Source organism: Lontra canadensis, unplaced genomic scaffold (assembly GCF_010015895.1).
Source record: "Lontra canadensis isolate GAN:19392208 unplaced genomic scaffold, GSC_riverotter_1.0 scaffold54, whole genome shotgun sequence".
NCBI classification, from domain to species: Eukaryota; Metazoa; Chordata; class Mammalia; order Carnivora; family Mustelidae; genus Lontra; species Lontra canadensis.
The window spans coordinates 3,837,330-3,909,418 of record NW_022631048.1 but is presented as its reverse complement, the minus strand read 5'-3'; positions in this window follow the sequence as shown (position 1 = coordinate 3,909,418).

The window sequence follows — 72,089 nt, the reverse complement described above, 5'->3', positions numbered from 1 at the left end:
TCTTGAAGAGAGAAGGGAGGGTTTTTGTTGTTGTTGTTGTTTTTTAAATTTTTTAAAATATTTTATTTATTATTTGACAGAGAGAGAGAGATCACAAGTAGGCAGAGAGGCAGGCAGAGAAAGGAGGGAGCAGGCTCCCCTCTGAGCAGAGAGCCTGATTCAGGGCTTGATTCCAGGACTTTGGGATCATGACCTGAGCCGAAGGCAGAGGCTTTAACCCACTGAGCCACCCAGGCTCCCCAGTTTTTTATTTTTAAGATTTTTTTTTTTTTATTTAAGAGAGAGAGAGAGAGTGAGAGAGAGCAGGTCAGAGGGAGAAGCAGACTCCCCATGGAGCTGGGAGCCCAATGCGGGACTCAATCCCAGGAATCCAGGATCATGACCCCAGACAAAGACCTCAACCAACTGAGCCACCCAGGTGGCCAAGAGAAGGGAGTATTTTATACACACACACCTCATATACATGTATGTTATATGTGTACATGCTGGTTTTTTTTTTAAGATTTTATTTATTTATTTGACAGAGAGAGATCACAAGTAGACGGAGAGGCAAACAGACAGAGAGAGAGGGAAGCAGGCTCCCTGCTGAGCAGAGAGCCCGATGCGGGACTCGATACCAGGACCCTGAGATCATGACTCGAGCCGAAGGCAGCAGCTTAACCCACTGAGCCACCCAGGTGCCCCGTATATATGCTTTTGATGCCTTTTTTTTTTTTTTTTTACTTTTTATAGCAGTCCAATTCAGGACCCAACACAGCAGTATAATCCACCAACTTGAGTTTAGCTAAGACTACTCATCTAGACAGACTTCCTGAGTAGGATATCGGGTTATGACTGTGTGACATTTCTAGACCACGGAGTTAGGTAGGCATGGAAGAAGGCTTAGTCATCAGGGGGTCTGACATCCAGGTGTCATGACATCTATGTGGCCATTGAATTTTCATGATAGTTGATGGAGTCTGTAGAGGACAGTCTGCTTAATCTCAAAAGTTTCTAAGTTTGAAAAAAGCCTTTGAAGGGTCTTACAAATGCCAAAGCAAACTCTTTCCCAGTGATTGCACATTCAGAAATCCATCTGAAAACAATCACCCAAAACATGGACTAAATATCCATTACATAATTATTTATATTAGCCTAATATTGTAAACAAATGTTCAACACTGTGGAATTATTAGCTGTACTGCAAGTGATGAAATCTCATTTGATGGGCTATCGCGCAGCTATTAAAACTGATGTTTACAAAGAGCTTTTTAAAACTTGGGAAGGTATTTACATTACAACACTAAGTGGCTTATGAAGCTTCCACAATGTATGTACCATATGATCTCAATTATTTCTTACATGTACAAACAAATGAAGATAAAACAAATGAATTTTACTGTGATTTTTTTCTCTGAGATTATAGGTGATTTTTTTCTTTACTCTTCTGTTCTATTTTTTCCAATAAACACATAGTTTTTTTAAATAAGAAAAATAAAACCTACCTTTCTTGACTTCACCATGGTCCTCCCAGGCATGAACCAACATGACATTGAGGGCACAAAGCCATTGTAACAAGACAAGTGGGTTGGGGCGCCTGGGGGGCTCAGTTGGTTAAGTGTCTACCTTCAGCTCAGGTCATGATCCCGGGGTCCTGGGATCAAGTCTGCTGGGATCCTGCGAGCCTGCTTCTCCCTCTTCCTTTTCCTCTCCCCCTGCTTGTGCTCTCTTGCACAAACACACTCTCTCTCTCAAATACATAAATAAAATTAAAAAAAAAAAAGATGGGTGGGTCAACTAGAACAAGAGCTGACAAAATTCACAGAGTTGGTTAATTGAACATAAAAAAAATAAATTCAGAGAGCCTAATTTGCAGAAGAACAGTAAAACAGAGATTATTCTTCATGAAAAGTGAAAAAAACTCTTGTTAGATTACCAGTTACAATTTTGTTATGCTACATTCTAGAAGCCAAGAGAAGTACCCTTCTTTGTTTAACAGGAAGGGGTGAGGAGAAGCTCAGAGGCTAAATCTATGATGAAATGTTATATTTGAATGTGGCAAACACAGCAAAGAGCTGAAATACAGCTAACTTACTTGGTTTTAAGTTTCAGAGACTCACTCAAGTTACTTGAACTAAAAGGACTATTTATTAAGGACACACATGGAGTGATAAGGGATGCAGAAACTCATGGAGAGCAAAAGAGGGAGAGTGGGTAACAAGTTTCTATAACTAGAGCAAATTCATGGACACTGGACCAGGCTTTGGGTCCAAATATTTTCTAAAGATGGCAGTAGTAAGAGACCACATCTCGGCACTGTTGCTCCTGTATTCATACAACTCAGACACTCTGGACATCTGGGTTTTTATTTGTTTTTTTCCTATTCTGGTATCAGCTTGTATCTATACCTTATAACCTATATGTTTTCTGAATGACATGTCTTCTGCTTCTGTCTCTGGCCAGTTGAGTTTGCAAATGGCTCATGATGCCCATCCCAGATTTCTGTGACTACAGGACATTCTGTAAGCTTCAGCTCTCATGGAAGAGAAGCCAAGTGCCTCACTCTGTCTGTGTTCCTAGTTGAAGAAGGAGCTGCTGTACCCCAGCCCTTCTATTTACGGTAACCCACTTTATAAGTCCCTGATATGCCTGTGGGTTCATGTGTTCTCTCCTTGTCCATGAGACAAATCTTCTACCTGTGACTGGCCATCAGTAAGCACTCTTGGGCTGAGCAGTTTCACTCAGGATATAATGGAGGAGAAAGGTTATAACATGGGGATGGCACCCAAGACTTTATGCCTAAAATCCTGTGAATAGCCATTGAATGAGGAGGGAATCTATTTGCCTGATGTACATTTAGGGTAAACAATACTGTTTCTGGAAGGTTGGCGTGTCTGCCTTGAATCAAATCAATATCATCAAGCCTACAGAACAAGATGGCTGTATAAGCTAGTGTGTACATATTTTCTAATAAAAGTTGAGTGAATATTTTTATGTACACAAGAAAAAAGATACAGGGTTCCATATTTAGCTAGAAAGCAGAACACATTCCTGTTCCTTTATTGTGTTTCATACATATTATTCCTTATATGATCAGGTTAACGACAGGATTGGTGGCATTTCACCTACAATAGATTTCTTAAGTACAATTTTGCCTAAACACAAGTTACCTGAGTTACTCAAGCCATTGATGCCCACTTGCTCAGAACCTGAAATAAAATGATGAGCTGCTTCCTTTTCCTGCTGGCTACTGTCTAAATTGCTTTGGGCAAAGTTACAAGCAAAAAAGAGTAGTAGATGTCTGTGTTGAACTGAGAGTCTGAGCTGAAAACAGTTGAGAGGAAAATATGGCCTTAATGGGAAGGCCAATGCCAATTTTGCAAGAGAAATATTCCCTGATGGCCCTTTCCATGGCAGGATCAACCTGGCCTCAAGGCCCTGTAGGTCCTATGAGTCCATTAATTTCATGACTTGACAAGAAATATTCATATCACAGTTTGATGCTTGAGGATTGCAGGGAAGGGAAGTAACATTTATCAAGCACATGCTACAATAGTAGGTCTCAATCATTATCTCACTGAAACCTCATAAAAATGCTGGAAGTTGGGTTTCTCCATGAGACATGGCCAAATCTCGGGAAACCCAGCCTTAGGAGGCTAGCCTTAAAAAAGCCTAATCAGGCAAGATGGGTTTACTCTTCCTTGCCTCAAGTTGGTGAACCAAGGGTTCACTGGAATTATCTAGATTAATACTAAATATTACAGTTCTCATGAACTAACGATAGAGTGGGCATTGGGCTGTTCTGAATACTGTGGCCTGTGGATAATGTACTGATAGGGATGGACCTACCTAGTGAGGGTGAGGAAGGCAGAAGCCTGCTGAGAAGCTGGGAGGGCATTCAACACCACAGATACCAGAGCAGGGATTCCCCAGTTGGCCACACATTCAAACAGCAACAGGCCTTGCTCTGCAGCAGGGGATCCAAGTGTCCCCTTCTCCCTGCCCTCTCTGTACAGGCCCCAATCTATTTCTGGCCTTGATTACCAGTTTGATTCCAGTCTTCAACGAGTATTTTTTTCAGAATCCCAAATAAAGTAATGAACGTCCTAATGTATTTGAACAACGAATGACCGGTGGCAGGGGGAGGGGATGTAATTCCCTTCCACTGCGGCTGTTCTCTGTCAAATGTCTGCTGAGGAAAAAAATGAAGCTCTCTTTGCATTTATGTGGTAGGAAAGGCCTTATAAATATCGTGGTTTGGGGCAGGGAAGAGCCAACTTCAAGGCTGAGTGAGACTTCACTTTCCCACATCTTCAAAAACTTTTCATTCGCCTGTTGTTTCCTGCACCCCTGGTGAAATGCCCCTGCCCAGAGAAGACAAGGCTCATGTTTTTGTACTCACTGCCTTGTTGGAATTTTGGTGCTCATTGTCTCAGAGACACTCACATGGAAGTTCCCCGACTGTTCATACCTCTCTGTTAAAGTTCAAAATGACAGGAGTGGTGAGTAATAATCATGTGAATCAGCAGGGCCACCAGCAAATGAATTAATGACAAGTGTGTGCAAAGAAATGAACAATTTACTTGATGTCTTACTAATGTGTAAGCTGAAGAAAAAAAGCAAGTTTCTGTGTCCAACAAGATATTTAAAGGTCAGCGTCCAATCACATGCGCCATGCAGAAGGGGTACAGAGACATGGCCCCTCGGAGAATGAGAAGGAGCAAATGAGACTCAAGGCCAAGCAAAAAAGTACAAAGAGACATACAACCTGTGCCTTGTACATCAAAGTTCAAACTAAGCAGGAAAAAATCAAAAGGGAATTTTCGTGGATGGCCTACACTGGCATGTAGCATATGGCTTGGCAAGTTGTTCTCAGACTTGAGCATGCCTCAGAATCAACTAGAAGACTCAGTAAAACACAGACTGCTGAGCCCCTCCCTGGGCATCTTGGTTCAGTAGATCTTAGAGGGACCTGAGAACCAACTGAGAATTTGTAGTAAATTCTCAGTTGATGCTGATGTTCCTGGTCTGGGGACCAACTCTGAGTACCATAGTGTTAGTGGACTCACCAAACAACATCATTGGAAGATGCCTATTATCCATGTATCCTTCTTCCTCTTGCCATGGGCACAGGTGTGCAGACAGATGGCCAAGGCTGCCCAGTGCAGGACATCACACCTGCTTCTGATTTGGTAGACTTGGTTTCTTTAGGTAAGCTCAAGGCAAGTAGATCATTTTTACTTTATGTCTCTGTTGCCTCCAATTAAAAAAAAAAGAAGAAAGCTTACAATAAATGACATACATATTTAAGACTTAAAGTGGGAAATAAGGGAAAAGATAGAAAAAAAGGAAGCAAACATATCAAGCAAAAGCTACCAGGGAATCTAAAAATAAGTATTAATTTTGGCCCTGAATTTTTAAGCCAGAAAGGTCAGAATGGGAAATATGACGGGTTACATAATTCTGAACATTTGTTATACATTTGTAAAACAATTCCTCAAGAAAAACCCATTTAGTTGGGATTTTTTAATCATAAGGAAGAAAGTGAGGGGCAATTTAGGAGGGTCATGTCACATGAACAATTTTCTTAAAGGTTGAAGGTGGAGGGAGGAGGGTGAGTGAACTAATTTGTGGATGGGTGAGCGAGAGTCTCAATTCCTACTGGGGAGCCTCAGTGCCATAATACTTTGGTTCTAGAGGCCTCAGGCTTTCATGCTCTTTGCAGAACCAGACCCTGGTTCACAGAGCCAAGGAGAAAGCAAAGACTCTTGAATTCCTGCTGGTCACAGGGAAAACCAGACCCACTCCTGTGAGGTCTGGCATCAGACGGCTTGTGTGAAAGCAACAGCTGAACACCGAAGAGAGGAGCAGTCACAGGTCTAGAAAAAGGACAAAGGGGATTCTCCTGGATCTCACACAAGGTCACCCGACAATAAACAAGCACCAAGGCGCTTGTAAAACGCCCAAGTAACACACGAATCCAACCCTCTTCCTCTGCCCACGGGGTGTCTCATGGCTCCCATTCAAATTCCTGTCATATCGTCAGAGTTTCCAGACGACCGGGATATTTGGCTCAGGCCAGCCGGTACATCTTCTGTCGAGGGACTCTCTCCTGCCAGGAAGGGTGGAGTGGCTGGAATGGAATAGTCCAATTGGGCCTTTTCCATTCCCACTTCTGTGGTCTCCCCCAGACTCTCATCTCATCATCACATGAATCAAAGTGATCTGAAGACACGTAGCCATGCTGATGTGCCAACATGCCTGTTGTCCCTAGTGGCATCTTTCTCAGGGAAGAAAGACACAAAAATAAAGTCCCCCAAATAAACACCATTTGCTTTGGAATCATCAGGGAAGAGAAGGCAACTGAGTGATTTCTACCCTTCTCCACAGTCATGTGGCACTTTGTTTATACTCCACTATTAGGATAAGCATCAAGAGTAAAGGTATGTGAATCTTAACTTTTTCTGGCCTGGGCTATTGTTTACTTCTGCCTTACTGTCAAAATCCATCATAAGCTTCTCTTATTATCTTTCCCGTAAATATACCAGACTTGGTGGAAAGGAGAACATTCCTCTGGGCTGCTTAACAAGCAAATTATTTTTCAAGTGCTTCATCCCCTTCCTCCCCGCCCTCATTGAATAAACATTTGGGAGACACAATCCTGTGGCCTGGCAATGCGCAAAGACTGTCTTTGTCCTCACAAAGGCCAAACAAGATGGACGAGGTGAATGGAGGATATGAGTTATCTTGGATAATCAGTTGAAATATCCACATCTCTAATTCAAGGCTTCCTTTGATTTATCAATGTCATACTTCACATTAAGGCCCCCAACGTCCATGTTCTTCATTTCCTTTCTAATTATTGCTTCCCAACCCAATAATTTGCTGTTCTATAGTTTCTGAAGTCTTGCATCTAGTTTGGTCAGCATCTTGGAATGTGATGAGGAAAGTAGGCTCTCTGTTAGAAAGACCATATGGACTTTTCGTTCCTTTCTTGCCTCTTCTTACCCTTCCTCATCGGTAAGTATATCCAGGCCCATGGATTTCATGGGCCTGCCTGTCTGAGATCATCCGGGGGAGGCTCAGGAAAAATTGAGGCTCGGGACCCAGGTTTACACCCTTAATGGGGGCAGAAGCTTGTACCAACTCCTTAACCTACAAGATTCAGAGATTTCAAACTCCCAATAAAACCTCTGAGGATTAAAAATAAGAATCACCCTGCGTAGTTGTTAGAGAATCAGAGAACATATACCATTTCCCACCACCCCCCTCCACTGCTGCTGCCCAGGGACACACCATCATTGTCATCTCTCACTTGGATTGTGGAAACAGCCTCCACTTCTACTCTTTCCTCAACCCAAGGGCACTATCAGCACAACATGAATCAGACCATGGACACTGCATCTCTCAGAGTAAAAGCAGCGTCTTCCCATAGGATGGTCTCCATTGCCTCTCTGACTACAAATCCTATTACTCTCTTCCTTGCTTGCTCCATTCAGCCACACTGGCCTTCTGCTGTTCTTTGAATGTCTCAGGGATGCCCTAACCTCAGGGCCTTTTCACTGGCTGTTTGTTCCGCCTGGAATACTCTATACCATGCCCCGTGTCTTCAGCCCACCTGACCTCACAGCTCTGATGGGCTGTTCCAAATGTATCACTAGTCTATACATCATGGGTACCACTACAACCCCCTGCCTGGTTACCACAGAATTTTTTCCGAAACCACAGAGAGTCCAAGTGCAGAGCAACTTGGTCCCACAGGGAAATTAATGGGCCAGAGGCATTCCTACCTAAAGGGATTTGGTGAATAAATATCCAACCTCCCATCATCTGGTTGGATTTTCCATGGGTCCTCAGAGAGGCCCTGAGGAATTACGCCCTAGTCGCGCACAACAGTAAGCAGTCATGGACACACCCTCTGTGGGAGTTCCTAGAGTGCTTGTCTCTCCTCCCTACTCCCTCACTTCTGCTTCCTGGGATCATCTTTCCAATCCACAATCTCAAAGCTGTATTTTTTTTTTCTGACATTGGAAGAAGAAAAGCCTAGAAAAGGGAGCTTCTGAATTCCCTGAAGTCAGACAAAAAACTCACCTGCCCCCCTCCCAAAGTAGCTAGTTCTGGGAGTGGACGGCCACTGATAGCTCTTACCAATAGCAGATTTGGAGATGAAACTTAAAGGATGTGTCCTGAGGGGTAACAGATAGACCTTTCTAAAAGTATTCATGAAATTCCTTTCTGTTCCCATTAATTTTAGAACCAGGCAACACTGTTCCCAAGTCAGAAAGTGCTTGCTGGGGCTCACCACACTGAGTTCCTCTTGCTGGGTCCTGGCTCATGTATACAGTCCCCGGGAATGCTCAACTCATTCTGTGCACTGTCACAGGCGACAAGGAGACCAACGGCTCCTCTTGGCATCTCAGAGATGGTCTGGAAGGGAAAAGACAGTGTTGGTCTCATCATGGTGTAGAATGGTTTTTGTTTTTTGTTTTTTCCTCTGAGAAAAAAATCTCTTTTCGGTTCTAACAGAGAAGGAGGATGAAGGGGTATATGAGTTTTCTCGGGCTGCCATAACAAAATACCCCAGACTGGCTGCTTGACCAACAGATGTTGATTTTCCCACGGTTCTGGAGCCTGGAAATCTGCAATTGACATGTCTATATGTGGGCAGGTTTGCACTCCTCTGAGGTCTCTGTCCTTTGCTTGCAGATGGCCGCCTTCTCACTATGTCCCCACGTGGTCTTCCTCTGCGTACACACCCTGGTATCTCTCTGTGTGTCCGACCTTCCTCTTCTTATAAGAACACCAGTCAGAGAGGCTCAGGACCACTCTGATGATCTCATTTTCCTCTTTAAAGTCTCTATCTCCAGAGGTGGTCACCTTCTGAGGTACTGGGGTGTCAGGCTTCAACTTGTACCTTTGAGGGCTACCATTCAGCTGTAGCAAGTGGGGATGGACAGAGTTGTTTAGTGAGACATAGTTTTGCCCAACTCACTCTCATTCACCCCCTGCTTTACACTTTGCCCCAAGTCTCATTTTTTTCTAGAAACCTGTCTCAGGATCACCATGGTCACTAAACTAACCTTCAGTCGTGGTGAGGGGTTGGCCATCTGCTTCGTCTCCTGTTCTGATTCAGCTCCCTTTGGGTCAGGCCCGTCATAGGCTGGCACGTTCTCACTGCCCCTGGTGCTCCTTCCTGCGAGTCACCCCTTCCTCCCCAGCTCTGTACCCATAACACTATGCCAAAGCCACTCTGCTGGACTGGGCAGATTCCTCCTCATCCAACATCCTTGGTGCTACACCCTGGTGTGCTGGCCCTCACATCTCACAGAGATGTCTCTAGCGGTGCTCCCTCTCACAGACCCTGGAAACAGACATTATACTATTTCCCAAAACCCTTGCCTCAAGGGCACAAAGGCCCCTTCACCAAAAATCCCCTCTTTTCCCTCCTTCCATCACCCACAGAACCCCTGTGGTTCTATAACCCACCCTCCTCGAAATTTCTTCTCACATGAAAGCACCATTATTTGCAAGTAGTATTTCAAGAGGGACTCCTTGAGGTAGCTTCCAAATATAACCCTTTTGAAAACTAAAAATATATATATATATATATATATATATATATATATATATATAAAATTCGATAACCTCTCACATTTATATAGCATTTTCAAGTTTGTCAAGAACATTTGTATATTCATTAAGTCATTTGATTTTTCAGCAGGCCCAGAAGGAGGGCATTTCCTCCTCTCCATAGGTAAACTGAGAGCTGGAAGTTTGCCTGACACAGCCACTATCATATCTTATCTTTTGGGGGGATACAATTCAACCCACAACAGGTATGGTGCCCCCCACACCATTTCTTTCTAAGGATTACACCAACTTTCTGTTACGAAACATTGGGCGGTTACACTTCAAAAGTCTCTTTTAAGAGATGATATTGATTGTGTCGTGCTCAACCTCTGCACAGGGAATAAATACTACTATTATAAATATAATGATATTATTATATAATAAAAATAATGTTGATGATGATGGTGATGATGATACATAGTTATTAAGTCTCCTGTGTGCAGGGCATCATGCCATATCATATAGTTTTTCATTAGATCCTCCTTTGGAAAAATACAGTTATACCTATTTTGTGCATGGGCTGACTAGGTCTTTAAAACCAAGGTCAGGGGGCCCCAAGTTGGCTCAGTGGGTTAAAGCCTCTGCCTTCGGCTCAGGTCATGATCCCAGGGTCCTGGGACGGAGCCCCACATCAAGCTCTCTGCTCAGCAGGGAGCCTGCTTCCTCCTCTCTCTCTGCCTGCTTCTCTGCCTACTTGTGCTCTCAATTTGTTAAATAAATAAATAAACTCTTTAAAAAAATTAAAAAAAAAAAAACCAAGGTCAGAATAGAACCCAGATCATTTAATTCTACCTTATGCTAATCTGCCTCCCTATCTTGCCTTCTTGGTCCCAACTCCTCAACCTGGCTTCCTGGATCTCTGTGGTCGGTCTCCCCACACTGTCTGACACTGTCTCCAGCCACCATCCAGTCTTCCCTACTCTGCTGGCCTCCCCATTCCCCACTATGTCCTCCCACTCCCAACATCCATTGTTGCCCTTCCTGTTCTTCCAAATACATCCCACTTGGGCCCTTAGCATCCACTGCTGTTGCATGTTGTCATTATTTCTGAGCAAGGACAAGGCTATATTCCCACCACAAGTCCTATTAGGAGGGTATTAAGGGCAGAGTGACCATACTCAAGAGGAATGAAGGCATCCCGTCCCAGAAATGGCACCTTTGCTCACAATTGAAACCCTGTATTGAGAATTGGGAGTCTTGCTTTCCATTCTTGACTCTGTTACTCCTTAGAATTATGCCTGGACATGTCAGCTCATCTCCCTGGCCTGTACAAAGAAGGGCTGGGCTACAAAGTTTCTGAAATTCCATCCAGGTCTGACACTCTCTAAATCTAAGTACTAATTCTTCCAGGAAGACACTCTTATAACTTTAGCCAAAGTGGATCGCTTCTGTTCTTAATCAAGTTCATGTTTCAGTCCCAAAACTCAGAACGCAATTTGACAGAAATATTTCGTACTACTTCTGGATATGGGAAACAATGAAATGATAGCTTGAGTGCCAAAAATGCTGCCATTCTTGGGATATTTTGGTAGGAACAAAGGGGCAGAGTATTTCTGAAAACAAGAGTGTCCCCGAAAATACAGAATATGTTTAATCTTCAGAGTGTATACATTTTTGCTTCTTATTGAATGACTTTTTTGTACTTTTTTCATGATTTTCTATATTCTCTATTTGCAGTGTTTATGGATCTTAGCTCCTTCCCAGAGAAATTCTTTGAGATGAAAAACTCTCTGGTATAGTTCTGGAATTCCCACAGCTTTTCCCCAGTGCAGCCTCATGGCAAGAGCACAGTACACACACATAGTCTTTGAAAACAACCAAGCTAAAAATATCACACAAAGGATATGGATTATGCATAAAATATTTACTATGGTCAGTAGGCTAGAACTGCATGGAAGGAGGTAATTTCAATCTGGTTGTTTGGAAAGGAGTCAACAGAAAGGGAGAGCAAATGTTTCACGGGAGGTTTTCCACAGAGTCATTCATTGCCATGGAGAGCTGGCTGTGACTTTGCCCAGATCATCAGATCTAACCAAAATTTTATAATTAAATTCATCTTTTTCTTTCTTGGTGGTCATGAGAGACTTGCATCCAAACTGAAAGGAATCAGAGTATGGGAGAATTACCTGTTTCTCGCCACAGATGCACAGGTTCGGAGTAGGCTCCTCTTGTGTTAAGGGACAGAAAAAACGATCAGGTTCTAGACTTTGAAAATTAAAAGAAACCTTAGAAATTACCAGGTTTGGGGCACCTGGGTGGCTCAGTGGGTTAAAGCCTCTACCTTCAGCTAGGGTCATGATCTCAGGGTCCTGGGATCGAGCCCCACATCCGGCTCTCTGCTCACCAGAGACCCTGCTTCCCTTCCTCTCCCTCTGCCTGCCTCTCTGCCTACTTGTGATCTCTGTCTCTCTGTCAAATAAATAAATAAAATCTTAAAAAAAAAAAAAAAAAGAAATTACCAGGTTTACTTCCCTCCTGTTGCTGATTGAGGAGGGGAGGGAGAGATGAAAAGGCAAATTGCCCAAGATTCCAGAGTAAGTCTGGAGTGGAGGCAGAGGTGGAAGGAAGTCCCCTGACTTCCAGACTGCTGTCTCTTCTACAAGATACTGGAAACTTCCTTGTCAATTATACCATAAGGCTCTTTATTTGACTGGAGTCATTTTTCCTCTGACCCTTAGCTCCCCGTTCAGGTTTAGAACTAAGGTAGATCCCCTAAAGGAAGGTCAGTGGTTTATCCCAGAATAGGGTGGTCGGCACATTTGGCCCAGGATTTTCTAGGTTTAGCACTGACATTCTCCCATTCCAGGAGCTTCTTCAGTCCCTGACAAACCAGGAGGTGGCATGTCCCCCAAACAGTACAGCTTTCCATTTCTCGTTCATGGGAAATCTCTCGGCCCTTGAGCTGCCATAGGAAGGGCTCTGTCAGCCCCCACTGTTTCAGTCTGTTTGGCATACAAGTCTTAAGAATGTCACCTGGATGCCCGTTCCATGTAAAGAGGCCCACATTCTGCTCCTGTCACATAGAACTGGGGTATCTTGTACCAGGAGTTTAATGCACCCGTGCCTCCGTCTCTTCTTCCAGAAACATGGGGATAATAATAACACTTACCCTGTAGAGGTAGTTGTGATGATTGGCGAGATACTTAAACAGTCACTACATGATAGGAAGTACTCAGGAGGTGTTAGCTCTTGTGATATCCTTTGCTTCCTTCTGCCTGCGGACTCAGTTTCTCCCCTCTGGCAGAGCCTGCTGGTTGTTTACCCTATACCTTCCCTCCCTTCTTCCTCACTTATGGAATCTTTTTTGTCCAGGACCCCAGTAAGTCTGGTCAAAGATATTGAGGGTCGCAGAGTCGCCTGTGACCAAGGAAGCTCACATGACTCTCGTGCGGCCAATGGTGTGTGAGCTCAGCCCCCGTCTAGACCAGCGGAAGCTCGGTGTAGGGGTTGGCCTCAGCTCCGTGTCTTTTCAGGTCTTCGCCTTCTGTCTTCCACTGGGGTTGCCAGAGAAAATATGGAGTTTGTACTAAAAAATTATTCATTGTCTATCTGAAATCCAGATTTGACTGGGTCTCTGGCAACCCTCCACCTTTCCTTCCTCCTTCTGGCCTGGAATGTGGACACTGTGTCTGGAGGTCTGGGGGCTGCCTCGAGGCCATGCACCACAAGCTAAGGGCAGTGATGGGAAAGGCGGAGGGATCGTGGACCACTGACATCATCATGGGGCCTCTCCAGCAGCCTGGGCTCATTAGGGTAGCTGTTAGATGTCCCTGGATGCAGGCCCTACTTGATGCCCTTTCATAGGCACAGAACTTGTCACTTCTCCCTAGTTGATTTTTGTATCCTTTTCCTCTGGGAATACTTGATTTGGTTGTAATGATTTCTTTCAGGCTAAGGCCTCACAAAAACTACATTTTTCTGCTTATTTCTCATTTTTTCTATCACTATAATATGATGTAAGCTGAGTATATTATATCCCCTGAATCCATGCCAAATTTGCTGACCTACTCTTCAAGAACTGAGGTGTGGGACCCTCAACACATTCTAAGCACAGCTCTGTAAATCTATCCATGCACTTATCTTTAATAAATAAAGATGACTGAAGTATTTGATTATGAGTGACATAAAAGCCAAAATAATGATAATTTTCGGTAAGTTCACTTTGTATTTGGTACAGTTCGCCTGGTAAATTCCTTGTTTTGAACTTAAAATGTTATTTTTAAGATTTCAGGAAAATCAGTTTATTTCTGTTCCACTCCTCCCCACACTAATTAAATGCTAAAACAAATGTAAAGTATCCATGTGAAGGGCTGTTCAACTTTTAGCACAAAGAAGGCATCCCCCTTTCCAGGTCCTGATCCCTGCACTCAGCTTCCAGCGATGTCCCCCCACGAATGTGGTCTCCACTGTGCATCAAGGAATGTTCGAAGAAGACTCATGTCAGAAGACCACTGCCTGGCTCAGAAACCTCCCTGGTTCGCCCGAGACCCCCAACGTCTGGCTTCCCAACTCCTGAGCCGCAGCTCTGTGACTTGGCTGGAACCAACAAGGTTCCAGGCAAAAAGGATACCTTTTTGCAGCTCGGTTTTGTTCGAGAGGTCTTGTCCTTGCCCGCGTGTTAATTTCTCATAGAACATCCTCTCCAGCTTCTCCCTGTTGATTTGCGTTCTACTCTCCACCTGATCTGGCTTTCTGCACTGCTCCAGCTGCAGTCCCCCACCCTGCCCCCTCTTAAATCTTTTTTTTTTTTAATTTAAATTCAGTTAGTCCATCATTAGTCTCAGACGTAGTGTGTAACAATGCATCCCTTGCGTAGAACACCCCGCGCTTCTGCTGTTAAACCTTATTCAGCCTGAACTTGGCACACAACTTGCCAGATTTCTTTGTATTCATTGTATTTCCAACGAGCTGGGGCGGGGGGAGGCTGCACGGAACCCAGTGGGATTGGCAGAGGCCATGCCCGTGAAGGTCTTATGCAGTGATCATTTTTGAGCCCCAGATTCATATGACACGCGGAGAACAGAGAGTGCCTGTTTGCAGAGTCATAGTTCTATTTGCAGAAGCTCTTACTCTTATTGTGAGGGGAGAAAGAAAAACTTCATCACGGTCCGCTTCCAGAAATCTTCAGTTGCCCACTTGGAGTCGCTGCTCCGCCCTGCTAAAGCGCAACAGCCGCCAACAGTCCGAAAGTTCCAGAACTGCAGAGCATCCCCATCGTCCCACAGAAGGACGCGGACGGTCCCACACCATCACAGCCCCAGCGCACACCCTCCGTCCGCCACTGCAGCAGTGTTTTTCCTCAATCACTGATATTCACTCCGCTCCTTGCTTTAGAATCTCCCCTGCAGATCGGGGGTTCCGCACCACAGTCTGTGGACCAAATCCAGTCCTGTAAGCTGTTTTCACAAGTGGGGTTGGCACGCAGCCAGACTCATTTTTTACGTATAGGTCTCTGACTTGTCTCATGCTACAATGGCAAAACTAAGTAGTTGCTGTGTCTGAGAACACATGACCTGCAAAGCCTAAAATATCTCCAATCTGAGCTCTTTACAGAAATTTGCTGACCCCTGAGCTAGACGCCCGTGGTCATGGAAAAAACATCCGTCACTAGCGGAATATTCCATCTCTGTTACCAAATCTATGAACGTGGCTTTTGAATTAATGGTTGGTGCCTTATTTATTCTTCTTGCCAGCAATACTGAGATATACAAATGATCATTTGTGCCTAGTTTGGGGCAAGAAAGGCAGAAGAAATGTTTACAAAGTTAAGTCAAGAGTCAAATGGAAAATGAGAGGCAGAAGGGGAACGGATACCTCTGGTGAGCACTTCTGCAGAAAGCTAGCCTTCCTGGTCAGCCTGGATTGGGAGGTGACAAAGCCCGATGAGGAACAGCCACAAGGTTATTTGCAGCTTGTGTAGAATCAGTGGACGGTCACTGGCAACAGAACAGCCCGGCTAACTCCCTTAGGCTGCAGTAAAATGATTCAGTCGGTTGTAATGAGATGCGGTCAATATCCCAACAGAAGGAGCTCCCACGGGCACCTGAGTCTCTTAAAGGGCCAGGCAGCATACAAAATAAAGATGACACACTTTTTTAAAAAATCCGTGGCTTAAATAAGACAGACATTATTTATTTCAGTCTCATGCAAAAGTCCAAAGGAAGGACTGGTTTGGTGGTCTTCAGGGGCCTTGACACCTGTGTTCAGCTTTATCAACCTAAACGGGTTTGCCAGGCTCAGTGGCCCAAGATAGACGTTGTCACCTCAGCCCTTGGGTCCCTCCTGCAGGCTAGAAGAAGGAAAGCTCACCTGGCAGAAAGGGTGTTCCCCAGTCATCTACTCCCTTAGGAAGCTTCTGGAGTAGGCCTCTGTTTAGGTCTCACTGGCCAGGACGTAGGCAGGGGGCCACGCCCAGTTGTAGGGGTCCGTGGCCTTGGTAGACTATGGCTGGAATTCTGCACGGAAGACCGAGGCGGGAGAATTAGCCATCTCTGCCTCCTGTTCGCCCATAAAACTGAGGACGAAGTTCACTGTCCTGTCCTAGCTTTACTTTCAAGAAAAGTTTACTCTGATTTGTGCGCTCTGTCTGCAGAGGATGGAGGGGGTGGGGCGCTAAAAATGCTAGTACTTACAAGTAAAGTGCCTGCCATTTTGCCACAATTTTTTCCTCCGGGTCTGACACCTAAGGGAATTTAATCGATGCCAGTGAGAGAGGGGATTGCTGACTGCCTGCCTGGATTTCATGCTCCAGAGAGAGGAAAGTCTGGAAAGCCAGAGGCACAAACATGTAGGGATAGCCTCCCCCGACCCCATGATATTTTTAGCCTCCGTTGAACCCATGGGAGAGAGGAGTGAGTCCCCCGTCGGGACCCTGGACGCACGTGCAGGAGTCCTCAGCTCCTCCCCCTGCCTGGCGAAAAGCCACCCAGAGGAATGTGCTTGCAGATACTCCCCGAGGACCAGATACTTGCTGTGTAAATAAGGAGCTGAAATAGATCCCTGGCCAGGTTGAGGGGTGTTACAAGCTGAGGAAGCCAGAGAGAAGGGTCGGCTGTTCAGAAGGGAACGGAGAGTAAGTGGGCAAACACCTGCATGTTATTCCTGGTGCTAGTTCTGCCTCCTCCCCCCTCTTTAGGAACAGCCCTGTGCCATTTTTATCCCCCACCCCAAATGAATAAGGAAGTGCAAGCCCCCGACCCCTCTCCCACCTAGTCATAAGATGCCAGGGAGAAGCCAGGAGCTGGAGAGGATGGAAGCCATACAAGGCTGTGCAGTAAGGCCCCGACTGCTTCAGGAGGCAGCAAGCTCCACAGAGATGGCTTGCTAGACCACAAGGAGGAGCCCTGGGGGCCATGGGCTCACCCCACCCCTCACCCAACCCCCCCACCTTCAGCTCCCATACCTCCGACTAGTTGGGGCCTTTTGGAGAAGTGTGTGTGTGGGGGGGTTCCTTGACCAGCCACCCTGCTGCAGGGTGAGCTGGGTGAAACCCTCCCGGAGCTGAGAGCCTGGCCAGAGCTGCCTCTCAGCGTCCCTAAGCCAGTGTGACTGCATTGCTTTCCGTCACTGTGCTGTGCGATCTGACTTTTCTGCCCATGTTCTAAGAATTCAAACAGAACTGGAGGAAGCTATTCAACGTCCTCCCCAGCCAGGCCAGAGGTCAATTCTCAGGGAGGCTGAGTTTTCTGCCCAGATGGGCTCCTGGGCCCCATGAGAACTGACCCTTTTCCAGGGGTCCGGCCGCTGGGGGACCAGCACACATTTCCCCCAGTTAGAGGCCGTGTCACAGCACGCTGACAGGAAACACTACATCAAGGCCCTCTAGGTCCCCAGCCCAAAACCTTGAAGAATTTGAAGCCGTTTTTCTGATGTGTGTCATATTTTTGCCAAATGGCCTGTGCCCCCCAGCCCTCCTGTCACCCTATGGAATTGACAGCACTGGTCTCCCGGGACCCATCCGGGCTGGCATCCAGGGAGATGCAGGCTTGGCCGTGACCAACGGGAGCACTGAGCCATGCTCTCAGAGTGCCACACCACACTCTCCAAGGCCCCAAAAGTTCGGACGGAAGGAGCACAAGGACCAGTTCCGCACCCCGGGTCTTCTCCGCAGCAGGTTCCAAGCCATTCGCAAGCAAGCAGTGTGGGGCCTTTACCTGATGCGCTATTCTCTCCTAATGGCTCAGTCCTCCCAGAGGAGAGAATTTGAACCCTAAACAAGTCTCAACCCCGCTCCAGTGATGTCGGCCACAGGCAGTTAGAACAGACACAAGCATCATCTGATGTTTGCCTCCTCCTAAGTAGGAACTCAGAGCACTGATCCTAGCAGTAAGTAAATTGCTTGCAGTTTGGATTATAATTGAACTGTTTTGCTTCAAGCGCTGTGCTTGGAAAATTACAGTTCTATCGCAATACGGAGCCGGAAAGAGTTAATTTACCTCCAAAGAGAACACAGTTCTCTTCTTCCTCCCCGGAAAGATCAGATCAAGAGGTAATTATAAATGACTGATAATCTTATTTATATTTTTATTGGGCTATAATTAAACAGTGTAGTATTCATCCTCATTATTCTAACTATTCCACACTGGCTATGTCCTCAGAGAGAGAATTGGGAAGTAAAAAACCAGAATCTTCTCCCTTATGAAACTTAGCATCGTGGTTTTTTTTTTTAATTAACATATAATGTATTATTTGCTTCAGGGGTACAGGCCTCTGAATCATCAGTCTTACGCAATTCACAATTTAGCATCATTTTAAGGACAAGTTCTATTACCAAGGGACAAAAATCTCATCTCAATTAGCAAGACCTGCTCACAGAGTACATGTGGGTTCCAGTCATTGCCTGCTGATCCTCAAGAGACTGAAGGGGCCAGGGGAGAGCTCACGGCTGCCCAGTGGTCTCTCCTCAGTGGCCAGGAGCCCAGAGCCCCCTGCATGGCTTTTGATCTGTCTTGAAGCAGATAACAAAAAGCAGATCCAAACACTAGACAGGATATTTAACTTCACATTTAAGAACTTCCAAACAATGAGGATCTATGGAAAAGTGCTGAGTAGTCACAAGCACATAAAACAGATATATGCCTTGCCCTTGTATAGTTTAGTTTGGGGAGAAGAGAATAATAATTACATTTAAAACCATGTAAATCATGTTTTCCAATTATGGCAAGTGGCATGAGGGAAGGAACGTGGCATGGGAATGGAGAATAAAGGGGGATGGTGCATATGCTGGAAAAGGTTTCGGGGTTAGCTTCTGTAGGAGGTAACCGTTCATCCAGAACATTTATCCAGACCATGGGGAGAGGACACGGCAGGTGAAAGCCGAGGGCAGACAAAGAGCTTCACCAGCTCCTGAACCTTCTAGAGTAGACTGATTAAGGAAGAGAGTCCCAGGAATTGAGGTTGGAGAAACACGTTTTTAAGTAGCTACTGGTCATCGCTTCTTGATCTTTGGGCTAAGATCAGGTGTCAGTAGCTACTGGTCAACCCCTTGTTGGAAATGTAGTGGGAGTGTGAGCAGAGAGGGCAGAAAGAACCATTCTGGAACTTTTCAGTTTGGGACTGCTGATTTTGCCATTCAAGGGAGTTCACCCGATGGCACATCACGCTCTGACCCAGTCGGCGAGAGGATTAGGAAGCCTGCTGTGTGTGTGCTCGCAGGAAAGAGAGCCTGGGTTCAGAAGCTTATCATGGCAGCCCCTGCTTCTCTCCCCAGCCATCCCATCTCCCATCTCTCCATTCTCCACACCCCGCCCTCAACAAGGTCTTTCTAAAACCCGGTCTGATTAGACCCCTTTCATCAAGAACGCCCTATTCCCCACAGAACAACAACAAGCAAATGAGCGAATTCTTGTTATTTATCCTTTCTCACCTCCTTCGTGACCTCACTTCTTGCTGGTTTGTGCTCTGATCATCGAAACTATGCATAATTTTCTAAACGCCATTTCACTCAGCTCTGCTTGTGTCAATGATTTTGCAGACACACCTACTTCCGGCCTGAGCCTTGCCATCCTCAAAAGATGTCCAGCGTCTGGCCTGTGTCTGACTGTCCCCAGACTCTTCCCCAGTTCCGTCCCTCCCTCCACTGTAAGATGATCCTACCATACTTTCTCAGCCACCCTCCTCAGACATATGAATTCCATTCCTAATGGTTCCAGGGGCCACTGCTGCAAAGCTTACCAATTCCCCTCACGGGCGCTCTCAGGCAGCACACAGCACACAGCACACAGGCTCTGGGCCTGTGTTTCCAATATTTGCACACAGACATCCACTTCAGAACACCAACAGTCATTAAAAATGAGATTGGTTCTGTTAAAATGACGATGACAACAAACACTCTCACGTTACCTAAATCAACCACTGGGTCATTCAGCTCCCATCAGGATGCCCTCAGCCTGCAAGGATTATGTTGAATGAGACAGAAATAAGCAGGGATATATGGAATAGAAAAAATTGCAGAATTCGCTGCATGCCACAATAATATGAATAATGACTGACATTTCGACTTGTGTAAGACTTTTTGTCTAAGCTGATTACATCATAGGTGCAAATAACCGTATAATTGCTCTAATGTGAGTCTAGTTTTAATCACAATACCAAGGTTTGATCTTGAACAATTCACCACGCCATTATCCAAGAACGGACTTATAAAATGGTAAATGGGACCAGGAGAACCCATTTACCCTCAGTCATGGGCAATAAAAGTCGGGTTTCACTTGACAAGACATGAAGAAGGCTGGAAATCCTTCCTACGCCAAGTTTCATCAGCCTAATTTCCGGGGTACAGAATATTGTGAGCATCAAAGAAAATGGTGTTCAATCTTGATTTTTGACTGTCCCCATCAACTGAGTAAGAAAGGAAAACAGACGTTATGTTGTGACAATGGAACAAATCGTTTCCTCAAAACTTGGGATATTGTCTAAGCGCGCCCCCCAAAAGTTCTCCACTTCTGTTTTATTTTTATTTTTATGTATCTCTATTTCCTTTTCCTCATGATGCCTCCTGGAACTGTGTCTATATTTGAACATAATCTGCTTACATTCATTGTACTTAATAATGCGGAGTATTTCTTCCATTGTCTCCTTTCATGCTTTCTTTGGGTTGTAATTAATTCATGACTGCTTCCCTTTTGTTTCCCAGTTTCTTCCTAGGTGAGAAACGTTTTCTAATCATTTTGCAATCTGATAATTTTCAAGATGCATATTCTGGTTTTAGTTATACTGGTGGCTAATTCAAGTATAAATTTTAAAATGCTCCGGTGTAAGTTCTTTTCTCAGAAAAGGGGAGAATTGCTGAACCTTGGCACTTAATAAATAAGATGGTGAAATATACATTGTTTTACTGTCCAACCCATTTGCCATCTTCCTGGTTCCCCTGGAATAGAGCATGACTCTGACAATTATGGTGGTTCTTACAAGTATCATTTTTACGTACGTTTATTTATACTCTCTCTTTTTATTAACATTTCCATTCAATTTTCTAATCACAATGACAACAGTCATTTAGACTTAACTCAGTATTTACTTGGTTCCCATGATACCACTATTTGCCTGCTTTTAGCTATTTAATTTCAATTCATTTATGGGTCAGTTGCCATACATCTTCGAGTATTTTACAGAATGAGCGTACAGGTGATTGACCTGACAAACTTTTCCTGTACTGGATCCTGATTCAGAATTCCATCTACCTTCTGCAACTTGACATTAATGATACATTTCTTTTATTTTTCCATTTGCCCTATGAGGGATTTTTTTCCCGTTTACTCCTTCCTGAAGGATCAGAGGGCAGCTCTCCGTGCCTGACGTTTGCCGATATTTACAAATGCAGGGAGTCACCTGGTTCCAATAGGAACCATAAGAACACCATCAGGACCTTCTTCCCAGTCCCCAAACTGGAAGGTTGCTTTACTGTAGAACTCTAATGCAAATGTACAGCCTTTAAAAGTCAGTGATCATATACCAGGAAACACGACTTATTCCTAGATACTTTGAGAGCCTATAGGTCTTTCCTTCTCAGAGGCAAGCTTGGACTGCAGTTCCTACAGCATGTTCTCACTGTTTTCCTGTCCCCTCCATTTACGATTCTCTGTCCCATACCTGAACTGACTATTTCTGACCTGACCCTCTTGTATTGCTAATGGTACTCCCCAAGTGGGCTATCAAAAAAGAAGTGCCAATGATAGAGTTTGGTCAGATAAAATGACCTTAGCTAAGACAGAAAGCAGTTGTTTCATTATTTAATTGGCGCCCTCTCCGGAATTCGAGGATACATAATAACTCAGTAAGATGGGGTGGAAATTTCTCAATGTCTTTCTGCTTGATCCGGCTTGTCTACCTCGGGCACCATCTAAGCCTTAGTTGGTAGAAATACCCTCCGGCGTCTAGCAAATCATTAGTCTGTTTTCCTAATTTCCAATACTGTGGAAGCTTTTATCTCTCACTCAATTTCCATATTATTTCAATGAGAATTTGGGAAGACAAATAACATGACCCTAACTGGCTGCCATCTTCTCTGGGAAGTTCATCTTCAGAGGGATTTTAATGGGAACAGGGAGAAGGAATGTCAACTGAACAACATCATGAAAGAAACTCTGCCCCCTGATCTTGCTTTACCGTGGAGACAGCCCATGTAAAAGTAAAATAAAAAAAATAGTTAGACAAAAATGGAACACTGATTCTATGATCTTGACTTTTTCCATTGACTTAGAGGAAGACTTCATCTTTCATGGCGTTTCTCAACATAGAAGAATTAACCAAAGCAGCAGTTGGTCAAACCAACCCCGGCTGCTGAGGAAAACACAGAGGGACTCCTGGAAGAGACCTTTGTCTAAGAAGGAGTGCCCCGTGCTGATGAGAGGTTGCAGAGTGAAGTTTAAGACACAGGGCCTATGACTGTTTCTTAACTTAACAGGCTTTGTGACTGTTCCTCTGACTGCTTGTTTCCAAATCCTGGTTCTCCCGGCAGATCAGCATAGGTCCTTAGGCGAGGTAACCTATCTACACTTCTGGTCCTTTATTGCAAAGATAGTACCTACCTCAATGGGTAGCTAAAAGAAGAAAAGGCATTACTGATGCAAAATGCTTCAGATAGTACCTGGCCCATGGTGAGGGCACTGGTGTTCACTATTGTTATCATTCTTGCTTTCCTTTCTTAAACAGAGAGAGATCAGATAGAGACGGTCAGAGCTGGCTTGCAGACATGTCCTTGTTCCACACATACAGATGAGAGATAGAGATTCATTCTAGAACATTCTAGTGGCTGAAGGGGGAGGGTGATGGGGGGAGGGGCTGACTGCTGAGGTCCAGAGACAGCAAGCCCCCAGTCAGAAGTCGCTGGCCTGTGTACTCCCCGAAGACAGGAACAGGGCCTCATTTTCCTTGCAATAGCTGTATTTTCTGTATTTAGCCTAGAGACCTGTACTTAACAGACGTTTAAGAAATATTTGAGAAAGGAATGAATTTGTTCATTGAATGCATTAGGATGGGGACAAGCTTAGACCGGTCAGAGCAGACCAGAGGCAGCACGGAAGCAGACACAAGGTCTGAGTAGATCGTGGTAACATGAGCGTCCAAGATAACAGGTTAGGTTTTTCATTCACCGACTCAAATGGTCCAGGGAAGCCACTTCATATATATTCCTTCATTTTCTATTCCTACCAATATTTCCATTTTTGAAATGAAGGAACTGAAGAGTATGGGAGGTAGTAACTTGGTCAGCCTGTCTGCTTGCCTGGGTCTCAGCCACACCGCGGACTTGCGGGCCGTGTTCCTTCCCTGACCACAGGCTGGCTAGAGTCCCCGGTGGGAGCAAAGTGCTCCGGGACCCAGGGAAGAGCATGATGGACACCACATGCCTGGTGAGGCCAATGGTCACCTCAGAGCATGTGCTTGAGGGAGAAGGAGAGCAAGAACACAGAGGGGTCTGTCCGGAGGATTCGTCCCAGAGGTACAAGAAAGAATGAATGGTGGCTTGAGATGCTGCTGAATCAACACGGGCTCTGGCTGGACCAAGCCTCATGCTCTTTTGCTCATTTCTCAACTCTTCCTAGGAGTTGAACAATATAACGGTCAGCTCTTCTGCTTGCCTTTTTATTAGCTGGCTGCAGCATCCAAAGGGACAATGATGATGACAGTCACCAGGAAAAACCTGACTTTGGATATTGTAGGGTTCCTGCAAGGAAGGAGCTGAGAGACCATCTTAATGGGACTATTAGTGTATGATTTTAATTTGTGCCAGATGGAAAGTCATATATTTAAAAAGAAAAGAAAAGGAAAGAAAAGAAAAGAAAAGAAAAGAAAAGAAAAGAAAAAAACCGCATGTAACTGTTGCAATGGAACATGCATTATACATCCTAAATTAATAATCTCCCATTTCTACCTCCAAAGTGACCATGAGTGAGCTGCTACGGGTCTCCATGAACTGAAGCATACTTGCATTTTGAAGGAAGTCTGGTGTTGCTTGGAATGTTCTAGAAGCTCTCTAAAAGGGTAGAGGTACACAGAAAAGCAGTATCCTGTGGGCCCTCCCATCCCTTCTCAGCAATAGCCTGGCAACTGTCAACGTGCTTCAGTGTGGACCACAAGGGGATGTCTGTGGGGACACCCTGTGGAGTCATCTGTACCCTGGGTCCACCAGAATTCCCACAACAGCTCCACAGAAGGGGAAACTTGCCACTGGCCAGAGTCCCTGGAAGAGACACCTTGCATGTCACAGCAGTTGGCAGAGAAACTGTCACCACTTGGGGAAGAATCTTGCTGCCCTACTTTCCTCCAGGAGAGAACACAGGGGCAGAGCTGGTGAGGCGTGGGCCACAGAGTAAGGGGCAACTCCTAGTTCTTCATCTGTCCCTTGATGGATGGGAGTGGAGTCTTTTTCCGGTTAAGGGTTGAAAGTGACCAGGATCTCACCCGCTGCCCAATGGGTGGCAGGTGGGAGGAATGAGAGGGGGTTCAAGAAGATTAGACCCTAATGTACTTACCTGGATCCACTGACTTTCATAGGACACGGGGCAACTAGAGCAACCTGGAAATAGCCTCTCACCAAGCAGGGTCTGAAGCCAAGAATTTGTGTTGGCAGGGACAGAGGATGCTAACACGCATGGCACATCAAGTCTTAGGTATCTGGAGTTCCCTGGTTCAAGCACTGAGACTCGAAGGGGTCAGAGCATATCAGAGGCCAGAGGGAGCTCTCCAGCCAGGCCACCTCTGGAACAGGCTCCTGGATAGGAGAACAAGGCCAAGCCAGCTCAGGCGGAAGGGTACTAGAGAGACCAGATGATCAGCTAGCTCAGGTCAGAGAGTTCCAGCCTCCACACCAAAGTGTGGTCCAAGAACCAACACAGTAAGATTTGCCGGAGAAAGTTATGTGTTAGATATGCTGATTCTTGAGTCCCAAACTAGACCCGTGAACACGATCTGTGGACGTTAGCCTGGCTTGAAGAGCGAGGGCCAGAGAAAGAAGGAAACGTTTCCCCTGTTTTCCCAGCCTCTGCCCAGGCTCCTGCCTCTAAGACTCTCCCAGGGGGCCAAGAGGACATGGGACAGAATGATTTCAAAACTGAGAGCTCACTCAGTCTAGCACAAGGCTCATTACCCCTGGGGCTAATCCGCAGCACCCTGCCTGCTGTGGTATGGGGCCCTCATCATTAGTCTGCTCCCCCAAGGTCACAAACTCGGGGCTCATAGCTCCAACCAGGGAGCCGAGCCAAGACCCCCCTCGGCCCCCCCACCTCACCCATCTTTCCTGGCTCCCTGGGGCCAAGGCTGCTGCAAGACCCAAGTGCAGGCTGCATTGGGGCCAGTTAGGGAATCAAGTAAGGCCAGGGCAACTTCAAGTTCTCAGCAGTCCTGACGGGATCACAGAAATTACCCGCAGAAAGCCAGTGTGGCTCAGAATTAACATATTCTGCAACACACCCGGGCTCTCTTGGCTGTGGGGCCTGCCCCGCCAGGCACGTTGTGAACAATCAAAAGGCATTTAAAGGAGCAACAGTCGTGACATTCCAAGTCACAGACCACCTTGCCCCACCACCCAGCAGCGACCCAGGCAGTAGGTAAATGAATGAGTTTAGGTGTATTCCAATAAAATGCTCATTATAAGAACAAGCCGTGATCTGGACCTGGCCCACGGGCCCGGGTTTGCCAACCCCTGGCATAGAGGTTGAAAGGGAAGGCTTTCAAGACAGATGGTTGGTTTCAAATTTGAACTCCAACAGTTTGCTCTCTGTGGAGCCTCAGGCAAATTACTTGACTTCTCCAAGATGTATCACTAGGATTGACGGCATGGCCTTCTTTAAGACTTCAGTGAGATTCATGCGACCTAGTGCTGCAGAGGGTTTCCAAGAGCATAAACAAGCATCAGCTGGTGACTCTCTGGTGACTCTCACCCTTACTCTTCCAGGCAGTGACAATCCCACCCGACTTTTCTAGCAGGTGGCTGCTGCCTGCCCGGCTGCCCGAGGGACCCTTGTGCTTGTCCCTGCCCAGCTCACACCTGGCTTTGCTCGGCTCTCTAGTCTTCTTGATTGGTTGGCTGTCCCAAGGGGAGCCTTGAGCCCCTCCCCTGTGCTACTGAGTGGGGCTCCTCCCGGATCCCTGAGTCCTCCACCTGCCCTGGGAGTCCACCTGGTCCCAGGGCGCCTCAAGCAGCATCCTCTGTACTTCTGACATCGTGGAGGAGAGAACTCTGGGCCAGCTCGTCATCTTCTCATCCTGGGGCTTGCTGGGAGCACTCTGCGGACCAGCCATTCTGTGGGACAGTCACAAGTGCCTGCAGAAGGAAAAGCTGTCCCAGTTAGGAGTTGGGAACACAGGGGTGAAGACAATCGAAAATGTTGGTTTCCTAAAGAACTTGTCAGGGCCTTTAATAAGCTAATATGTATTGTTGATCTTCCAGAGGGGATTCAAGCGGTCTGTGGTATTTTGGAGATTTACTTCAATATGGAACAGTTCTCAAAGGCTGTCGCCCACAGTTCTGAGGGACACATCTTGGGAAATGGCAGCTGTGGAGAAAGGGCCGTGTCACTCTGCTCTGGGAGTGGACTGATGGCAAAGGTTGGCAGAGTGTGCGTGGTACTGAGATCTTTAAAATCCTTCCTGTTTGTTTTACTTGTCTTTGTGTCTCATCACAACTTTACTCGGTCCATCTGTTCTGTGGGTGCTGCCTGCCTGCCTCGAGGAGGTGGGTTTCCAGGCATAAGGCTTTGCTCCCTCTGTCCACCAGACCTGCCGGATCTATAAAGAATTTTCTTAGTTCCTGAAATCCAATGCCCCTTCCTTCCTGAAGACGCCCCAGTCACCCCAGCCAATCTGTATCTGACCAAATGTTCTCCTCTTTGACTCTTAAAACAAGTTCAAAGTGGTCCACAATTCATGTCAAACGGACCAGCCTGCAGTTTCCTAGTTTGTCCCCATGGGCTCCTTTATCAAACCACTCGTTTATTGGCCTGAGTCATCTCCTCTCCTCTGGGGCCTTTTCTGAACTCAGCAAAATTGTTTAAACATCCTGGACCTTCTCCTGTTTCCCTCGGCCTCCGTTCTGTGCGCCCAGAGCCTTGTGGCGCTGACCCGAGGTGGCACGGGGCACAGGCTAAGTCTTTCTAGCAATTCCCAGCACTGCTGTTTGCATTCTTCGCCCCCGTCTGTGCCCACGCGGCCTGGAGGCAGCCCCAGCCTTGCCCTTTGTCTGAGGGAGCGGAACCAGACCCTTCTCCTCGAGGCAGCCGCGCTTCTGCTGTTGGGCTAAGACCGGCTCCTTGACAAGACACTCCTCCTTTATTCTTCATTTTTTTTTATTGCAAATCCGCGGTAAAAGAGTTTACAATCCAGCAGTGCCTGGGAAGTACCTTGAAGTCTCCTGATGAAAGGTGCTATGGAGGGACCACATATTATTATTTCGGCAAACAAGGGAAATAATAGCTTGTTGCTTCATCTAATTCCCCTGAGTGGGCCCGGGCTCTGTAATTACCCGGGTTATGGGGCCCTGGCTCAGAAGGCTGCGTCCGCAGGCACAGGTGGGCGCAGGGCCCGGTGGGGTTTCACCACGTGCCCCCTGCACGCTCGTCGCAGGCAGAGCTGCTGTGGGGCCAGCTTTGCATGGGAGGCCTGGGCTGGGATTGCGGTATGTGGAAATCACCTTTAATGGAAGGATCTACAAACCCGTGAGGCAAGTTTGTGCTGGTTCCTCCCTGCGGTCCCAGCACCCATGCGGAGGGAACAGACCTCTGCCTTTCCCAGGCCGGGGCCAAGGTGCTGGGATCATATCTAGGAGGTCCCGAGGAGTTCTCCCCAGCGCGGGGTCCAACTTGGCCTCTAAGTTATGTCTCTTCCCTTTTCTTGGCAGAGCTGCTTCAGCCCCCTCACTTTCAAAATGAAAGAGCTGGTGAAGGCTGTGGTTTCCAGACCCCGTCCTCCGGGCATCACACTCTGTGGGGGACGTTTGTGACCACTCTGTGGGCCAGGAAGAAGCAGCCAGGCCTCGAGTCTTGTGTCTGACCGAAAAATCAGGTCCACTCTCCTATTTTCCATTTGTTGTTCCCCATGAGATTCTGGGGGATGGGGCTGGGGCGCGGGTGTGGGGAGGGGGACGAAAGCTTTCTCCTGTCTGAAAATGATCAGTGAAAACCTTGCTAATCTTTTGTCCTTAATGTCCTTTTTACTCATAATTCCTTTGATCCCCATTCCAAGCACCTCCCAAATGTTTCTCTCATCTCTACCCAACTTTCAGCGAAAATTATTAGGAGGTATTTCTGGGAATAAACTAAAGGTGCATTGGGGTTTTGTTTAATCTAGTTATCTGGTGGAAAAAGAGTCCCATCTTTTGGTGGTGTGGGCTGTCGGGATCATTTGTTGAAACGTTTTCCCTCCTATTGCCTCCCTCAGTTCCTCTCTTGTTTGGGCCAATCCCTGCAGGTCACCAAGGATTTTGACATCTTGTCCAGACTCCAGCAGATATCGCTGACCTCACAGACCTGCCATGCCTATTCTGAAAGCCATTTGCTAGTGAGGTCCATCTTTCGGGGGTTCCCTGCGCACATGGCCTGTAGCCAGGAGCACACCCTCCCCTTTCTTCCTTCTCTGGCCAGGCCGTCCTGCACGCCCCCTGTCGTGTGCACGGGCTTACTGGGAAGCTCATTCTCTGGCTCGATTTCAGGTCCTCTCCTTCTCGTTGAACCTCCAGTCCTCCTTCTGAGTAGATCTGCTGGGCTCCCCGTTCCCTCCAAGGAGTCTGCTCACCTCTTCCTGCCTGACTGCACATCACAACTCCTGCAGGGACCTCACAGCCCCTGGTGGGTGTCTCCTTCCCAGTCAGAAGGACTTTGGGGATGCTCATGGGGTGCTCTTGAAAAGGACAGGAAGGGGACGGAGCTCTCTAGCTTTCGTGACAGCCACCTTCCGCCCAGTCACTTTCACCAAGGACTCCTCCTCTCCTGCCAGAGGCCACCTTGGACCCTGATACTGAACTTCTGACCTAGGAATTCTCTGGCCACGAAATCCCTCAGCACTAGTCTTTTTCTCTGAGGCTGTAAGGGAGCATGAGGGGGCTGGCACCCATCCCTGCTGCCCTTTCCCTTTTCCTCCCTGCGCCAGGCCGCCCCCAGCCAGCGGGCGCACAGGCAGGCAGAACGCAGACAGACGTCTGGCCGGTCAGGGAGGGACAGAAGATGACACGAGGCTGTTCCCTGCTCCCTGAGAAGCTCTCTCCCTCTGGCCTTTGTCCCCTGCCTGAAACAGCACTGCCAGCTCCCACTCACTACAGGCACCCTCCCACTCCCACCCTGACCTCTGCTGGGCCACATCTGACCGGGCCCTTGGAGAATGACATCCTCTTCCAACGTGCTTCTCCAACCCCATCTCTGCTGGGACCCCCCACAGCTCATGGGCTGCTCCCTCCCCGAGGGCCGTCCAGGAGGCTCTGAGTGGAGATGTTTCCATGCCACAGTCTGACCCCACATTTTCTTCCCATTTCCTTGCCTTCCTCTCTTCCTGCCAGCGCCAGGCCTCCCACACATAGATTTTTCATTGAAGCGGGGGTCTGAGAGCAGCAGCTTTCCTCTGACTCCTCTCCTATGGCTGTGGAGAGTCTGAGCAGCATCTGGCCTGGGCCGGTCTGGAGAGAGCTGGAATCCAAACAGTCTTTAAAGAGTTATGACTCCACGAACCGTGGATGGCAACGTCTTCTATTATTAACAGTTTCAGCTTTCCCATCTGGCTGTTTGCAGAAGGAAAGCTGGAGATTACTGTCAGCATTAATTACAATCAGGTGTACTTTCCCCCCTTTTCCATTTTGCCCCAATAGTTTCTCACACAGCGAGAAATCCTTAAAATGCGTGTCCTTTGCAATGTGGCACATAAATCCTTGCTGCTGGTGAGAGCTGCTGTCAGCCCGCCCGCCTCTCCCCGGGTCTGGTGAACTTGGTGAAGTTCACCAAGCTTCCTCAGGTTTAAAGGTGAGCCTGAGCTCCTTGAATCTTGAGGGCAGGAAACGTCAAGAGAATCTGCTTCCCCCGCACGATTTCTGGCACTTCCTGCTTCTAGACTAACCAGAACTACCTCAAGAACAGTTTCTGGAATGTCTGTCTGCAGCTGAAGAACAGCCCTACCAGAGAAGGCTGTAGCTGCCAAGGAAGAAAGCCACGCTCCCTATGATTTCCGCCCAACCTGATTCCTCCTGCTGCCTCCCCTGTCAGGTCTTCTGCCCCGAACCCTTGCCCTGGTTCTGGTCAGTGTTTGAAAACCATGATCTCATTTGGAAATATTTTCTTTCCCTCCATCTTCGTCTCTACATGCATATTCATGTAGAGACAGCCCGCTTCTCTGGTATTTTCTGAAAGCTTCTTTGCATTTCTCTCCTCTGATTTATTTTTCTCTACAGACTCTCTGCAAATGTTAATCTTCAGGATTATTAAACATCAGGCCCACCATTCTTTTGCAAAGACATTTGAATTTAACTCAGATGGGCCATTCCAGCATTTTACTTCTTCTTCTTCTTTTTTTTTTTTTTTGAAGATTTTATTTATTTATTTGACAGAGATCACAAGTAGGCAGAGAGGCAGGCAGAGAGAGAGGAGGAAGCAGGCTCCCTGCTGAGCAGAGAGCCCGATACAGGGCTCGATCCCAGGACCCTGGGATCATGACCTGAGCCAAAGGCAGAGGCTTTAACCCACTGAGCCACCCAGGTGCCCCTTTACTTCTTCTTTTTAATAGGTCTGCAGTTTACACTCCATCTTTCCCAACAGATGGCCCTAGGGAAACTGCTTAAACCTACCGAGTTGTTGTATCCTCATCTGCAAAATGGGCATACCACGTCTTCATGGCATTCCTAAGTGGGTTAGGGAACATGACTACTCAGACCTGACAAGGGTCAGGTGTTAGCTGCTTGCCTGGGGCTGTGGAAGAAGGAACAAGGGCCTGAGTCTTGAACACTCATGGGAAGATAATTCATTTTTCCCTTGGAGGAGAGGAGGAGGGTGCTGTTGTGAGGAGACTACAAGTGCGTACGCAGTGTAAAACACCACTGTTTTTAATACCCCCCATTTTTTCATCATGGAACCCAATCTTCACAGGTTCCTTTTGCCCCATGTGGCTCATCCTATTTTCTAATGGAATGAACCACCTCACCCAGTAGATCTGTGTTTTTTTCCTTCAAGAACTGCAATTTCAAGTTCCAGGGTTTGAAAAAGAAATTCATTAACTGAGAACCTTTGCCCCATCCCCGACTTCCTCTGACATACCACCCACAAAATAATAATCTTGGGGAAAAATTGGGGAAGAAAGTTGACAACTTTGAAAAAATAGGGTGGAGCATGATTTCCTTCATCAATAAAAACTAAGCAGAGGAATTTAACCACAACCACACTGGTCATGCTGCTAATTTGGCCCCACCAGAGCTTGCCCTAGTTTGCCCCCCACCCCGAAGCTCTAGAAGCTTCTAGAGGCTTCTCCGGGCCTCTAGAAGCTCTGTACTCATGGCAGCAGGCGGCCTGGGTCACATCTGTTCATCCGAGGTTGCCCTCAACTGCCTGGGGCCCTTCTGTGGTGGGCGTCAACCACAACTCCCTCAAGCTCCCGCAGCCCTCTTTCAGACTAATTCCCCGGCCGCATTTCATAATCTAGGGAGAATAAATGAAGTTTTTGACAGTTCATTTATTTCTTTGATATATTTCAGATGTGTCTTCAGACAAAGCGCCGGGTTAGTCGTGTTGGTTGTCTTGAATCGGATATTAGGTGAGAATACTTCCTCGACACCATTACTGAGATGGGCATTAATTGTATTTGCACACAGTCATAACGCTCGATGACCTCCTGAGCTCCTAATTTTTCTACCTCATTACACTCGGTGGGTTTGCTGAGATTCATAAATGAGACAGTTATGAATGTGGCCACAACCACGTGGGTCTGCTTAAAATCGGTATCGCATCCCTGTGCTCAAGAAGGTACAGAAATCATCCATTATGAGCAAAATTAAGGGAAATATGTTAGTTAGGTAGACAAATGCTTTAGTCAAACCCTCCCTTTTCCAGATCTCAAATGTTTTCCTAAAAGTGCTTTTTATTGTCAAAGTGGCCAAGTCCCATTTCATCCCCTATGATCTGAACTTCCGAAGGGGGCGTCTCTATTTCAGCCCCTTTCCTGGGCACAGACCTCAGGAGAAGGTGGAGTCCATCACAGATACCCCGAGGCCAGCAGGACTCAGAGGAGAGGTTGCAGGTTGAATGGACACAAAACTCTGCGTCTGGCTATTCCCATTTCCTGGTTCCCAAACCGGGTCGTAGGGGGCTCATCCACAGTCATCACTGGGAGATCGTTGTTACTAGCGAAGCCCTGGACCACCCCAAATGCGGTGCTACCTTCTCCTCGGGGTGGTAACCCTGCACCAGTGACTCGGGTGCAACTTTTGGAGTCAGCCCAGCATGCATTTCAGACCTGGTCCTGTTGCTTACTAACTCGGGGACATCAGAATGGTGCCTAACCTCCAGGGACCTCTATTTCTTTATATGTACAATGGGCTGACAGCTACATCAAGGACTCAGTGAGTATGAAACTTTCAGGACAGTTCTGATGCCTGATACACAGAACATGCTTCATAAATAGTAACGTTACTATTACAGAACAACAGACATGACCTACTGGGGGTCCACTGACTCTTCTCTTTGCCAAAGGTTACCTCTGCTTAGTCCAGTCTCTGGACTATACTATTATATTAATTTTCTCTGCTCTGTTACAAATGACCAAAAACAGAATAGCATTTATTCCCTCATTGTTTATGTGGTCAGGAGTCTGGGCATAGCTTTACTGGTCTTCTGCTTAGTCTTCTGTAGCCAGGGTGTTAGGCAGGCTGTGTTCTCATCTGGAGGCTCAGTTGGAAACTAATGATGTCCAACTTCACTCGGTATTGGCAGATGTCAATGCCTTGCAGCTGAAAGCCTGAGGGCCCTGACTTCCTATTGTATGTCAGCTCCTGGAGGTCACACTCAGCTCCTGGAGGACACGCTCAGCTCCTGGAGTCCACCCCAGCTCTTAGAGGCCACCCCAGCTCCTAGAGGCCACCTTCAGCTCCTTGCCATGTGGCCCTCTCCACAGGCTTTCTCACAATATGGCAACTCGCTTCTGAGATAGCAACCGAGGAAAGAGCAAATTTGCTAGCAAGACAGAGTCTATTATAAAAATCACAGACGTGACATCCCATCACTTTGCCATGTTCTTCTGGTTAGGAAACAAGATGCGGGTTCTGACCACAGTCAGTGAGAAGGATACAAGTATAAGAGGATACCAGGAGGCTGAGATATTGTGGGCTGTCCAAAATGCTGTCTACCACAACTAGAAAAGGCCTCAGAAAGTCAGAGGTACAAGTAGAATCACATCTGTGTTTCTCAAAGTCTGATCCCTTTTCCAGCAAAATCACTGACCACACTCCAGCCCTCCTGCATTAGTAACAAAGTACCACAAACTTAGTGGATTAAAAAAAAAAGAAAACATAAATTTATTATCTTACAGTCTTGAGGTCAAAAAGTCTGAAATGAGTCTCACTGGGCTAAAATCAAGGGGTCAGGAGGGCTACATTCCTTTTGGAGGTTCTTGGTGAGAATTTGTTTTCTTGGTCTTAAGAGCTTCTAGACCTTTCCCACCATCTCTGGCTCCTAGCCATATCACTCTGTCTTCAAAGCCAGCAACAGTTAGTTGAGTTCTTCTCACTTTAAATCATCCTGACCTCTTCTGCATCCCTTTCCACATTTAAGGATCTTTGCAATTAAACTTGGCCATGTGGATAGCTCAGGATAATCTTCCCATTTTATTTATGTATTTATTTATACAGAGAGGGAGAGAGAATCCCAAGTAGGCTCCATACCCAGGGTAGAGCCTGATGTGGGGCTCAATCTCACAACTCTGAGATCAGGACCTGAGCCAAAATCAAGAGTCAGATGCTTAACGGACTGAGCCACCCAGTTCCCCTCTCTATGTTAAGATCAGCTCCTTAATGACTTTTTTTTCCTTCTTCACCCACGCTTCCATCTACCTCTCTGATAACCATCAGTTTGTTCTCTCTAAGAGTCTCTCTCTTGGTGTGTCTCTTTTTATCCTTTGCTCCTTTGTTTTGTTTGTTAAATTCCATGTGTGAGTTAGACCATACGGTATTTGTCTTTCTTTAACTAACTCATTTCACTTATCATTTTACTCTCTAGCTTCACTCATTTTTGTGAATGGCAAGATTTCATTCTTTTTTATGGCTTAATAATATTCATATTATGTATATGTATATATAATTATAAGACGTGAGAGATATATGTATGTATCTCTCACGTCTTCTTTATTCACTCCTCAGTTGATGGACACTGGAGCTGCTTCCATAGTTTGGCTATTGTAAATAATGCCACAATAAATGTAGGGGTGCATGTATCTCTTTGAGTTAGTGTTTTTGTATTTTGGGGGGTAAATACCCAGTAACACAACTACTGGATTGTAAGGCAGTTCTATTCTTAACTTTTTTGAGGAATCTCCATACCGTTTTCCAGAGTGGCTGGACCAGTTGACATTCCCACCAACAATGCACAACATTTCCTTTTCTCCACATCCTCGCCGACACTAGTTGTTCCTTGTGTTTTTTTAGTTTAGCCATTCTGACAGGTGTGAAGTGATACCTCACTGTGGTTTTGATTTGCACTTTCCTGGTGATGAGTGATGTGGAACATCTTTTCACGTGTCTGTTGGCCAGCTGAATGTCTTCTTTGGAGAAATATAATTCTTTTTTTTTTAAGATTTTATTTATTTATTTGGCAGAGAAAGAGAGAGATAATAAGCAGGGGGAGCAGGAGAGGGAGAAGCAGGCTCCTCACTGAGCAGGGAGCCGGATGCGGGGCTCGATCCCAGGACCTTGGGATCATGACCTGAGCCCTGAAGGCAAATGTTCAACCAACTGAGCCACCGAGGTGCCCCACAACAGGAATCCTTCTGTTTAGAGCTTCTGAAATCTTACTCTGTCCACAAGAAAGTTGGGACCAAGAAGCCCCCATTTCCCATGTCAGTGAAGTGTGAAGAAATCCTCTGAGGGCAGGGACTCAGGACGTGAGTCACATCCCCAGGTGCTTCTCAGAGGTGGTGCAGAGGAGGAAGGCAAACCCGACTGTGCTATTGAGGAGGATATAAGCCATGAGTCACCGTAGGTGAAACATCTCAGAATCCTTTGCAATTAGTAATAAATCCCACAGGCAGAAATGAGGGGATGATTCCAACTATGCGAATCCAGACAGTGTAAGCACAGGTGCTGCACATGGCAGAAGCATTCATGTTCATGGCACTGGACCAAATTGTTACCAAGTACGTTCTGACAATGTGATATGCATGCAGGTCACATGGTATGCTACATGTGGTTTGCTGTGTGCTCTAAGGGCTGAGCACATGGAAAACAAAACAAAACAAAACAAAACAACGAATATGCTTTTCTTTTTTCCTTCCTAAGATTATGCCTTTCTTACTCTGGCCCAGAGCAGCTTTGCTTGGGGGAATGAGCAAAGAGTAGGGAGAAGAGAAAGGTTAGGATTTGACAGAGCGAATTCAAAGTTTGAGCTCTTGCCCTCCTAATATAGATTGTCCAAGATAGTTTTCACACCTTTTCCCACGTCAAGGGCTAACCATGGAGGATTCATCAGAAATCCTTTTTTACGGGGGTAAGAATTACCTGTTTTCTATTAGAGCACAGCCATGATGGATTCAGGAAGAAGGGGTGACCTACGTCAGTTGTTCTCAGACATCAGCAGCATCAGAGTCACCTGGAGAGCTAGGGAAATGATAGCGCCCCGGGCCTCACCCCAGAAATTCTGGCTCAGGAGAGGAAAACCTGCAGCTTCTTCTCCCTGCTGTTTTAAGAAAGAAGAAGAAAAGAACTAAAAAATCATAGGGCAAAGATATTTGTCCAATATTCCTCTTTCCCAGGTTCCACCCATAGAAGCTAAAAAATATTAAATAGATCAGGACAATTCAGAGAGTAGAGGGAGGCATTCTGTCCCCAGATTCCCCATTTATGATTCTTGAAGGTCAGTGCTTACAGCCCAGTGCCAATATGGTAAGATCTTGCCCACCTAAGAGAGCAGAACAGCAAGGTCAGATGGAGTCCTAGTTTGTACCTTTGAGCTTCCCAGAGCCTGCAGTAGGGCCAGTATGGGACCACACCATGGTGGATGCTGGACATGGGACTGGGTGGGTATGTGACAGAGTCTTGGTGTTCCACAGCCACCGGAAGCACAGAAGAGGCCATATCAGCCAATGGGAGACAGTCACAGACTTCATACTTGGCTGCCAAAACAGATATAATACAAATATCCAAAGAATATTAAACAGTGGGGCACCTGGGTGGCTCAGTCAGGTAAGTGTCACTCTCTTGGTTTCAGCTCTGGTCATGACCTCAAGGTCGTGAGATCAAGCCCCATGTCAGGCCCCATACTCAGCAGGGAGTCTGCTTGAGGTTCTCTCCCTCTGCCGCCCTCACCCCTCCCTCAATAAATAACTAAATCTTTTTTAAAAAAGAATATTGGATGGTAAATGGAGGGGGCTTCCAAAGACCTTCGCCCACGCAGTCACATAAGCCAGCCCACGTCCCCAACACCCAGACACCTCTCAGAGAGCAGCCAGTGGAAGGAGGAAACAGAACACTAGGATCAAGAATCCAGACCAAGCATTACCGAAAGAACAACTCAAGTCGTCGATTTGCACTAACTTTAAAACAATTAATTCTAGAAAACCAAGTTATTGACAGGCGGCCAAACTTTACTCTGAATGCATATGACGGTGAAATAGATGGTCAACTTATGCCAATGCCAATGGAACAGTGGCTGCCTGATGTGCTGTATTGAGGGCTTGGAAGTTTCCAGAGGTCTTGGTCATTTAGCAGTGACTATTCTGACTGAGGGACAGTCACGAGTTTGCCCTCACAAGTATATGCTACCTTCTGATTTTAGTGTATCAATATAAGCACAAATCCACGAAGATGGGTTTAGAGACACAAAGAACCATCTTCTTTCTGGCCCTGGAAATCACTTTTTAAAAAATATTTTTTAAAATTTACTATTTGAGACAGAGAGAAAGAGAGCAGGGGGAGGGGTGGGAGGGGGATTTCCAGCAGACTCCCTGCTGAGCCTGACACCGGTTCGATCTCATGACGCTGAGATTGTGACCTGAGCCAAAACCAAAAGTCAGGGACTTAACTGACTGTACGACCTAGGCGCCCCAGAAATGTATCTTTTAACAGAAACAATGCAAAACATGTATTTTAACTGGAGTCTTTAACGGTTAGACCAAGTATCTATCATTATCCTCTGGGACCCAGGCTAACACAATGCCCCTCCTTTCTTTCTGTGCCTCGTGGACATGGACAGTGGAGTGAGCAAATTTGCAGCAGAAGTGCGCTGAGTACTCTTCATATTTAAGATTGTGTTGCTGGCTTCTACAGGTAACACAAAAACGAGTAGGACATTGACATTCTCAAGGGAAAGCGTTGTATTACCCTAAGGAGCAAGCCTTTGAACTGTGGGTGGCTTATGTGTTTGCTAGACAGGTTAAAATAAGAGAGCCGTGGTGAAATGCTTTCTGTTCCCCATCGTGATAGAAATTCAAAATCTCTACAGGAACTGCACCTCTCCCACGCACCGTTTGGAAAGCAGAGAATAATTATAAGGCAGGGAGCGGCAGGTGCCCGGGGTCTCCTAACCAAAAGCGTCGCGAACTTCCAGCAAGTTGCAAGGAGAAATGTGATTGGTAATAAGAGTAATTTGTTAAGGCCACTTATTTAACCTACTGAATCATCCCAATTATAGCTCAAAGCCCCAAGCACTGATGAGGTCTAGGGTGTGTGGAAAAGGGTTTTCCTGCTGGTCACACCCGGTGTGAACACTGCACAATATTTTTTCCCATTAGCAACCGTCCAGTGAGAAAGGATTTCTTCTGGTGCATTTCTTCCCCTTGTTGAGGATTTTTCTAATAATCCCCAAGCTTCAGATCTAAAAGAAATTGCCCAAAATACGTTTTTGTGAAGGAAGTAGAGTTTGCTGAAATATGCATGGTGTAATCTAGAACGATTAAAAAAAATCATTTCTGTCTGACTTGTTCATCAAATGTTTTCTGGGGCTATTTTTGTCTTTGAGATGCACACAACTTCTATTATTAAGTTGTGTTGCAAAGAATTTTAGAGATCACTTACAAGTAATTCTGTTAATGCCATGGTTTAATTTAAAGATGTGTAACCCTTATGTATCTTTAAACGTTTGGTTACAAAGCGATTAGAAAAGTTGTGGCAACAGGACTTCAGTTGGTCTTGCGGTATTTTGAAGAGGCTGTTCCTTCTGACTGTGTAGCCCTCTTTAGCTAGAATCCACATCTCATGTGAGCCTGCTAGGGGATTCAGTAAATGCCACATAATTAAAATTTTCACTTTTAATGTTAGCATACCAGAATCTAATGACTGTACAGCAGAACATCAATTAATCAAAATGCTGGGTAGCGGGATGTTCCTTCCAGTTAATTGAATTTACTGGTAAATTCAGGCTTCGACAGAAAATCCTTTTCTTTTCACCCCTGTGAAAAATCCTCCCCAAATGTATTAGCCCCATTAGCAACTGCAGTGTACCAAGATTGACATTTGATATTCACATATTGGCCCTTTTTGTGCCTCTTTTTATCAGTCTAAACCCCAGTTCTCCTTTCAGAGTATTGGAAATGTGCTGGTGGCTATTGCCTTGAGTCTGGAGTATGGAATTTGCCCCTTTCTCCTCAATAATGAACTACACAATATTTCTCAATTAAGTGGATGCCTTCACTCATCGGGGTTCTCTTGAACATCTTTCGCTAAAATAGTTTCTGCAAGTTCAAAATTGCAAAGCAGGCATTTCTCTTTTTAACAGAAAGGAAATTTTCAGGTAGAAGCATTGTGCATTATGAACTCAAAGCAGGCACGTCTGTCAGGGGAGAGCCTCATTCTTTAAGCTTTACGGCCAAGGCTAGGGTTACAGCCAGTGAGAATGTGAGCCTCAGACTAGGGCAGGTGTTTCCATTCTTTTCAGATGCTTATCTTAACATGGAGTAAAGTCGAGTCTATAAAACCAGGGTGGGAATTTCACTGGGGCAGATTCGGGCTGGACCATAAAATGCCCCAGCTCTGTGTCTGTACTGCCTTTTGCCATAGCTCTCTAGAGAACCTCCTAGAAATGTAACCAAGGACTTCAGGCTTCTGTTTCGTGTGTGATGTGTGTGGATGTGCATGTCTTTAATATATTATAACGGGTTAAAATTCATGAAGAATTACTGAACACCTACCTTATGCTTTCACTGTCTTATCAGAGGCTGAAAGGATTTCAGAACAGTGGACTCGGAGACATTACAGTGTTTGGGGTTAAAGCAAGTGGGTAACGTAAAATACCCAAGTAACATTTAACTCTTGGAAATGCATGTCTAGGAGAAGTGCTCCCAGATTTACAGAAGCAGAGGCTAGGAGATTTACTCACTGTCTGTGTAGCTAACTAAGAAAAGTGATGTTTTTAAATGCACATGGCCTCACAGAACTTCCCCGCCCGAAACCTTCCAGAGACCCGTCTCCATTTCAGATCAACTGTGAATTCTATATGGTTCCACGTGTTCTTCCGTGGACCCCCGAGGGGCCCCTCCTCACAGCCCCATTCCCTGGCTCCATCCACAATGGCCTTTAAAAAAAAAAAGAAAAAAAAGTCTCGTGAAAGCTCACTTTTCCTTGCTTTGGAATCTTCTCAAAAACCCTTCACCTCAAAAACTCTCCATGTTATTTGCCTTAACTTCTCCATTCAAGTGTTACAGAAAATGCCACCTCTCCCCAAATCCTTCCTCACCTTCCCACTTCTCCCGTCCAATTATGCAGCCAATTTGATCCATAAACTCTTTCTTCATTAAACCTCTAAGAATTTGTAACTAAATATATGCTTGGATATTTAGGGCTTTTTGTTTCCATTAGATTATATGATCCAGGAAAAGAAGAACCACATCTTTTTGGTTTATTTCTCTAATCCTCTTGTCTTGTGCAGTTCCCAAGCATGGGAAGCATTCAATAAATATTTCTGAATGAATGAATGAAGCAAGGAAGGAAGGAAGGAAGGTAGGAAGGAAGGAAGGAATACACAGAAAAACGTGAAATCGGTATGTATGACGCGTGCCCTCAGTTATACCGTTAGCACTAAACATCATCAGATTTTTTTTTCAAAGATTTTATTTATTTATTTGACAGACAGAGATCTACAAGCAGGCAGAGAGGCAGGGAGAGAGAGAGAGGAGGAAGCAGGCTCCCCACTGAGCAGAGATCCCCATGCGGGGCTCGAGCCCAGGACCCTGGGATCATGACCCAAGCCAAAGGCAGAGGTTTTAACCCACTGAGCCACCCAGGCATCCCCCGAGCCAGATTTTTAATAAAGTATGTTGGTTTCCTCAGCATCTTCTAAACATGTGTGCTATATTGATAATAACAGTGGTCTTCTTTTCTAAAATTGGGAAATGGGAACATGTTTCCGAACACTTGGACAGAATTTTCAAGGAAAATAGATTGTTGTTACCCATTTCTCAAACAAATTACAATTTAGAAGTCTGTATTATCCCACGTTGGTCATGAGGAAAAATGCAATTTCCCAGGAGGGTGCAGAAGGTGGGAGATGGCGCAATATTGGAGTAAAGAGCTTCATGTTCTAGATGCCCCTTTGAGATTTGAAAGTGAACACTTCCGACTAGCTTCAGATCCTTGCATCTTTCATCATGAAGAATATAGTTCATAAATAGATATGATAAGTGAATGTGGTAGTCTTAAAACTTCCTGCCCTTTGGCTTTACTTGTCAGAGTTTCATTTGGCTATTCATCCTTTATTCCCTTGTGTTCTATACAAAAATCTCTATTTTTAAGGATTCTCACCTATAAAGTAGTCATACCTGCTCAAAAAAGCAGAAATCTGTTGTTATATTATTATTGGCATCATTGTTATTATTTATAATCATCATCTTAGGAAAGAACTTGCCGTTTCTGGATAGTCCATAATCCCCAAATAATAATCATAGCAACCGCCATAATAATGAGCAATATAATCACCATTCATTAAGACAGTGATTCATAATCCTAACTATTATCATATTATGCTTAATTATGATGACAGTGGTGAAAATTACTATTTCCTATTGAGCATATGAAGAATTTCAGAACTCAAGGGAGAAAAATGGCAACAAAAATTTGATGAGATTTTTTTCCTTAAAAAACTGAAGAATATCTATTTAAAAATAAAGGTAAAAACTCAAAGTCTATCTCTATTTAACTCACATTCATTTTTCTGGTATTGGATAGACAGATATGTATGTTTTCAAGTTGTTAGAAGCTTGTTTGTGTGACTTTCTCCTAATTTCCACCAAAACATTTTTAAAAGATTTTGTTTATTTATTTGACAGAGAGAGAGAGAGCGAGCGCACAAGCAGGGGGAATGGCAGGCAGAGGAAGAAGCAACTTCCTGCCAAGCAAGGAACCCGATTTGGGACTCAATCCCAGGACCCTGGGATCATGACCTGAGCTGAAGGCAGACACTTAACCAACTGAGGCACAGAGGCACCCCTCTGCTAAAAAACATTTTTGTTCAATTCCAGACTAAAAGAAATCAGGAGCAATCCCAACAGGGGGTTGTGCTTGATTTAAAGTCATGGAGAGTGTGACAAGGTTGGAGAGTTGCTATTCTAGGAAGCAAGGCATCGTGATGTGGGCGTGGCACAGGGAGAAGGGAAAATGGGCTTCTGGCTCCTTGGCTTCTTGTCATAGTTCTGCGCTAGTGACTTGCATGCACTCAACCGTCTTGTCTGTGTAGAAAACAGGGGAACGTTTTACATTCTTGGACACTGAGCCTTTTTAAGCATGACGTGAAAAGCACAATCACAAAGGAAAATACTGACAGGTTCGACTATTGGAAAACTTTAAATTCCTGTAACAGGGAGGACATGAAAAATTAAGCTTAAAAACTATTTTTTAAACTAATGAAAATATTTGAAAAATATAACAGACAGTGGGTTATAATTCATAATACATAAGCACTTTTAAATTACTGTAGAAAGTCGATAGGCCGATGGGAAAGAGCATACCACTAGGTAAGCACAAGCAATTCGGGTAGAAAAATGTAAGTGACAAAGACAGTGAAATAGAGTCAAACTACTAATACCTAAATAAATGAAAAAGAATGTTCTAAAACACGATTTTCACTTATGTTTGAAAATTTCAACGGATAATATAGTGTATATATATATATATATATATATATATACATATATACATACACACACACACACTCCTGGCGAAATATGGATTAATTCAGCTTCTTCAAGTGCACTTTGGGAAGTTTCACTTCTGAGAACTCAGTCCATAGAAATATTCACATAATACAAAGATAAGTGCGTAAAAATATTCTTTGCTGTTTTCCTTGTAATAGTTCATCAGAAATTGTCTACAGATACATCAGTAGACAACTAGTAAATTTATACATACAATGGAATAAAGCCAAAGGAATACTGAACAGCTCTTTTTTAAGAAGAGAATCTATGTCACTGGCATAAGAAAAAATCACAGATGTATTATTGTGCGAAAAGCAAATTTCAGAACACCATATATTATGATTGCATTATTTAAAATATGTGGCTGCCATATATATGTAATACATGTATCTATTGTTGTATTTACAACTAGTACGTATTCATTATTTAATAATGACGAACATTCCAGAAATTATAGAATCTGGTGACGCATCCCTGCTCCTAGCCCAGGCCCCAGGCCCACCTTCCTCCTCCAGGCAGAAGATGAGAGCAGCCAGGTTCCCCTCAGCACCAAGCATTTTGAAAGGCATCTGAAGGTGGAAAGGACTTATGTAAGCGAAAGTATCATGGCCAGAGCAGACATCTCAAGGCAAAAGCAAGAGGTATGCTTGGACCTTCTAAGCCACGCAAATGAGTTTTAATTTTATCCTCAGTGCAAAAGAAAAATCCAAGAAGGATTCACACAGGTTTGTTTACACAAGGGAGTGATATGATCAGATTTGTGTTTCTGAGGATACACAACTCTGGTCACAGTGAACAATGAAGCCGAGACTTCCTTTTCAGGTGGGATGGCTGACTGGAGACTTTGGGGGCAAACCAAGCAGGTTTTTTGTTTGTTTGTTTTGTTTTGTTTCAGATGTAGAATTTAGTGATTCATCAGTTGCATATAACACCAAGTGCTCATGACCTCATGTGCCCTCCTCAATGCCCATCACCCAGTTACCCCATCTCCCAACCACCACCCTCCAGCAACCCCCAGTTTGTTCCCTGCAGTTAAGAGTCTCTTATGGTTTGTCTCCCTCTCTGATTTCATCTGATTTTATTTTTCCGTCCCTTCCCCTTTGTTCATCTATTTTGTTTCTTAAATTCCACATATGAGTGGAATCCTATGATATTAAAACAAGTAGATCTTGCATTAAAAATAGATGTGTGTGTGTGTGTGTGTGTGTGTGTGTGTGTTGTTTTAATTGTTGGACTTTCAGAAAATGTAGGAAAGGGAAAACAAAACATAATATTTCAGATCAGTAGTTCTCAAAATATGGCTCCAGGCTTCTAGGATTCCCCAAGAAACTTTCGGGGGGCCTGAGAGGCCAAACCATTTTCATCGTAAACTGTTACTTATTCTTTTCACCATGTTCACATTTGCTCTGTGCACAAGCAACAGTGGTGAAACCGGGTCCACAGGGGAACACACCAGTCATCCCTTCCCCTCTGTCTGCTTGCAATTTTAAAAAATGCCAGTTTCACAGAAGGATGTCCTTGATGAGGGAGTAGAAATGATTGATGTCGTTAATCTCAACCCTGGTGAGTCCATCTTTTTAATATTCTCTGTGATAATGTGGGAAGTGTGCATAAAGCACTCCGGCAGCCCACAGAAGCGGGAAGATTGTCTCAGGCAAAAACCTCTGTATGCTTGTTTCAGCTGGGAGTTGAACTAGCCACTGTTTCCATGAAACACTATTTTTACTTGAAAGAACAATTAAAAAAAAAACTGTAATTACCCAGATTTGGGGATTCATCAGAACTTTCCTTTAAAATGAATGAGGTAAGGGGCACCTGGGTGGCTCAGTGGGTTAAGCCTTCGGCTCAGGTCATGATCTCAGGGTGCTGGGATCGAGCCCCGCATCGGGCTCTCTGCTCAGAGGGGAGCCTGCTTCCCCCTCTCTCTTGCCTGCCTCTCTGCCTACTTGTGATCTCTCACTCTCTGTCAAATAAATAAATAAAAATCTTAAAAATAAAGTAAAATGAATGAGGTGAGACTGTCGCTTTGAGAAAAACACCTGACAGTACTTGTTGCCAATGATTTAACTAAAGTGTTCGAAGAAAAATTAAAATTTTGGAAAACTTGTACCCACCGCATGTAAGCTTCCCAATAATGAAAGATTTTTCTGTTGCGATCCGTGGATTTTTAATAAACGTCCTTTTGTGATACGGTGTAAAGAAATGTGCCAATATTTGAAAGATCTGCATAACTTGGTGAGTCAGTATTGCCCAAGTGACCAGTACATGACCTTAAAAAAATCACATATGGGTGAGAAAGATCCATCCAAATTGTAAGATCGACCGCATGGATTTTAACGTAATAGAGAACAAAAATTTCATTGATAAAAGGGCAGATTCCACATTACAATTAACCTTTCAGAAACCACCACTTGCCAAGTTTTGGTGTTCTATCAAAGAATAGTTACAGATCTCTGAAAACACTATTAAATACCCTTCGTTTTCCCAATGACATCGTCTGTGAGGCTGGGGGGTTTTTGAGATACTTCAACTAAAACAGCCGTATCACCAAGACTGAACTCATCAGAAGCCACGGACTCTTGCTGTCTCTTCTTTAGCTCGACATTAAAGAGATTCGAAAAACGTGAGATGAGGGGGCATCTGGGTGGCTCAGTTGGTTAAGCGACTCCCTTCGGCTCAGGTCATGATCCCAGGGTCCTGGGATGGAGCCCCACATCGGGCTCTCTGCTCAGTGGGGAGCCTACTTCCTCCTCTCTCTCTTCCTGCCTTTCTGCCTACTTGTGATCTGTCAAATAAAAACAAAACAAAACAAACAAACAAACAAAAAATTCTTACGGTTGGAGCTGTGGCTTAGTCTGAAGGCAGAGCCCAGAGTAAGGATTTGTGGGCAGGTAGTTTAACTGGCAATGAGATCTGGGGAATGCAGGGAGCATACACAGGGAAAGGGAGAGAAAACCAGTGCTTTCCCAAGCCAAGCCCTCCTGCGTGCGGGCGCGATGAGCCTTGCGGAACACTTCTCAGAACAGTGCTCAGCCACCGCAGGCGGAAAGCGTCAGTCCGCCGGCTTCCTTGCCTCGCTGGTGGGAGTCTTCTCTGCGCACTCGGCCTTGCCGCCCGTCCTGGTTGTCAGAGCATGCGCACTCCTCAGTTTCCCGGAGTAGTTTACACTCTAGAGACCAAGAAGCTCCGGGGCAGGAAGCAAGAGCAGCATGGCGGGTATCCCCAGGCGTGGGTTGAGATTGCCCCCGGGTCAGGTTGGTTGAGCCTGTGTGTGCCTGGTTGCCTACCGCTGGTGGGTAGGAGGCAATGCACCAAGGGTGTCGTGTAATCACCCGCTTGCATTCCTCAGATCTCTTTATGCCTTCCAGTAAATTCATTCAATTATGGAATCCCCTTCCTGGTGGTGGCCCAATTAATTCTTTCAAAAACTGGTTACCAGGGGCCAGTGGAATAAGCTGTGGGCTGCAGTCCCTCTGCTGCATCTGGGTCCCAAGGCCACAATCGCTATTCACCTTTTCCCTCATCTACCTCCTATTCTACATTTCTCTCACACTTGGCCAGCGTTGGGCTCATCTAGGAAGCTAATTGGATAGGATGATCCAGACCTTTGTCACTAGGACCCAGATCTATGCCCTAAGTTGCTTTGACCTTGCCAGGCTATGGTTGCTGTGAATGTTTACACATTAGATAACTGGGCATGAGAGCAACTAAACACATCCCAGTGACTATCCCTGCTCCATTGCAGCAGAAACCTTAGCTCCACATGAAGGTCATGGTCAACTACTCCCAGCCCAGAGTGACCTAGTGGCAGACATGGCTTCGAGTTCAAAGGAGCCCCATAGCTTGTATCCTGGTGGAAGTGTCCATCCGCCCCCCACAACCAAGGGATCTAGGATATTTAATGTAGTAATGCAATATTCTGTGAGTGGGTACAACCAATTCCACTTCCACTTCTTGGTTCCTAGACTTAGGATTCTAACTAATAGAGTTATAACACCTTAGATGAGCCATTGGTTTACTGTGCATTACTGCAGGCTGGAGGACAGTGTCCAATCTCCTGGGTACTCTCCTCAAGAAGACCCATTAGCTGAACCTCTAACAGGCTACTCTAACACTCTGATAGTCTTGTTGTATCTGGGGATACAATGTGTGGATCCTATGGCCCTATAATGGTTTTGGGAACTCCTGTATTATAAAATCAGTCTCTGGGTCCAGGGATTGTGTGGGATCCCATGTTGACATTTTGTATTCTGTGTTGTATTCTGGCCTTCTGCAAGCCATTGGATCTCAGTGACGGTAGAGGCAAAGGAAACACATCCACACCAGGGGTAGGAGACACACCCACATGTCTGGTAGAAGGGATTTAATGGAATCAACTTAACACCAAGAGGCTGGCTGAACTCCTTAATGGACTGCAAGGCCTCTGGCTCTGCCAAAGTCTTTGCAAGGTGAAAGTTGTCTTTTCCAGAGAGGAGAAAGACATCTGCCAACTAGAAGAGTTCATGGGCAAGTTTGGGATTCAAGGTTCTCAGGCTCCTTCACTCAAATGGTCCATCCCAAGTCTCCAAGTCCTGCTCATTTCTTAGCAGGGTCCTGATTCTGACAAAGAAAACTATGAAACTATATAATTTTGTTGTTGTGCTTAATTGTGGCATTTAAACAAATAAGGCTTGCTATTAGAACTCTTGTACTTAAATTTTGTCTTTTCTTAGAACATTTTTTAGTCTTCTATATTTGTTTCATTTATTCTATATATTATGGTTTTTGTAATTTATAGGTATACCTTCTATAGTTTAATAGTAGTAGTTATATTTTCAAGAATATATAGGGGTTTATATTTACTCAGTTTGCCAAGTGAAAAACTGATACATATTTTCATTCTCTCCCTAGGATGATGGATAAATTTATTATACCATTAATTCCTTATTCACCCACTTTATAGTGTTTGTCCTCATAAGCTCAGATATCAAGAACAGGAATATTATTATTTCTGGTATTTCCATCATGACAGTCACTTACCAACATCAATTTGTATCCAATTTGTATCTTTATTTAAAATCCATATTTAAACTTATTTATATGTTTAAGAGATTTCAGTGCTCATTATCACATTATTCATATATGATTTGTACATTTTGAATTCTTAATATTATTTTTTTTCAATTATATTGAGATTATTTCTAAGAGGCAATGTTTCTGTTTGTTTCTTTTTCCTATATGTATTTTACACTTCCTAAAACTGTTAATCTTGAATTAGCCTGTGGCTTTCAAACATAACAATGCTTGGATTGAATATATAATTTAGGGGCACACACTATCCCCTAATCCACTATAATCATCGTTTCCATATGTTCTGGCATTGAAAGTTACAAATAAGTCTAAGAGCAGCTTAACTACAATTCCTACGAAAAAAGTAAACCACTTTATTTTTTTCTTTGTAATTGAAGCATTTTTGCCAATATTTGTCCAAATGCAAGTACCTTTCTATCAGCTTTGCCTTACAAGAAAAGCATTTGAAATTTCCACAGGTAGCTCTTTACATAGCTAAGAAAATTTTCTTCTATTATTTATATAATTTTCTTCTATTATCTATATAATTACTTCTAAACTTTTCTTCTATTAAGTATATATGTATGTAATTACTACATTTCCTTATTTTTTTCTAGTTTCTCAAGAGATTACTACTATTCATGTATCATATGTAACGGACAGGAAAACTATAACCATTCTCTTTCCCTTTCGCTTCTACAGCTTGAGGGAACTCCAGTTTATCCTCAAAAACTGTCTTTATTTATTTTTTGCAGTGTTTGTTCTTTTCTGTATTGCTTCCAATCTTAATCTTCACGTAGCTGCATCATTTTCGGTTTCCCAGACGTCTTTCCTCTTCTCGACAGCTGCCTCTTTCATTTTAGACTTAAATTTCAGCCTGTTGCCTTTCTAACTCATCCTGTTCTTTTGGAATCTTTTTCCTGATCTTCCCCCACTTTTTTAAAAGATTTTATTTATTTACTTGAGAGAGAGCAAGAGAGTACTGAGGGAGAGAGAGAAGTAAACTCCCCTCTGAGCAGGAAGCCTGATGTGGGGCTCAATCCCAGGACTCTGAGATCATGATCTGAGCCGAAGGCAGAAGTTTAACTAACTAGGCCACCCAGGTGCCCCCCTACATTAAATCATTTTAGGGATCTACCATTCCCCTGAATCTTCAGAATAATTCTTCCTGTCTTCATTACCTCAATATACTTACTCAGAACTCATTCTGGCTATAAAAGCCAAATGCTCAAAATAGTGCAGAAATACAGAGAAGGGACAACCAACAACCACAAGGGTCCAGGGAGGGTCTGAAGGCACAGGGCGGGGTGGGAGGGGGTGTCTGCTGAGCCATAAACAGTGAGACTCATGGCCCTGGGAAGACAGAGTTATTTTAAGAAAGAGCCTCACTTGTTCTCACTTAGGTTCCCGACGGATAACTCCAGCACCGATGTGGAGGGAATGCTCAGATCCGGAAGCTGCTGAAATAGGCAGCAGAGGGGGGATGAGGCCTTCAGCAAGGCCAGTGGAAGCATGCCTGAGCAGACCACAGCCTCCAAAGGCGTGTTAAATGTTTGAGTCACCAAATTTGATGTCTGACTATATGTGTCGTGGAGGAAGAGAGAAGGCTCTCATGTGCCCAGAAGAGGAATGGTCTTAGGGAAGATGACATGCTCTGGTTTTATATGTTGCAATATATTGCATTTGCTATTTGCGTGGACTCTCCAGGTGGAGAGGTCTGGGTCAAGCCTGACACAAGGAGAGACAGGTCTAAAGAAGGAAACTGTGAAGGACTTTGGACTACTGATTCCCCCATCTGTAAAACAAGGCTAAACATGCCGCACTCACAGTGTGAGTCGATCCCAGATCGACTCTGCCCATGGCCTTCCAGACAGGATGCCTTCAGCTCTTCTTTCTCCATTCATGCTAGGATGTGAAGTCGTTAAAGCATCACTTCTGGAAGATTAATATGATCGTTAGTGAACAGCTGCTTCATATGCAATTACATACTGCAGATGCCCTTTGCTGACACTGGAGGCATGTCCCAAAATAGCCACATGTCATTCTGACACTCTACCTGGATATGTAGAAAATAGCTTGGGTATTTTCCATTGCATTATTTTGTTGAAAATGTTATATTTGAGTTACGGGAGAAAATGTAAATGTTATTCTGTATCCCTATATTCTGTGACTTGGGAGGGTATGAAAAATCAAAAGGATTTCTATAGGGAAAACATTACGCATTCTATAAATGCAGAATAAGCATTCTTTGGTGAAGAGCACAGACAATACAGGAATTAAATAGTAAATGTACACCAAATGTGAAAATAGAACTGATTCACCAGATGCAGGTAATGAAAGAGTAAACTAGGAAATAGGGTAAAGTTAACATGTTAATTTCTTCGAGAAGAGGATAGAGATATTGAACAAACATGGACTTTGCTATAAAATTTAAGATGTAAAAAGAATAATAAAATAAAATTTTATATTTATTTGTTTATTTATTTATTTATTTATTTATTTTAGTGTTCCTTGATTCACTGTTTGTGTATAAAACACCCAGTGCTCCATGCAATCCGTGCCCTCCTTAATACCGGGCTCATACATCCCCCCATTCCCCTCCCCTCTAAAACCCTCAGTTTGTTTCCTGAAGTCCATAGTCTCTCAGTTCGTCTCCCACTCTGATATCCTCCCCTTTCATTTTTCCCTTCCTTCTCCTAATGTCCTCTCTCTTACTCCTTATGTTACACAAATAAGTGAAACATATAATAATCGACTTTCTCTGCTTGACTTATTTCACTCAGCATAATCTCCTCCAGTCCCATCCATGTTGGTACAGAAGTTGGGTATTCATCTTTTCCGATGGCTGAGTAGTATTCTATTGTGTATATGGACCACATCTTCTTTATCCATTCATTTGTTGAAAGACTTCTTGGCTCTTTCCACAGTTTGGCGACTGTGGCCATTGCTGCTATGAACGTTGGGGTGCATATGGCCCTTCTTTTCACTACATCTGTATCTTTGGGGTAAATACCCAGTAGTGCAATTGCAGGGTCATAGGGTAGCTCTATTTTTAATTTTTTGAGGAAGTTTCACACTGTTTTCCAAATGGTTGCACCAGCTTGCATTCCCACCAAGAGGGCCCCCTTTCTCCACAACTTCTCCAACATTTGTTGTTTCTTGCCTTGGCAATTTTTGCTGCATTCTAACTGGTTTAAAGTGGCATCTCAATGTGGTTTTGAATTGAATTTCTCTGATGGCTAATGATGATGAACATTTTTTCATGTGTCTGTTAGATATTTGTATGTCTTCTTTGGAGAAGTATCTATTCATGTCTTCTGCCCATTTTTTGACCTGATTATTTGTTTTTTGGGTGCTGAGTTTGAGAAGTTCTTTATAGATCTTGGATATCAGCCCTTTGTCTGTAGTCATTTGCAAATATCTTCTCCCATTGTGTGGGTTACCTCTTCGTTTTGTTGACTGTTTTCTTTGTTATGCAGAAGCTTTTTATCTTGATGAAGTCCCAAAAGTTCATTTTCACTTTTGTTTCCCTTGCCTTTGAAGAAGTGTTTTAAAAGAAGTTGCTGTGGAGATGACAGGATTCCATCAAAATTCTAGAGGCGAACATGGGCAGTAACCTCTTTGACATTGGCAAAAATAAAATTTTAATTGTAAGCAACAATTTAAAAATTTAAGATCAATCCTAAAAAAAATCAAATAAAATTCACAACCTCTAAATTATTAACAACAACAACAAAAAAACCCAGATAAATAATATGTCTTCAATCTGTAAGAAGGTATTAAAGGAAAAAGAAAGAGGCAAAGAAAAAGCATGACAAACAGTGACAAACAGGCCATGCGTATTCATATGGTAGAAATATTTTCAAACATTGGCAAACATAATAAATATAAAAATAACAAATAAAAATTGGCTATTTTAAGATTGAGAAAATTAAATAGGAATAAAACAATAGCTACAACAAAATCCAGCTATATTTTTACATAATAAGAGCATTGGTGTACAGACAGACTGAAGAAAAAATGAGCAATTAAAAAGATGGGTAAATTACAGATCAGTGTTTTCCATAAGTCACACACTACAAATATTATATTAAAATATTAGCAAATCAAATCCAATAGGACAAAGAAAAAGAATATATTAGGACCAAACAGAGTTTATCCAAGGAATGCAAAGGAGCTTCAACATTAAGAAATCTGTTAATATAATTTACCTCATTAAAATTTTAAAATCTTTATGTTTATTTCAGTATATATAAAATTTTAATTAATGCAAACACTATTTTTTAAATTAGAAAACTATAAGTAAAAGAAAACTTTTAAAACCAAATGTAGCCATTCATGGCCAAGTACACTCCAGACCTGATGACACAATAAAAATAAAATGCTGGAAAAAAAAATGCTGAAGAATGTAAGAAATGACTTGGAGGAGAAATTTCTTATATGATAAGAGAGAAACCTTGGGCCTGATGTGATCCCTTCCCTGTTTCATTTGTATAAAAGATTGAAGGTTCTTAGCTCCTTTGGCATCAGGGTTCCTCACGCCTCACAGCTGCAATTAACTACTATTTAGGGCAGGATCTGAGTCATAATGAAGTCATTGAAATCTGCATCCACTTAATTAGGTTACTTGTCTCCTTAGTAGGCTTGTTTTCTGGTTAGAAAGGAAACTAAAGTGAAAGAAAGCTTGAACTGAGTCTGATTATTTATGATCTTGGTGAGACTATAGATTCAGTCTCTCCAAACTGAGGAAAACTTACTACTCTGCAACTACCAGCTGATGTGACAAGAAAAGAAATAAACACAGGAGGTATAAGATTTGAAAAGAAGCCACAAGATTGTCATTATTGACAGACAACATGATTGTCTACATAGAAAGATTACAAATGTATCAAACATCCATTTATTAAAATCATTAAATTTAAAATTAAATTAAATAGAAACTATTAAAATAGAGATTTTTAAGTTTCTGATTTTAATAGTCACATCACAAATCTACAACATTTTTATATAGCAGAACTAAGCAATTAAAATGTGGGAAAGGCAAAAAGAAATCCTGTTCATAATAACAGCAAAAGCTAAACGATATCTAGAGGAAAAAAAAACTTGTTTTATTGTATACAAGACCCTACTGTAAGTATTATAGAACATTAAAGAACACAGACAAGAATATTCATGGGTAGAGAAAAATCAATATTGCATGGATACTAAGTGCTCCAAATTCATGTACAACCTCAGTACAATTCCAGTCAAAATTCCAAAAACATAGTTGTGTGACATTTGCATAACATTGTTAAGTTTATATGGAAGAAGAAGAAACAGCCAAGTAGAACAAAGAAATTCTGGAAAAAAGACAGTGCCTTGTGCCCATTTGTAATCTATCTCCTCTGTGCATTCATTCAACTCCTGTCATTCTTAGACAACCACTGATTGGCTTTTTGTCACTATAGATTCACTTGCATTTTCCAGAATTTTATATAAATTGAATTATACAGGTTGTATGTGGGTGATGGGGTGATGAATATGTTCACTATTTTGACTTGGGCGGTGATGATTTCATGTGGATATACATTTGAAAAAAACTTACTGAATTTACACTTCAAAATATTTAAAATATTTGGCATCTTATTTAATGCCAGTAAAGGTGAAAAATATGCAAAGAATAAGAATGGATATTTTTTGGTGGAAGAACACAAAATGGTCTGTAAACATTTACCATCAAATACAATTAAGGACCGGCACACTAAAGCAACAGTGATATACTACTTCATACACTTAGGTTTGACAAAAGTAGAAATGTTTGAAAATACCAAATATTAGAAGGATTTAGAGAAATTAGTAGTTATTCATTACTTGTTTGCAACAACTACTACTTTGGAGAGTGCTCTAACAAGGTCCATTTAAAGTACCCTAATACCTAACATTGCATATTTCTAGCTATACATAACAGAAAAAATTTTCACATAATTACCCAAGGAGGTGGGCATAGGGAGTTTAGCATTTTTGTAAGAATAAAAAATTAGGAACAACCTAAGAGAAATGAATAAACAAAAGTCATACTTATATTTTGGACTCTATAAGGAAGTTAAAGATGAATGAACTAAAGCTGTACATATTAACATGGACTGAAATAGTCATTTATATTAATCTAAATTTAGAATATAGTAACTAGACCAGTTCCAATGATGGGAAAATAGGGAGCTATTTGGACGATAAATTGTTAGGAGACCATTTGGTCCCAAATTGAAAAAAAAATGAAAATCCCTAACTTAAAACCACACACACCAATAAATTTCACATTGATTCAGAAACTAAACATAAATATGTACAGTTGCATGTGTAAATAAAATTTCTAAACAGAGAATATCAATCGTATTACACAATATTTTAGTGGGAAAGATTTTCCTGAACAAAATATTCAGAATCAAAGTAATATTGTTAAATCTGACAACATAAAAACAAAAGTGTATGGTATCTTTTGTCATATAAAATTAAAGTGACCAAGAAATGTTGACAACAGGTATCAATTACATATTGTTTCCATAGGATAAAAACACCACACACAACTCCATAAGAAAAAAATATAAACAACATATTGGAAAATATGTGAACAAAAATTTAAGAAGATAAACTAGAAATAGCCAACCTATGAAAATATATTCAAGTTCACTAATAAATTGAAGCAATTTATCACTTGTCACATTGTCAGGGCAATCTCCAAGATGAACACTGTTCAGTGTTGGAGAAGACAAGAGACAAGTGTCCTCCTGCTTTGTTGTAAAGGGAGACACAGACTGTGGAAGGATGACTTTGCAGTGTCATCCAAATATCTAAATACACATTCCTTTAGGCACATTGAAAATGCAAAGGTGGATATTTTTCATTTAATTATAAATACTTTTTAGGTCCCCATATCATGCTAAGTCCATATTAATCCCACAGACTGTAATTAATATAGACAGTGTAAAAATGTACAAATACTGCAAATCCCTTGTCTTCATTATGAGCTTAATAGAGAATGACATAAGCTCTGTTAGGTATTGATTTGTGACTGTGTTCTCTCAAAACTCTAAATGATATTTTCGTTCTTTCAAAGTAAAACAAGTTTCAACATCCCCTGTTTTCCAGCTATTCTCTGCAGAAATATGTTATTGGAGATATTTAATCTAGACACCGAAACAAAGCAAGATAAGATAGAAGTAAGAAGAATGCCATAAAAGAAAAATTTTGAAGATTAAATTATGAAGTGAAAAACAGGAATTCAGCCAGTGTGAAGAAATACATACCATGTCAATTTACATCCTCACTAAAACTGGGACATCTAGCTTGATCCTGACCAAGTTAAAACCAGGACACAGGAGAAGTTACATCATTCGCAGTGTTCTTAGAGTAAGTGCAAGCCAGTCTCTCACAGAGCCCCTCAGCCTGTCCTTACACTGAGGCTCAAAGCAAATTTCCTCCCAGTCCTCTAGGACTAGAGGCCCTTTACAACAAAGGATGCCCCATAACACATTTACAATAAACAGAGTGTCTCATGTTACTGGGGCTCTTCTTGTAACCTCTCTTAATGTAAGCAAAGGCCACAATTTTTTTTATTTTTTAATTTTTACTTTTTTTAAAGATTTTATTTATTTATTTGACACAGAGAGATCACAAGTAGGCAGAGAGGCAGGCAGAAAGAGGGGGGGAAGCAGGCTCCCCGCTGAGCAGAGAGCTCGATGCGGGGCTCGATCCCAGGACCCTGAGACCATGACCCGAGCTGAAGGCAGAGGCTTAATCCTCTGAGCCACCCAGGTGCCCCTCACAATTTTTTTTTAAACTACTAAATGAAGGGACAATTCAGTGCAGTCCCGGACCATGGATCTCTAATAAACTGGCTGCAACCAAGAAAAGATTCTTGCCGCAGATGCAAACAGGCTACCCTTGAGCTAAAATTTGGCCCGAAATATATTTGGTTTGGCTGCAGTAGTTGGGGGGGGGGGGTAATTGAGCAGACATAAAAATTCAGCAATTGCATATAAAAATTCAGACATTTCAGTATTCCTCAAAGAACTGAACGATTTGGCAACCCTAGATTTACACGGCCAAGACTAGCGCAGAATAGCATCTTCCCCTATGGACAGGAGTTAGGCAGTCGATTTTTCCATATCTCTCACTAGTCTGGTTAATTCATCTATGTTCTTTGCTTGGCCCCCTTAGGCATTTTGGTTTGTGTTCAATTTTTGCACTGCTGTGTAGTGACTCAATACTGGTTCAGCAGCCTTGATACCTGGGGAGGGTTCCAACCATGCAGATATCTGGGTCCCACTCTAGACCTGCTCCCAATGAGTGAGGCTCAGACATTTGTATTATTTATAAATTCATAAACTATCCAATACCTAGCTAAATTCGAGAACTATGAGTCTAAAGAAATGAACTTTTAAGACAGCTCTCCATATCTGTTTCTCTCAACTGAATTTCTAATGGTTATTGAAAACCCATGAGTTTGAGGTTAAGACTCCAGGACAATTTTTTAAAATTTATTATTGACGTACAGTTGACATACAATGTTACATCACTTTCAGCTGTACAAGATAGTGATTCCACAATTCTATATATTACTCAGTGCTCACCATGTTAAGTGGAGTCACTGTACAATATTATTACAATATTATCAACTATTCCTTATGATGTATTTTTCATTTCAATGATTTATTTATTTTGTAACCCCAAGATTGTACTTGTTAACCCCCTTCACCAGTTTCACCAGGACAATTATATTTTGGTGTCCCATCAGCTATCACAGCCAGCTAAGCTTGGAACAGGGTTGATATCACTCAATACATCTCTAAGAAGAATGCAATGCTGTACTTTTAGGAATCCTAAAAAGCACCTTTAAGGGTCAGAATTCTCTAAGGCATAATTTGGAGCTGCATTCTAGTAGGGGACATGTGGAAGATATTTCCCCATCATACCCCTACAAGGAATATGAAGACATTCCAACATCAGGGCTCTGGTGGGCTGGCAAGCATTTGGCCCAAGGAGGACTCCCTGGAGCCATACTTTCTCCGCCCTCATAGCCACACTGGCAGGTGACTCCATAAGAATCATCATTTCCAAAGTTCTCTAGGTGGAGTGATTTTATCTCCTCCCTTTCCTGGTGCCCTCATCCCCTTCCATCACCTATTTACTATGGAATTTAAGACCTCAACATGGTATGGGGACCAGGGTGCTCCAGGAGACACCTTCAGCCCTGTCATCTCCATTTCCTCTAAGACTGCACAAGCAAAGCAGAACTACACCAGAAGAAACAATATCCTGCTGGTAAGGCGTACGACTTTATTACTTCATTCAACACAGCTGTTGAGCTTCTATGTCCTAGGCAGAGTGTAGGCACTGGTGACACAACAATGAACAAAGAAGGAGGAAATCTCTGCCTTCCCGGTGTGAACGTTCTAGCGGGAGGGAAGATGATAAGCAAGATAAATGAGATAAATGAGAAAAACAGATGATATCCCATATGATGAGGAGTCATCAAGAAGAAATGATAGGGAGAAGAGATCCACAGGGGGTGTTGTACAGGAAGGCAGCTTTAGATGATGTGGTCAAGGCGGGCCTCCACGAGAAGATGTTTTAGTAAAGATGTCAGAGAGTATTGGGAAGAATGTTCCAGGCCACAAGCAGGAGGGGCTTGGGAGGTGCAAGGACAGCCAAGGAGGCACTTGAAACTGGCAAGAGGGTTAGTGTTGGAAAGAGGACGTCTGGAGACTGAGGCACCTACATGTGACCCAAACTAGGGCACACGTGTGTGAAGGGTCCCGTGTTCCCCTCTCACTTTCAAAAAACTGCTTTCACCTCCCATCCTCAGGACCAAGTTTCACAAGTGATTTGCAAAAAATCTTAGAAAAAAACCTTTAGGCAATCCTGCAAGGCTAGATGTTTATCATAGAAACTTAGGTTAAGTGACTCCGCTTCCTTCTAAAGTAACAGCAGTGGAAACACAACTAGAGAGAATCTTGCAAAATTTCACCCTACCTGGAGTTTGCAACTGGACCACTAGAAAACCTCAGTAAACCTTAGGTACCCTTAGTTTCATCATAGTAAGAATTTAGACATATACACACTTCCCCTATAAATCTTTTGCCTCAAAGTTGAACACATTTTTCTGATTTTAACCTTCAGATTATATTTACTTGAATTTGGTCTTTTTCCCTCATACCCGGCATGACTCATTATTTTTTAGGTCTCAACCATTCTGAGGGACCCTCACAATATGCCGTTAGGCTACAACACCTGGTCTGTACCCCAAGGGTCTGCTCCATCTCAGAGACATTGCTGACCATGTCTTAACCCAAGAGAGAGTCTGCTCTGACAGCCAGGAGCAAAGTTTCTATACGTCCCTTCAACTCATGTGAGACCCTTGGTGACCCCAGGTCTACCATAATGTGCCCTGGAATCTTCCAGTCTGTGAGATGGGACCCCACACTGAGAATTGCCCTCAGGAATTTGAACTCTTCTGCGTTCCTGAGGACACCACCACACCAATAGCATGACAATGTTCTTTAAAATTAGTCTCAGGAACACCTGGGTGGCTCAGTTGTTAAGCATCAGACTTCAGCTCAGGTCATGACCCCAGGGTCCTGGGATTAAGCCCCATATTGGGCTCCCTGCTCAGTGGAAGCCTGCTTCTCTCCCTCTCCCACTCCCCCTGCTTGTGTTCCCTCTCTCACTGTATCTCTCTCTGTCAAATAAATAAATAAAAATAAAATCTTTAAAAAAAAATAAAGTTAGCTTCAGGACCCCATCGCACACTTAAAACAAAAAGAGCTTTTGTTCATGTGGGTAAGAGCTGCCAATATTTACTGTATTAACAATGAAAACTGGAAAAGTTTTAAATGTTCATTAATTCATTTACAAGTAATAATAATAAATCCGTTACATTTTAATGTGAATAACATATTCATATGAAAAATGGCTGTTCAAATAAAATTCTCAGTAAGATCTATGTTGTTTTATATATTTGCTAATCTCTCTAGATCTGAATGGATAGAAGACAGATGGAGTCTCAGGCAGGCTTTCGCACCAATCTGTTGTGATCTATTGTTTTAACGGCTGCATATGAAGAAAATCTGGCCTCCCACAGGCTTGCCTTTGGAAAAGTGAGGCCCTTATGCCGAGGTGCTCAGCGGCTGCAAGGAGACCCCGCAATGAATGTTGCTGTTCCAGGTGATGGTACTGAAGGTTGTGTACCGACATGGAAGGTTGTAGAGCGTGCTTTAGTTAAGGAGGGCACATATTACATAGAGCACTGGGTGTAGTACATAAACAATGAATCTTGGAACACTGAAAAAATAAAGTAAAATTAAGGTGTTAAAATAATGATAATAAGTAATAAATAATATTAAAATAAGTAATAATTAATAATAAATAATAAATAAGTAATTTAAAAAATCAGCTGCCATCATTAAGAGCTGACTGTAATGACCCAGTCACAGAAATTCTCTGAAAATTTAACGGTGGTTCACAGGAGCTGGTAGGAGCACATTGCTCGGGAGAACTGAGGTCAAGATTTTATACGTGAATATTCTGTGCTGTTACTGCAAGCAACAGAAATTAAAAATTGGGGGAGATTATTGGAAGCACATTGGTTATGATAAGTTGACAAAAGGCTGAGCACACAGGATTAGAAAATGGGCAGGTCCAGAAGCAGAAAATGCAATCATCCTTTAAGGAAAATAAAAAGGGGGACAGGCAGGACAGTATGATATAAGGAAAGGATCATTTCCTTGAATGGAACAATATGGGACATAGATACAGAAAGTGGAAGGGATTCTCAAATGACATTAAGCTAGATAATGACAGAAAGAGGATTCAGGGGACAGAGGAATTTCCCAAGCCCCAACAAATTAAATATTTCACCTGTGCTTCAGTGAAAGACAGCTCCTTATTAACACCAGAATTGTTCTTTGTTTTATGAGTTAATTCTTTTTAGCTGGAAAATATCTGTTGTGTATATTGCAAAAGCAAATGTCTCAGGAAACCCCACATAGTTCATTCCACAGAATGGATTATTTCCCAACTCCTTCTCTAGTGTTGCTAGGAATCCAAACTAACGTTTGGGTAGTGTTCAAGGAATGTCTATTGAATATTGCGTGAATATAGTTCTTTTCTCATCAGTGGGATCACAGTCATACTAAGAATAAAGAGAAATAATAAGTGTTTGGTTGGGCCAAAAATTAAAGTGAAATTTGGGGGATATAATCTGAGCGACTTTTTCTAGTCTCTGTGTTTTGGACTTCCTTAGGTCTTAGATGTCCTCTGTGACAGGAAGAAAGGAATATTTTTCTTCTGAGGACCATTCACAGGAAAATAATCAAACTACTGCTAATAATTAAGGGCTACACCAAAACCAAATAATTTCATTCTGGAATTTTATTTATAATACTTTCAGTTGTGGGGTTTTTTTTTTTTTTTCTTTTTAGGGTTAGGAATGGATATACTCTTTTTTTTTTTTTTTTTCAATGCAGAAGCAAATAGTATATTAAATACTTCAGTTTTGGATGTTTACCATCGAGGGGATGGGGAAAACCCAAGAGGTAGGTGAGTCAAGTACCAAAGCAGACCAAGATCTCTGGGGACGGAAAGAGAGCTGCAGAGATGGAGAAAGGCAAGAACATAAGAAGGCTTGAGGGAGAGAATTCCAGGTTCTTCAAGACCAAAGTGGAGAAAGGTCTGGGGACAACACAGAAGAACACGGGACAAACCTGTACTCTTACCTCCCCGGCATTTCAGATCTGCTTCCGCGGGAGCTTTGCGCTCAAGGGCGCGTGGTTCCACGCCGATGAGTAAATGCACCGTGAAACAGAAATTCCTACACGCAAGCTAAAGCGACCAGAGCTTTGGGCTTTATTATTATTATTATTATTTTTAGTTATCCGTCTTGCCTGGAGAAAACGGCGTGCTTCCACCGGCATTTCTTCCCGTCTCAAGTACTTCTCTGTGTGCAGAGGATTTGCGGTAATTGGCCAGGGAGGGCATTTCCTGACTTTCTTGGCACATAGCCCTTCCTACACCTGCTCTGAGCTCTGCCGCTCTGCATGGAAACTTCGCATAAAGTCTTTCCATAGTTCAATCTATAAATCACTCCGCGTAGCAATACTAATCTTTAAAAAATCAGCTTCCCACATAGGAGCGCTGTTCGGATGATGCTGGCCCATGTTCTTTCTCTAGCTGTAGAGGAGGGTTTACCCCTCTCTTTGCAATGTTAAACTAAAGGTAACGGTTAATGGCTCTTTTATGCCCTAATCCCTGAGTGGTCCATTTCACCACTGCCATCCGGCAAAGTTAGGACTTTCTGCAAATAGATTGTTATGGCATCTTGTACCCTTCATAGCTGTGGTCTCCAGATTTAGTGATTAAATATACAGGGTGCTGAGGGACCTCTCTAGAAAAGATCTTGTGTGTAGCCCGTCTGTCCACACAAGTGCAAATGGCACGTGAAGAGAGTAGCAAACAGGCCTGGTCTACTAGGAGGGAGAAAGGACTCTCAGTACTATATTGAGCCCTGGAGAGGCAAAGGTCCGGGGGCTGCAGCCGCTGGGAGAAGACAGTCTGCTTTGGTGTGTCCCAAGCAAGCACCAGGTGGAATTCAGCTTCCTGGCCCTCCCCAGGAAGAGTCCTGGCCTTCAGGGGATAAGGGGAGGACGCAGCTCACCACACCCTCATGCCTCCCTGGGTGGAGGGAAGTCAGATGTGGAAGGGGTAATATCTCACTGACCCTTCTTCCCATCCATGCACCACCTCTGGGAGCAGTTTCCTCTTCGAAGCTCTGTCTGAATTAGGAAAAGTATAAAATAGTTGGGAAAAGGCCATAGAAGACAGACTATAAATTACATATCTTGCTTTCAAGACTTCTCTTGGTTTAGCTAAGCAGAATCAGCTCCGTGGTAATATATTAGGTTCTCAGAGGCCCCAAGGGGTGTTTATAACTGCTATTTGCATAGGTGCATTTCAGTTTCCAAGTCTCTTTTTTTAAAATATATCAATCATCTCAATTAATTCCCCTGCCAAGACAACCCTGGGGGAAGGGTACCTGTTCCTTCCACAGATAAGGAAACTTGAGGTTCATGGATATAGGCAGTACTTAGTAAACACTTCTGTAGGACTCAAACAATAGCATTCAGCCTCCAAAACCCAGCACAGTGCCCTTCCGGTGGTGGTTCTTCTGCTCCTTTCATGCCTGTGGGGACTGACCCAGTTCTTGTGACCCAGTCAAGGGCTCCTTTTCAAGCCCCAAGGGGGCAACTCACTGCAGCCAATCTGAAGAATGGGATAAGTACTTAAAAGCTGTATTAAATATCAACCATTATCATTTGAGTATGAATTATTAGTTCACAGATTTGCGGGGGAAAGATAAACGGTAGGGTTTATCCATTTATGCATTTCCCTCCTCTTCCATTTCCCATTTTACAGGAAAACAGAACACAGACTCAGAGAAATAGCTCATCTGAGGGTAGGACCTACAGGTTTTCAGATGTATACATGCTCCGTGGACTCTAATAGCCTGCGTCTGAAGGAAGGAACAAGGAAGCCCGGGGTGAGAGCAGAGGATGGGGAAGGGGCAGAGTCCTCGAGGGGAGGAAAAGGAGATACTCATAGCAAAAGGCTCAGGAAGCCAAGGGAAGGGACTCAGAGCCCAGCTACACTTCAGGTTTGGATAAGACTGAAGAGAGGCTGAGGGCTTTGGACAATTGTTTGGCAGGGTGGAAATGGAGAGGAAGACCTCCCTCCTTGTCCAGGTCGTAGCCAAATGAAAGCAGGTACTGCCTACCCCGATGCTGACAGCCACAGAGGGTACAGTCAGGAAGGCAGCACAAGCATATTTCTAGCAGTGGGTGGGTGCAAACCCCAGGTGTGAAATGCAGCCCTGAGAACCAAATCATAGGGCAGACATGAGCAGCCTGAAGACAAAGACCTCCCTTTTTGCAGAGGGCTCCCGGCAGGTGGGAGGGGATAGGGAAAAACCAGAGGCAGGGCTGGCCCCTTTCCCATCAGTCAGCACACAGAGCTCCCCGCGTGTCCAACCGAGTAGAAAACACAAGACATGTCCGCGCTGCCAACCCAAAGTCAGAGTTGGCCTGGTGGAGGGCAGGGCAACCTTCCTTTCCCCTCCCTGTGGCTGCTCCTCTATGGGCATGTTGCGAATAATGACAACCACCAATAAAACGAACAGGGACACTCTAGGGAAGGAAAGCTAGCATGTCGTTCTGGGCAGGCCAGGCCTCCACTGTAAGGTGGACCTGCCATTCTGCAGGGAAAAGAGAAAAGAGAGTCTTAGGGGAGGGATGGGACCAGAAGCCTGTTCCCAGCATAGGACTCCACCAGGACTGTGAGTGTCATGGAGATGCCATGGGGTTAACCATCAGGGGCACTAACTGAGCAGTTGACATTGGGGATGAAGCCAGAAGGGGATCTCCTATGCAAAGAAAAGGTGCTCCTGCAGCAACCCCTGTACCCCAGAAACTGGGGAACCAGTGGGAAGATAGCCCAGGAGAACCAGTGGTTGGATAGCCACCTGCTGCCCAGAGGGCAGGACGCTTGTGAAGGTTGACACACAAGTGGGGACCCAGAAGCAGAAACACCCAAGAGAGGATGTGACCCTTTCCCCCTAAACTCTCTTCTTTACCCCATCACTAGAAGATCTGGAAATGACATAGAAAGATCTGGAAGGGAAGAGGATGGGGAAATAACAGCAGAACACATCCCCTCGTGTGTCCGGGATTCACAGAAGCCTACACTTGGAGGACAGGGCATACATGTCCGGTCAGATAAGATCCTAAAGGAGTTTTTCCCTCACCAATGGTTTTCTTCATTATAAAATTTTTATGTATTGTGATTTAGTGTGCATATATAATTAGGGAATAATTAAAGAACATTTTAAGCTTCTGTTAAAGACATTTTCAGACATATGCAAAATAGAAACCATGTAACAACACCCATATACCCATCATCCAGCTTCAAATATTATCAGCTGCTGGCAGTCCTGCTTCATTTAGAACCTCACCCAATACCCTCCCCCATCATCATTACTCCCTTGCGTTACTCTTAAGCAAAACCCAGACATACTTTCATTCTGCTGTAAACAGTACATGTTTCTAAAAGATAGGGAATCTAGACTAAATATTTTTATTGGTCTGGACTGGACTGGACTCTCCGGGATTTGCCTGAGGCATAGACTTAGACTCAGAAAGGGAATTTCCGTTGATTATGGCCGAAGGCCATGGTTTAAATAACACAAAACCATTTAACAATATTCACACCCTGCTAAGGGTTAGACTATTCAATAAAATTATTAAAACTTGAGTTTGAACTACTTTCTAGGATTCACACAATGAGTTGATTCAAGAGGAAGAAGCTGGTTACCTGAGGTGCCATGCAAGGGCAACACGGCCTTGACCTCCAGCAAGATGGTGCCCTTGGTGGAAATGGTGGGAGTCTCAGAGCAGAGGGAAGGTGGTCAAGATGGTCGTGCCCACCTGCAGGAGGATAGTGGCATATCTGGTTTAGGTCCTAAAATTTTTATAGATTTATCAGAGTGACCCTGTGGTCACCACATCACAGATGAGGCGAACAGATGAACAAGTCAGGAGGATGAAGGGTACAGCATAGGGAACATGGTCAGCGGTCCCATGACAGCATTGTGCGTGACAGACGATAGCTCTACTGGTGGCGAGCATAGAATATAGAGCTGTCAAAGTACTCCGTTCACCCCAGAAATCAAAGCAACATTGAGTGTCAACGATACTTTGAAAAGAATTTGAAAAAAAAAAAAAAGGAGAAACCAGATATGTCCACCATCCTTAGGGAATTTACGTGAGAGAAATGAATGAAGATTGGGGGAAAATACAGTCTTACAAATAGTGAAGAAACAACCGAGTGCCATGGGAAACGACAGAGAGAGGGTCCACCCAAGATCATTACCTGCAGACCACTGGTTCCCAAAGATAAGCACACAGAGCCTTTCTGTTGTTTGTTCAAAGTTTTTATTGTTAATCGCTGGGGAGAATGAAGAATAAATGACAGCGTGAAAGTCTAAGAAACATTAAACACAAAAAAATCTTAAAAAAAAAAAGGGAAATGGATCCTTTCTTCCATGTGTAGTGTCTACTCAGGATGAAGAGTTTGCTGTATCCAAAGGATTTCCTAAAAATTTCAGAAATCTAAGCTTGTGTCCCATTGCTGACTCAGCTGTTAAGTACCACTTACGCGCCCCCTTCCCCCAACTCAGCTAACTGCTGGGGAAGGGAAGGGCTGAGATTCTGATCAAAAATTCCTTCAGAATGTAATTCTCCACCACAGGCCTTGGACCACTGAGAAATCTGGGAAGTTGTGAATAGAGATCGCCAAGCCACATCACACAAGCACCGTCATTTGGGCTCTTATTTAACTCCAATAAAATACACAACATGGGTAATGAATATTGTGTATAAAACACCACCACCTATTGTTTTAAATCTTAGTATTATTCGTAACAATCATATACTGTAAAGACTGAATAAATTACGTCCTCTGACATAGTCCTGTCAATTCTAACTTATGCAGTTAAAGCTTTGATTCATTTTAAAAATCATGTTAGGAGTGCCTGGGTGGCTCAGTAGGTTAATCCTCTGCCTTCCACTCAGGTCTCAGGGTCCTGGGATCGAGCCCCGCATCGGGCTCTCTGCTCAGCGGGGAGCATGCTTCTCCCCTTCTCTGCCTGCCTCTCTGCCTACTTGTGAGCTCTCTCTCTCTGTAAAATAAATAAATAAAATCTTTTTAAAAAATCATGTTAAAGATATTAGCGGGTCCATAGAACTCTCTCAATGAGTGCTTACTTAAAAAAAAAAAAACAGTGGCACCGTATGAAGGTGAATGAGACTTTCTGATGTTTAAAGAAGATTCTTAGGTCAAAAAATGGGGGAAGCACAGAAGTTCTCATTTTATGAATCAGCACACAGGGGGAATGCCTGTACTTCAAAGTTCTCCATCACCAGAAGGCTGAAAAGTAGAAAGAAAATAGAAAGCGTGTGTGTGTGTGTGTGTGTGTGTGTGTGTGTGTGTATACATGTATACAGACAAATGCACAAAAATATATACCAACGTCAAGCACAGGTGCATAATATGTTCACACCTATATGCTTGTACGTATCCTTATTTATGCCTCTACCACATGTATGTGTACATTTATACACACGCGCATATGCAATGGTTAGGCACACGCTTCTAAGTGTGACACTGACCAGGAAAAAAAAAGAAGGGGCAAACACCTGGGTTTTCTGCTGGAACGGATCTTAGAGCAGGAGCTCGGAAAGCTCATGTCACTTGGGAGATCCGAGGCCCCCCCTCAGAGCAAACGAGGGAGTGAGAAGTTCCAATGTTTAAAAGTGTCATCTAAGTACTAACAGGGGTTCCCATGGTGGGTGGTGGTGAGGATATCCAGCCGTGTTTATTGGCTTCTTTGATCTTCCGTTCTCATCCTCCAATCAGCATGCATCGTTTAGGTAATCAGAAAAATCAATACTTCTAGTTTGATTTTGAAAAATAATAAAGGCTCCTTGGCACGTGGCTGTGTCACTGTGCTGCTAAGAAGCTGGGGCGTTTTGGGGCTGCGTGAGTGGCTGGATCTTCAAGACTAAGCAAGACAGAAGGAAACTCACAAGGCCAGGGCCTCTGCCTTAGGCTTCAAGATCTCACAGATTTTTAAAGAAGATTAGATACAAACATTATAACTTGGTTAGGATGAAATCTTCAAAAAGTTACTTTTCAAAAATATTTATTTATGTACTTGTTTGTTTGAGAGAGAGCGTGCACGCGCACAAGTGGGAGTGGTGGAGGGAAGGGGAGAGCATGTCAAGCCCACTCCGGGCTCAGCCACTCAGCGCAGAGTCAGATGTGGGGCTCCGTCCCGGGACCCTTACATCGCAACCTGAGCTGAAACCAAGAGTCTGGTGCCCAACAGACTGTGCCACCCAGGCGCCCCAGAAGTGATTTTTTTTTTTAATGTGCTTTCTGATATCTTTGAAATCTTTTGAACACTTTCCTTAAAATGGTTTTTCCTTTCCACTGACAAATGGAGGTAAATGAGCTTTAGCACCATACACTGCCAACCATAACATAAACTTTTTTTTTCTTTTTGGTTGTGAATTTCAGCATTTTCTCTCGTTTCATAAGGTGCCACTGAGAAGTACATCAGGGCACTGAAAGGCACCGGGATCTAGAGGAGCATGGTGGGAGTCGAGTTCTGGATTCATCAGTATGGCCATGTTCCTTGTCCTTGAACCTCAGGGCCCTCAGATGTGAACATAGTTATGTCGGAGCACCATGAGGATCAAGGAGCACTGTATATGATGTTCCTGGGGACAGAAGGAAATCTCTGCACTTCTTAAGATGCTGTCAGCTGCAAATGCCACATGCCAACCCAAACTGGCTTACACAAATAAAGCAATTTGTTGACCATCCTGCCTGGAAATGGAGGTGAAAGGACCTCACTGAGACTTCACTTCTGTCTCTCCAGCTCCTGACAATTAGGATTTTGTCATGGTGACCCATGGTGTTTCCAGCCTCACTTACCCCCAACTTAGCTTGAGTCCCCTTTTCTGAAAGCGTCACGAACTAAGTTCTGGGCTGGGGCCCACCCTGTGGTTTGGGGTGTCGTTCTGGGAACGTGGGGAGGTGGTACTTGCATTGGTCAGCCCATCCAGTCTGCAGGTGTGGGTTTACAGGAACCAGGAGTGGGGACGCCCCTGGGGACAATCAACATGTATTACCAGAGGCGAAAAAGAGATGCTAAGCAGATTGGAACATTAAAACACATCTCGATCCGTACAAGTATTGTTTTATCATTTTAAACACCAGATTCCAGGAAGGTGATGGAAGTTAGAAAACCACTATTATTGAAAATTTGTGTAATGTGGTTTAGTACTCCTTGCAGTGAGATGCCCAGGGCTATAGAGTGCATGTCTTATCTTTGAGAACTGAGTAACCAAGAGCAATGGCCCACCTCCATGTCCTGAGGATGGAGACCAACAGATGGAGGCTTGCATGTCCAAAGCTTTTTTGGGCATGAGTTCAGGCTCAACACCAGTAGGGAGTGACAGGAACAGGATTGGTTTCAAGCAGGGGTCAGCAAACTTTTGCTATAAAGGGTCAGATAGTAATTGCTTTTGGCTTTGTGGGCCATATGGTCTCTGAGTGTTGTAGGGTAAAAGCAGCCACAGAAAATACATAAACAGATGAGCTTGGCTGGATTTCACTTACGAACACTGAAATTTTCATTTCATATGATTTTTACATATCACAGAATATCTTCTCCTCTTAATTTTTTTTTCAATTATCTAAAAATGTAAAAACCATTCTTAGCTGATGGGTCATACAAAAACAGGCAGCAAAGCCAGATCTGGCCAATGAGTTATCTTTGTTGACCCTGGTTTAGAGGAAGAAGTTGTGGTAAGATGTGGTCACAGCAGGGTTTCTGCCTGTCCCCTGTGGGGTCCCGGAGCTGGGATGGCCCTGCAGAGTTTCCTTGAATGAGGAGGAGGATACCCTGCAGGGCGACATTGGCTGCTACATATTCCTGGGAAGGGAAATGGTTTGGGCTGAGGTGGCTGTCTTCAGCACAGAGAGGGACTTACAGCTGAGAGCTGTCATCTGTAATGTTCTCAGCAGTGGGGTAATAAACACCTCCAGCCTAGAGGGGCACAGACCATGTATTCCAGTAACCAGACTAGACCCACTGTAACAGATTCCATGGTGATCCACACTTTGATTAAAAGGAAATCCCACTGCTATTTCCAGCATGCCATCCCTGGAACTTACAGTCAAATGAAGCCTAATTCTCTATAGCACACTAAAAAATGAAGACTGTTCCTTAGGCCTGCCATCCTTTCAAGTCTCAACTTTAACTCGGGTCAGGTGGTGTCAGGGTTGGCACATATTCTGAGGACATTTCAAGTCTAGTCCTTGAAACAAGTCTATTGAGAAATCAAAGCCTGCAAGCTTAATTTCTTCTACATGCTATCCTATTTCTCCCACCAAATCCTCATTTCTTGACCCCTTTAAAGACAGCTTGGCCCAGCTCTATGTTGCCTGGCCACCATCAGTTATTGGAACAATGCTCAGTTTTGGAATTCAATGCTCTTCTCATCTTGCCTTAATGAAGGCTGGAGCTGTGGTTGGGGTGGGCAGAGGACCAGGTTCTCCCTCAGTCTTTTCTGGGCACAAGCTCCTCATTGTAGGCAGCAGAAGAGGGAGAGAGGAAGGAGGGTTTGTCCCTCGTTTGTGCTGGAGGACATGGCGGTGGCCCCAAGAGACCCCACTGACAAAGGGCTCACTCATATGCGGTGAGCATCCTGGTGATTGAGCATCTCAGTGGAGACATCACACCATGCCTGGGAATCCCCAAATCCCAGGCTCTTCCACCATCTGCTGCTTCTTTCAAGGAGATCCAGCTTCTGTAACTCTTGAGACCTGGGGTAGTTCTGGCATTCTCTGTGTATGAGAGTCTATCCAAACATCTCTCCTCAATTTCTTTGAGGTTCTCAAAGCCTTAGTCATCCAGAGTCAGAACAGGAAGTACACTAGCTAAGTGGTCCGACCAGGGGTGAATGTCCTGTTGCTTCATCTTTCAGGAACTCTCTTTCTGAGCAATTCTTATCCTTATTCCTCCCAAGCCTACAGGAGAGGAATTAGCAGCAAGTCAAGTGCCATTTCCAAGACAAGGTTGAGAACAGAAAATCATCTCTCCTCCCAGGCTCTGTGTTCCCCAGAAGCCCCTTTTCAAGGGCCTCTAGAGTGATGGTTGTGATAGGTGGAAGTTATACTCTAGCAGTGGAAGCAGAGTCCTAAGCCCTCCAAGGTAATGATAGAGACAGGAGCTGGAGGCAAGGATGGCGATATAGTTACACATTGAAAGCCCAGGAACTCAATATCCTGACCTTGTGGCTTCTAAGACCTTGGGGCTGGCAGACCAAAGAGCTGCAGATGAGGACGATGAGCTCTCCTCCTCCACTTCTTCCCCAGAGGAACCCCTGGCTCATTGTAATGCATTCACAGTGCAGTGATAGCTCCCTCCATGGAGAAAGGCTGCCAAGACAGTTCATACAAACTTTGTAGGGTCAAAAACACCCCTTCTCAAGCTGACAGAGGAGTTTCCCAAATGATTGCAACAAGGGTCCATTACAGGCCACGCCACTGTTTGTCGCAGCTCCTCCCAACCCAGAGAGACACAACAAATATTCAATCCCCAAACCAACTAGGAGCCCGTTCCTACATTGGGACCCTGCCTACTCTCCCACTTTGAAAATGTACTTTGGCTTTAATAAACTGCTTTGGACTTGCTACTTTCCCTTTTGCTGTCTTTATTCTGAGACGGGCTCACTACATAAATCTTCTTGAGGAGACTCCAAGGACCAAGACCTCCATTCACACAATGCAGACTCTCTCAACCATGGTAGCTGTTGTTGATGGTAGGACTGCATCTCTCCTGCCAAGTGTCTGGAAGCCTTCTGGTGAGATGGCCAGCAGAACTCCTCGCAGCACTCTGATACAGAGTTTCAGGAACCATTTGCCAATAATTTGGGGCTTTAACTGCAAGTCCCACCAATAGGAAAGATCCCATTCAACATGCTCTGATACAATTTTGTTTTGTTTGGATTGGGTTGGGTTGGTTTTATTGTCTTGTGCTCTTTTGCCTTAGCAAGTAACCCACTGCCCTGGAAACTCATCTTTGCTTTTCTAATCCCTTCAAGGTAAGTGCTCAAGGTTGCATTTAATGGCTGTGTTCATTGCGCATGTCTTTGGGAAGAGCAAGGGCATATCTACATAGCTGATAGCCATCTTTCAAAGCTTCTTATTTCACACTTGATTTTAAACTTAGAATCAAGCTCTTAGACATAAGGAAACAGAGTATTCAGAGAGAATTTTCTTAGAATTCTGCATGCTCTTCTACTCCCGAAATCAGCCATTGCAGAAATGCTTGCACCCCCAATGTGACAGTCCCAGTTATGAACTATACACAAATATCTACTAGATGCATGCCCATGAACATGAATTTGCATGTACATGACTTCTATCAGGGTTCCCACTGTTAGATTGGGCCAGAGGTGGGAGAGAGCTTTCAGTGGGTTACCGACACCTGTGAGGCAGGAGTTGGATAGAAGCAGAACTCAGCCAGATTGCTCCAGGGGCAACCTGGCTGAGTTCTTTTCCAAGAAGAGATCTGTAGACTCAGACACACAGATTGAAACTGCACTTAGAATTCAGACCATCTTTAGAAGGGTTTTGATACAAAGAGGACCTGCCACATAGGAAGAGAAAGCTTGTGATCTTCCCCTGCCTGGATGTGTGAACAAGCAGAAACCAAAGCAGATGGCATTCTTCTTCACCTCACCATGGAAAAAAAGGGGGAAGTCAGCCCTTTTTGTCCCTCAACTTTTCAATGACATTCTGCTTTGTAAAAGAGAAATCACTTTTATGTTGGATTTTTTTTTTGAAAAAATAATTACAAATAGGTGAAGCACAGATAGTTTTTCAAGGCAGCCAAACAACACTGTACGATTCCACAATGGTGGGAACATGCCTTTATGCATCTGTCCCATCCCATACCACATATAATACCAAAAGTGAACCCTAACATTGAGTACAGACTCTGGGTGATAATGACGTGACCATGTAGGTCCATCTGTTGTAACAAATGCACGCTGTGGTTGGGGATTTTGATAATGGGAAAGGCTATGCCTGTGTGGGACAGGGGGTCCATGGGAGATCTCTGTACCTTCCATTCAATTTTGCTGTGAACCTAAAAGTTCTCTAAGAAAACTAAAGTCTATTAAAAACTATTACTTGGACTTTGGTCTTTTTAACGTTGGAAAAAGTACAGCCGCATTGGATTCCATTCAACCTTCACTAGAGGGAAAAGTCCTGATTAAGAGTGGCTTTTGCCAGTGCGACCTGGGCTCTCTCCAGAGGCTGCTCTGCTTTCCCCTGTGATGCCTGATGCTTGTAATTCTAATCTAGCCCAGAGATCTAAGAGGATGCTGACCCCAGCTAAGCAAGACAAGTGGGGGGCATGTGAATAAGTCCTACCCTTGGCTTTCTCCTGGAATAAGTCTTTTCCTCCGGCCACCATATGGACTTCATTTAACCCCTGAAGAGGAGGGCTGCTGCTGGTGTCCTGAAATTGCTGAGAATTTTATGCCTAATAAAGGCTTCATTAACACACAAGTGTAATCGCTCCTCAGGTTTAATGGCTGGGAGGTCTAGAGGCTTGGTATATTTTATATTAAAATGTGCATTTTCTTCCATCTGTGCTTTTCTAGAAACAGGGGAAAATAATGAAAATGTTTCGTTTTCTGATGACGAGTCTTCTAGCACCTCCTTGTAAATGAGGTACAATATTGAAGGCATCTTACGCGGAGATGGTAGTATTTTTCATGAACAATATTCAAATAGTTAAGTGTCAGGTTTTGTTAGTATGGGCCCCCTCTTCTTCCTCAAATATTCCTTGATGTTGACAGTGGATTCTGGAGAGGTGAGTTGTCCCAAGACACAATATATACATTGCCAGCTGCACCTTAACAAGATCTTCAGGTGACCTTAAGAGATTTAAAAGATATCAAGATGGCCCCAGC